Source organism: Poecile atricapillus, chromosome W (assembly GCF_030490865.1).
Source record: "Poecile atricapillus isolate bPoeAtr1 chromosome W, bPoeAtr1.hap1, whole genome shotgun sequence".
NCBI lineage: Eukaryota > Metazoa > Chordata > Aves > Passeriformes > Paridae > Poecile > Poecile atricapillus.
The window spans coordinates 51,504,881-51,576,969 of record NC_081288.1 but is presented as its reverse complement, the minus strand read 5'-3'; positions in this window follow the sequence as shown (position 1 = coordinate 51,576,969).

Here is a 72,089-nt window from a genome sequence, read left to right as displayed (position 1 = left end):
GATACTCAAAAACACCTGAATGTGATCCTGTGCAACTTGTTCTAGGTGAACCTGCTCTAGCAGTGGGGTTTGACTACATGATCTCCAGAGGCACCTTTCAACCCCAAACATTTCATGATTCCCTGAATTTTAGAAGGAGCCACAAGGGCAGGAAATCTTAGGGGTTTCTCAGTTTCACGCAATTGTTGAAGGATTTACTAGACCTGGCTGAGTGCGAGAGCAGTGCATTAGATTTAGGGCTCCAGCCACTTTTCCTTGCTGGGTTAGCAGTGTCAGTTTGAAGCACGCCCACCCTGAGCTGTGTACTTTGCCCATCTTGCCAGCAGTAAGACATGTTTTCTCCACACCACCACCCACTGTATTTGCTTATACTACTTTGCATACATATCCTTTGGGAAAGAACCAAGGTGATCTAATGTGCTTTTTCTATCATGCTGATTAGAGAGTGATCTTCTACTGACTCCAGGTGAGCATAACTTGAGGCCCTCAGATCCTGTGGTACAAGGAAAAGCTCCAGGTGATGGATAGTCTATTGCAGTGGAGACGGTCTATACATCTTTTCCCATATGCAAGTAAATTTTGCTTTTGTATCAATGTGGATCAATGAATATGTTGGTATGTTAACATGACAAAAATTATCCTGCAAACTGCAGGAGTAATGTCCTTGTGACACCAGCCACCCCAGCAGTTTTGTTCCTGGTTGCAGCTGAAATGCGTGCTTATTAAAGCTGGCCAAGTTTCTTTCTCTGAGTGTCTCTGTGGCGCAACACCCAGGATGACCAGGGCCTGCAAGGGCTGCTGGCCATCCCTGGGAGCCCCAGTAACCCCTCACATGTCCCAGTAGCTCTTTCACACTCAGTCTATGGCTCTAGTGCTCCTGACTTGTTGCACATGCCAGAATAAAATTTTTAAAAATATTTCTGCGAATTTTATAGAAATTAAAAGGAGTACAAGGATTTGTAGTCCTCTGAAGCTGTAAGCAACCCTGTCCTTTGTGTGGTGGAGCTTCATTGACATAATTTTAACGATATAAAGGGCTGATGTCTGTATCTGAATAAGGGATCTCAGGATTTATTTATAGTTAATGGAAAGGAATGGCCACTTTTAGATTACAATTCATCTGTCCTATTTTACACCACGCTGGGAAACCTGAGTGTTTCACACATGTGAACTAAAAGGAACAGGCTTTAAAATATTTTAATTGCCACTGCCTCCTCAAGCGAGAGCACACAGGGCATTGCAACAGCTATCTGGCTCATGGTGCATCCTGTATTAATGACTTGTTGGATGGGACGCCAGGGAGAACATTTTGCATGTAATTATTTGTTTGTTAGGCTCAAAAAACCCCAGAGGCTTTTGCTTGCTTTCCACTTTTTTTTCCCCAGCAAGTCTTTTCTTTTAAACCTGCTTGGAGAATGGAAAGAATACATAAAGTAAGTGTATTGGTAGTAGACCTTGGTAGTAGACTTGAAGTATCTTTTGCAAGTTAGTTTTTGAGTAAATGGAGACACATTAAAGTTAAGGGTTAATCTTCAAAAGGCACTGCTGGAACACCAAATTTGGAATATTGAACCACAGGTAGTTCAACATGCACAGTCAAAAATGGAGGCAATCTGGCTTGGAAATAGCTTTTTGAAATGCGTTCAACTTCTATATGACTCAGTTTTTGGTTTTTTTTAAATGTATAGAACAATACTTATCTCACATGGAGAGAAAATTATATTGCCAACACACAATAGGTCTGCAGCAAAGATGGGGATAAAATCATGGACTGAAAAACTGTGCTTTAAACAGTAGCTGTTCTCCATTCCTTTCTAACCTCAAGCTTTGGCTTTAACCATTGTAACTTTGGGATTTACCGTAGTTTTTCTCTACCATTAAAGAGCACATTATTTCAAAAGTACCTTTTATTCAAACTAAATTGACTTTCAAAAGGAACCTAAGCTTGCTCATGTGATTTGTTTCCTTTTGCTTCTGTCTTTCACACTTGTCTCAACACACTTCTATCCATCCTGATTTGGAAGCAGCAGATGCAGGTCTCTCTACTTCTGTAAAGGCACACATTTACCAATATATAAAGACACCACTTGGACAGGAGAACACCTAGCTATGATTCAGCTGCTTATAGCTTAGAGTGTATCTCTTTCACTGGACTTTGTAGACATAGTATGTCATGATTTGCTAATGGGGACATAAGAAAGGGTTTTGTGTTAAATTTCATTGCCTGCTCTGTTACCAACATGACAGGAGACCTTGGGCAATTCTTATGAGTTCTCTTGCTAGTCTTTCTGTGTTTTTTCTATCTTGTATATCAAGTCTGTAATTCTGCAGAAACACAGACCCACAAGTAATTTATTCATTGAGCAATTCAATTTTAAAAGTTTACAGTTTGAGCAGGTATTTTTGTAGGGCATAGATGGGTGCTTCATAAGGGTTTAAGTGGAGTATAGAGCAGTAGGACCCTAATCTTGGCAGGAGAATTACACAGTTTCATCATCCTGATGCTAAACAATTTTCAACAGGCATAAATTGCCTGTAAACTGGATAGAATTTCACCGATTTTCTGTTACCTTATGTACCAAAGATAACATCTTATTCTGTAGTAAGGCATGTCACCATAACGTTTCCATATTAGCTGTATTAATCCATATTTGCATTGCTGAAAATGATGCAAGCTCCTAAATATCCTTGCTGGGTTTTAAAAATTTCAGCATTCCCACTGAACTTTTTGATCTTATATTTTTTCCTCTATAAAATATGCTTTGTCCTGCCTCTGTGGTTACACTTGATTTGTAGATGTACAGGTGTTACATCACCTCTTATGTAGAATTATGCTGCTGCTATCACTGGAGAACTTAAGGAAGAATGTTTTGTCATGATAAAAAAGGAATATATATTTACTGCATATTGTGCAAAATATAATCCTCTTCCAGAGTAAATTCTTTGTTGTTGTAAATTCTGACCCTCATCAAGAATTTTTTTAAGGCCCGGTTCTAGGAATAGGCAACTATGCAATTACTCATGGCAGCGTGGCTGTACTACAAAAAGAGATAAAGCTCTGTTGTCTTCCATGCTCAACTCCGAAGTCTCTCTCGCTGTCACCTTCATGGGGAATGGGATCTGAGAGACAGCAAATGCTCACACTCTTTTCCAGGAGCAGATGTTGCTTTTCCTGCCTTTTCTAGTCCTTCCGCCGTCATATGAGAAACATAGGGAGCTCTCTGGGACGTGTCCTGGAGTTATATCTTAGCTGTGTCCTGCTGTACCAAGTTCAAACTGTGTGGTCTCAGCCCAGTCTAAGTCCCAGACATCCCAAGGATGCTTCAAAATTAAGATTACATACTCAGTTGAGAAGTTCTGAGATTAATAGATAGTAATTGGGATTTTTTTGCTATATAAGTTACATACTGAAAATATATTGACTCTTTAACAAATAAAAATGACAAAAGAAGGAAGAGGCTCTATGAAAGCTCTTTGGGGTGTTCAAGTGAAGTTCAACATAGAGAAAATAAAAAGCTATTTAAAAGATCAGAACTTTAAAAACTCTAGTAAAATGACATGACATTACCTATTTTTTAATATATAAAAGCATTATTTTAAATCTCAATAAATATAAATGCTTACTGATTAGTTCTAACTCTAAATTCCTGAATTGTACGGCTTATTAGTTTCTTTCCAGTATTAGTATTTTGAAAATTATCTTACTTACCCTTCCACACATTTATCCAGTGAGGACTGATGCTAATAAAAGTCACATATACCATGTGCAGATTAGAGCTCAGTTATCTAAAGAGTTCAATTTGAGCATGAAATGCAGTGAGAGCAAATATGGGATACATTAGGGATTTTGAGACTTTGCAAAGAGTAAGAATATGGTATTGGGATTTTGTTAACTGATAGGTAAGGAAGTCTAGCTATCACACAGTGATGTCAGGATGATATTGCTGTGAACTGGGAACACAGTAGGATTTTCTTACAGGTTGTCAGAGGAGGGAGGGGGAAGGGCTGCTCCCTGTGGTACACATTCATTTATTGACTACAGTCACAGTTATTTGCTTCAGCCAGCATGATCTAAAATGCATGTACAAAAGCATATAGGTATTGGAATTTTCAACTCAAATCAGAATCCTAATTAACTGTAAATCGTAAAGCCAGTAGCCTGAGGTATATTAAAATGAGAACTTTGTACATGAAAGGCTGCACATGCCCCAAAATCTAAGTATTTCTTACTTATAAACCTCCAAATTCACTGCATCAGCTTCCATGACTGTAATTCTGTTCCTGAGGGATATACAAGTAGAGTTAACTGAAAACAAATATGAGTTTGCAACTCAAAGAACAAGTCATTTTATGGAGACATTAAAAATCACTGACATAAGGAAAGACAACATAAAATATTTGTACTTAAGGTAAGACATTAAAGCCAGAAGTGAACTTAGTCCATTGTACTTCATCAAATGGCTCTTTAATCTCTAAATGTGTGTGATTATAAAGACATTAATTTCAAGGGGAAAACCACATCAGTAAAGCACTGCTGAAACACCTGGCACAATTGAATTTCACGCAGCACCAAACGTGAAGGCAAAGAGATGAAGTTACGAAACACATTGAGCAGAACTGACACAGAGAACACTGTTCTATCAGACACATAAAAGGTTCTGGTTGTAAAGACCCAGTCCTGCTTAGGGCAACAGGGGTTATGTTGCCTTTAATAGGAGCAGAATCAAGCTGTAAAGGGATATTTGGTCAGTCCTTTGGTGTTCAGGAGCAAACAAAAAAACAGAAGTTGCAGAGCCCTTGAGCCTGAGGACCCTCTGCTCTGCATCATTATTACCATTTCATGGGGTCAAATTATTCTGTGATCCTGATTTTAATAACAGCTGGATCCTTCCCCTTGTCACACGCTGAGGCCAGGGCTCAAATACAAGCTAAGGTGTTCCCTCAGCTACTCCATCACTATATCCTTTCCTAAGGGGTGTAACTTTTTCAATAAATTGATCAGGCTCAGCAAGCTCTATGTCTAGATTGTAAATTATATTTGGAAATACCAATCGTCCTTTTTGGCTTGGTATAATTGGAAGGAATTTGCTACTTTCTCTGTTTTCCTCATGGGGAACAGAGTTTTATAGTAAAGAAAGTCAGCTGTGAAAATTGCGAAACATAATCGGAACAAGAAAAATTCCTGCAGTATTAATTAAAGAGGTGACAGGAGGAATGTCAGCAGTGGTTTAATGTTCAAACATCAACCTTCATTAATTCCCCCCACTAAACAATGTTTGTGAAATAAATAATAGTTAAAAAAGAGTCAGGCAAAAGTAGAACTAATGCAGATTAAGAGAGGTACGAATGTTTGGGAGGACCTTGGGAGCTCCTTGAGGTTAAATGCTGTAAATATATTGCCAAAACCAATACTAAATCTAACACTATTCATAGAACATTTCAAGTTGGAAGGATCCATTAGAATCACCAAGTTCAATTCCTAAATACACAGCCATTCTGAATATTCACATTAAGAATACTGTAGGACCCATTGCTGAAGTTGCAAAATTTCACCCAATTTATAGAGACGGTGCAGCTGGTGTCACAATTTAAATCTGTTTCTCACTCTCAGAGAAGCTCACTGTCACCCATGAAAGGGGGAACAAATACCACCTACGTATACACTAACTGAACGTGTTTATCTGAATCTGTCAACTACATCAGAAATCAAGTTGCTAAATGCTGTGTTCAAAAAATTTTTGTGGATTTGTGACATTCCTTGGAAGGCTTTAGATCCATAAAGCAATGAATAAATTATAAGAAGACATAATTATGGTATTTTCATCCCTGACAGATATAATTTTACTCCATAAGCACTGAAAAGAAAGCTGATGTTTTTCTCAGACCAACACTGCCAGATTTAAGGAAAAAAAGAAAAAAAAAAAAGAAAAAAAAAAAGAAGGAACATGTCTTTGCTGAAAAATGACATATTTAGTAAATATTGTCCATGGTAATTGTTCCTGTGGGATCACAACAGAAACATGTTTCAGATACTGTAACTACTGTATATTCAGAATGTATGAGCACTGTATATTCAGAGATGATGATAATCTCTGTAATGTTTCTTATGAAGCTCCTTGTGGAGTCTCAAATGTAATTTTAATGGTATCCTGAAGAAAAAAAATAAAGAAGGTATAACACTCAAATTGGATTCCAGCGATAAGGTTAGTTACTGAGGGTACAATTTACATCAGCTGAATTTAGCTGTCTAACATGCATATATCTAATTTAGGCTCCCTTTGCAGTCCTTCAAGGGAAGAATGTACCCCCAAAGGGAGTGCAATTCGACTCATTCTGACCACAGTTTTAGGACAGGATGACTACCAGAGAGGAAAAAACAGATAATAAGAGCAGCAACCTGAATTCTAGGCAGGAAACACAGGGAAAGTGTACTGGCTCTCGATTTATAGTGCATATTTGCACATGAAAACAGATGAATAAAATGTGAAGTTTCCAAACATCTCCAGGGATTTCCCCCACATCTGCTGGAAATCACTAGGAGGTGGCTCCACACAGAGTGTTTCAGTCTGAGGCTTCAAATCAACCCTGTATCTCTGTTCAGCGAATCCTGTAGCATATATGTAAATCTTCAAGCTTAAATCCCATTAACATCAAAGGGATGTAAGCATGCACTTAAATGTTTTGCTGAACTGGTACCCTTGGCCCCACTCCAGCAAAACATGTAAGCGTGTGCTTAACTTTTAAGAATGTTAACCCTGTTAACTTCTATAGAGTTGATTTTCTACAGTTTCCTGAAGTAAAACACACATTTCAATGCTTTGCCAAGTCACTATCTTAATAAAGATGCAATGCCTGTATCTTATCAGCATTACAAGCCTCAGCTAAATTAGTCATACTTAAGCACAAAGAGTGGAGCTATGTATGCTGTGAGGAGAAGAAATCCATTAGAAATGCCTACCCAAATGGTAAATACTGAAAACTAAGTACTTAAAAAAACGGATTCCAAAATAATGTAAACCAAACTAAAACCTTGGTTCATCCAGGTCTCAAGCACTTGATGTCCTTTAAGCACATTGCTGTTTATTCCTACATTTAGGCATGTGCCTAAGCACCATGATGAACTGGTCCATCAGTGCACACCTTCCCTTTTCTATGTTAGCTAAAGTAAAATCCTCTGGCTTTTATATATCACATTGCTTTGCCTAAGATATCAGACAAGCTGCTCTACTCTGATGCTCATATGTGCACAATAAATCCAGACATAAAAATCAATAGAAACATTTAAACCTGAGAGGCTGTAGAAGTGCCCATTGGAAAAAGTCAAATGTTAAAAAAAAAATTAATCTCATGTTACTATGAGCCATAGTTTGCTATAACAGGCAAAGAATTGTTCTTATTCATGTGTATTCATATACTTTTCACAGGAAAAAGCTTTGCTAAAATAAGCAGTACACAGTTTTTTATGTATATTCCTAGATTTTTCACATTTACACTTTGCTATGCAAACGAAGTTTTATACAACTGCCTTCAGTATGCAACACAAGCAAGTTACTTTTCTTCATAGATTTTTCATTTTATTGAAATAATGTGATTCACTTAAAAATTAGGCAAATATAATATGTTCAGTACAATGACTAATGTCATATATATTTACAAAATAGTCACAAGGCTGTGCTTTGTTTATGCACAATGGCACCCTGTTTTCTAAATATATCATAGGTTTATGTTACCGTAATGATGCATTCTTTCTCAGCTATTAATCTAAACTGCAGAGTACATGTATATTTGATAATCTTCAGAAAGTCTGTAAGACTTATTTACATTTTCTATCCATCCTGCAGCTTAAAAGACCTCCTAATATTGGCCACTGATCCTATACCATCACAATGCTTTAATATATGCAAAAAAGATTAAACAACAGTATGAGATGAGTGAAATCAGGTCTCAAAATGCCAGTAAGGATGTTTTGCCCTTAAATTTATATTCTAAACCAATGCTATTTTTCATCTTTGACAGTGCAGTGAACTGATGTCATCATATTTAAAATATCTGAAGTGGTGAATATTATATACTGATGTGTAATGGCATTTTTTTCCAGTAATCTGAACATCAAACCATAAGAATAAAGAAAAAAACCCAGAAAAATGAGCAAATTGATCACAATAGCAGTCCCTTATAAATAAATTTGGCATTTACTTGAAAAATTTGTTAATAGAAACTTACAATATGTAGTGTTATTTTCATCACTTGCAACATATGTTTAGAAATTGATAAATATTTATCTTTCATCATAATAACTCACAACTCAGAAAAAACCTGCAATTTTTTAGTTATATTTTTTCCATCCATATGGCATGCTAAAAGAAACATGATTTGTTTAAAATAATATTTTATTATTAACAGGAATCTGATAAAAAAACAACCTAGGAAAAGGTATGAAAATAAATGTATAAAAACATCTGAAAGAAAAAAGCACAGATGTTATAATATCGTCATTTAGAATCTATGAAATGAAATGCATTTTTAAAGACAAAGTTAATGCCTCCCTTTGAAATCCTCATGTTAAAATCAAAAACACAACTTTAATGGAAGACAGACATAGGTACTGTATGAAGAATTACAGCTTAGAAAATTAATAAAAATAGTATCTAAAACAGTATTAGTAAGATATGAAGCTCATTCATTAATGGTCTCTGTGATAATATATCACTGAAAATGTTGCATGAAGGACAGTCTTTGATAGGATTATGTACAGTATAATAGCAAGATATTGAAATTAAAATTCACTGAGAAGATACATCTTGTGAACTGAAGGGTAAGAAGATAATAATGGTAACATTAATAATAATAAATAACAAGTATAAAATGATTCACATAAATAGAATTTCCATCAGCTACCATTATGGTAATTATGAGAATGATAAAGTAATAATCTACAGTAAATAGCTAATTTTTATTGATTCACTGTTTAATTTCTTTTTTTAAAGGGCTTTAGAATCGCTGTCAATAACAATAATGTGTACACGAAGAAAAGTTATGTAGAGAATAAATGATAAAAACAGTATTGTGTAATCTGTTTCTAAAGAATCTTTTGGAGATATTTATCTTGTTTTGTGGATGAAAAGAAAAATTCTTGAAAGAATTTCTCCTCCTATTTCATGAGTGCTGTCAGATTTCTTTGGCAGATGATTATTAGGGTTCCAGAGACATATCGGGAAAATTTAGAAATATTGGGATCTGGCTTTTTAATTATGCTTCTCTGTAAAATGCCATCAATGGCATCTAGGAAGAAAAAACAGGCCTAGGAAGAAAAAAAACCTGTCTACAGCAGCCAACAGCAAAAGTAGCACAAAAGGCAATGAAAAGGTCGAGGCAGAAGCCGAATATGAGAAATTCTAAGGAACTAACTGTAATGCTGAGCAAATATATTCTAGAATTTAGCATACATGTACCAAACAAACCTTCTGCATGGCAGCAAGGTGTAGCTCAAACGTACGTACGAAATTAGGCAACGTTAGGCAAATGTTAGGACAATGTTAGGCAAAAGAAAGATGGGACTTTATATAAGTGATTGAAGTGATGATCATATAATGCCATTCAATGTCCAGTTTCAACTGCTTTTGAATTCATAGAATAGGGAATAGCTTGTGCTATGCCTAAAAAAAGCCGAATAATGTAGTCCCAAGAGAAAGACTACATTTTAATTCATAAAGATTTTCTCTATAGTTTTTTTAATATATTCATCATCGTAGCAGTGTCTTTTGATAATTAATAATGTAGATGGCCTTTGATCAACCACATATGAGTATTTTTATAGTCTGTTTTCTTTCAAATTAAAAGGGATTTTAGATAATATCAACCTTCATTGTACACTATGATTTTACTTTTGCCTTGCGTGTTGCTGAGTTTTGCGGGCCACTGGACAAGAAACCATTTCACATAGTTGAGTAAATTAATGTTACAAGAGGATTCTTCTTGTAAGCAGCCATCTGCCTCAAACTAAATATATTATAATACTGAACAATGTTATTTTCACTATGCAAAGCTGAACATACTTCAAACTTTTCCCTTTTCCTTAAAGAGAAGAAGTAATTGAGGAAGAAAAAAAAAAAGAAATTCCAGGTTGAATATGGGAAAACAGCAGAAACCCAGTGTGGGTCTCTCTCCTCTGACTGCTTAAATTCATGTATTTCTGATAATGGCACATGGCCATACTGGCATCAAGAACAGAGCAAACAATGACTGTTGCACTCCAGATGTTTGATGTCCTCATGAGCTATTTTATTCCTCCGAGGGGATGGACTCAAAAATCTGAGGTCTGGCTAAAAATCTGGTCTTCATATTGTCGTTATGTCAGTTAGATAGGAAACATATAAAAGGTTCCTACTTAAGTGGGAGAAACTGGCAATAATTTGATGTGTTTGATATTGTCGTAAGTGCAGCAAAAGGACACCTCACCTTGAGGGCAGATGTCAATACTATGATATACACATGATAAAAAGCAAAATGTTCTTATTGGTATGGAAAAACAACATGAGATATGTAACAGTATTTTTTAATTTTTTTTTGTGTGGGACAGTAGATATTCTCCCACTGTACCCGTTTCCAGGAGGGGATAGTTGACACACGATGCCAGGTCCTGGGAGAAGACAGAGGGGATTCTGTGCACAGAGAGAGAGAAAATATCTGTCTTACACAGTTAAGAAGGGAAATGGGTACCTGGGATAAAAGTAGAGTATGTCTATATATATATATATATATATACACACATATATGTATGTGTATGTATATATATATGTATATATATATATGTCTGTGTGCAAGCAAGAACATATCAGAATGTCTATTTATATGTGATATAATAGTAGTAATAGAGGAACTTTGTGAAATTAACAAGTTACATAATGAAAGCAATAAATAAAATTTAGGTTTTAAAAAAATCATCCATAGAAATCCTAAGGTATTTTTAGAGATGCGCAGGATGAAATTACTTAGGTGAATTACAAAAAACACCACAGTAGCATTGAAACAGATAAAACATTGCAAACAGCAGAAAATCCCATGTATGACTTTCAGTGCACAAACCAACTACTGTTGAGACAGAAAATTCCCTTTGGGGATTCATGTTTATTCATCTGTCCTAGTCTAGGACATCATCCTAACACTGTCTGTTAGGAGCATCTCAAACCTCCATCTGAAACATGTAGTATTAAGCCCTCCTGGAAATTGGATCACCAAAAACCTTAACTATTTTTCTTAGCTGTTATTAATAGAATTAATATTATTCATAGAATGGTTTGGGTTGGAAGGGATCTTAAAGATCAGCTAGTTCCACCCTCCCCACCAAAGACAGGGACACATTCCACAACAGCTGGCTGCTCAGAACCCCGTCCAACCTGGCCTTGAACACTGCCAGGGATGGGGCAGCCACAGCCTCCCTGGGCAACCTGTCCCAGAGCCTCACCACCCTTACAGTAAGGAACTTCTTCCAATATCTAATCTACCTTTTAAAGCATTCCCCCTTGTCCTGTCATTACATGCCCTTGTAAAAAGGTCCCTCTCCATCTCTCCTGGAGAACCCTTTTGTTGCTGGAACGCTGCTCTAAGGTCTTATGGAGCCTTTATGCTCTCATGGAGCCTTCTCTTCTCCAGCCTGAACAGCCCCAATTCTCTCAGCCTATCTAAATTGGAGGGGTGTTTCAGCCCACTGATCTTCTTTGTGGCCATCCTTAGGACTAAGTCCAGCAGGTTCACATTTTAATATTTGCTTTGATTTCCCACAAACTTAAAAGAGAATAATTTGACTCCAGCTCTTATTAGCTAGCTTCCTTTTAAATTTTTTATTATAATTTTTTAATCTGCTGTGTGGACATTTTCCTAAAGTAAGGAACATGGGACTATGACCTTTGTAAACATCTCTGCCAGGTGACAGTGATTGTTCTGATAATTATTCATTATTCAAGACCATAAGAATAATTGCTGCTTTCAAATATCCTGCAAATCATAAACGCTTATATGACGGCTTTCCCTAGGCAAGCTTCCAGAATGGTTTTCCAGAATGTTATTTCCAAATGGAAAGTTTTGATAAATTTATTTCTTCCTGTCCTGAATTCAATTATCCTAAAAAGTACAAGGATGGTGATTCTTTACTTGAGTGGATTTTACCCTATTTTCAGGTAGGACATTCACTTATGAAGTGGGTGGGAGTCCAAGGACTGGGTGTCTGTTGCATCCAAGAGGTAATGGATGAAAAAAATTGAGTGTGAATAAGTATGCAAGATTATACACACTATAAATGGGGCATGCAATTTTAAAATAAAAACCTAAAATTCTGCTGTTCAGGCTATTGTTAGTTAGATCATTTAAATCTATTAAAAAATAACTACTGAATTCAATCTGTTCCTTCTTCCAGGCTTTATTTCTGTTGATGATTTCTTGTAAAAGTACAATGATCTCAGTTATATGATTGCTCTACCCTTTAGTCTCGAAGCATTGTGTAAAATATAATGCAGTACAGATGTCAACCTAAGAACTAAATAGCTTATATTTCTTAAGAACCATGAAAAAATATTAACACTGTAGAAACAATAGTTCAGTAATTACTTTTTGCTGTGAAGTGAGGTTAGGCATTTATCCTTATAGATCCCTAATACACTTAAAGTCAGCACTGCCCCTGTGGTCCTTTTACCTTTGTTGATAAATGTATTGTACAGGATACCTTGTATGACCACTACAGTATTTGAGGTCATGCTAGGCTGTTAGCACAAATGGTGTGAACAATAGTTTATATGCCACTTAACTCCTTGGGAGAAACAGTTAACCTTGCCAGAGAGGACAGATCAGTCATGTATAGTTATTAAAGTCTAGAAGGTTTTGTTATGCCCTGAAATACTTTTATAGAACTACAATACTCTGGTACAAGCTTTACCAAGTAGGGAAGCAACAAAGTCAAGAATTATCTTTGCCACCTTTGAAAAGGATGTTCAAAGTTTTCTAAAAAATATTTTATCAGACATACTTTTGAAGCGCACATAGATTTTGATATACTAAATCACTAGAATTTCTGAACAAGAGTAACCAGGTAACCGTATATTAAGTCATTGTCTTTAAACATAGTTTATAAAAATAAATTGTGAATTTGATGGCCTTGAAATGGACAGTCAACAACAAAACCCTTAGATCTTCTTGATTAGAGATTTCCAAATAATTATCAAACATCTGAAATGACACAGATGTTCATAATTGAATTTTGTTTAACAATTAACCATAAAAATACCTTTTGAGCAAATATCCTCTTCCAGAATTTCTAATGAATAGAAATGACAGAGTGAACAAAGAATAAAACCCAGTAGGAGGTTACTGAGGACTTATCAGGTATTCTACATACAGATGGCAATGACCCTGCGGTTAACACAGATGACCCAGCTTTATGACATAATGTGCTGCTTCTAAATTGTTGTTTATTCCAGTGGATTGTTTTTAAAATCCAACAAATTTTTGGCACTTTTAGAAAACACAAAGCTGAAGGCAGCCTCATCTATTTCCAGTTCAGGCATAGAAGCCTGTCAGCCCCTGTACATGCATGTGTGTATGTATGCATCCAAACATCATTAACCACCACTGAATCTTTACATTTCAAGGGTTAATTCATAATTTTAGTGCAGCTGTCTTAGTCTGGACTGCATTTTCAATTCAGCACACTCACATTAGTCACTTTGTCTCCTTGAGCTCTGGTTTAACACCCCTATATGCAAATGAACAGGTGCTACCCCAGGCAGGGTGTGAGGTTACGCAGTGGTCTCCTCCCTTTGCCAGCCAACCTGCCACATACCACATGCCTCATCCATGCTGCACTGCTTCCACCCCTTCTTCCCAGGGTGGACCTCTCTCTGATTCTGCCTGGATTGTTGATACCCAACTCTGTACCTGAGGTGGCAAAGACTCACTCAGCCTTGTGGAAGCTCCTTCCACTGGCACACTGACGTCCTGTGCAAGCATGGGAACTCTCAGCATCAGCTTCCATGTCCCTGAACAGGAAACTCTTCCATGTTCCAGGGTAGACGGGAGCAAACACATTCCATAATGAGCATTTAGGGGGAAAAAAAACACTTCTAGCTCTGTCTTCAAATACTCATCTTCATGGATGTATTTAATAGCCCATGTACATGCTTTCCTACCAAGAACTATTACCTCATTAAGTAAGAATATTTACTGTGTCTTCAAGAGAAGGACATGGAGAGCATTGAGAACAAGAAGAAATCAGATTGCTACCACTGCCTTTTAAAATCTCCTAACTAGCAAAATTAAACCGTGTCTCTTTATTTATTTATTGCACTTGTAAAAAGATTAATGGGGATGTGATTCCTTCAGGCTTTTACATATAACCCCATCACACAAAGAACAAAATTACACAGTGCAGCAAATGATCTAAATTAGCTACATTTATTTAAATAACTGCTATGGAGGAAACAATAAATCAACAAGAATCCTCACAAAAATGTGTTTACAAAGTGTCTTATAATTTGTTTTAGCTAGGACACAGACTTCTAGCTCTTAGCTAAGCTTACTTCTAACAGTCTATTCAACTGTTAATGAGTGTTTGCTATAGCAAAGCATTTCTTAGCAAAAGAAGACTATGTGTAACTTCTGTCTTACTGTCCTTTAAGATATAGCTGGCAGCTCTACAAGAAACAGATTTTCCTAAAAAACATTTTGTTAAAGGCTTCTAATAACTTGTGAGACAATCAAAATTAACAGACAGTGCTTTGTTAAATCAGAAAAAGTGATTACTTGAATGGTCATAATCATGCAATTATCTCATCTTCACTCTTTTTGAAGACTGTATCTATATCGACTCCCATATCAGGAGTGAGTAGGGGGAGCTCTAATGCTGAACCTGTGATGTATTCATAAATCAGTACTTTCAGAGCCTGTCATGGGCTCCATAATGAGGGTCATTATTCAGGCAGAGTGTCAAAACTACTATCAAAGGACCTTCTCAGAATCACAATCATTCTGTTTCTTGTTAAATAAGCAATGTAGTACACAAAAATGGCAAACAAGAAGCAGGTCAATTTGATACAGTATGAGGGCACAGAGACCTCTAGAGTAATTTACCCTGTGGGAATTCTGATGGTTTGTGAGATAAATTATATACACCCTCAGAAATGATTAATGGTAATAAAATCCCAGGAATATTTTCAGGAAAAAAAAGTCCATATGTACATATGGCAACTTCAGTAACAAAAAAGACATTTTCTAAAGCGGAACACTTAAAGAAAATTATTATTAGAACTGCAAGTAGCTCTCAGGAAAGCTACTAAATCTTATTACAAAGTTGGCAGCATTCTGTGGAAATGCTTTATTTCCATTTGCTGAAAGAGGTTTTTTTTTTAAATAACCCAAACCTAGAGCTTTCCTGAGTTAAAAAGAAAGGAGATAAAGGTGGGAGCAAAAAAGGAATGACAAATTGTAAAAGATTTACTGAGACAGGCTATTTTTTACTTAATTTTATTAAAACCAAAATGAGATACAAAAGGAATTATTAACAGAATATCATCTGGACATTTGACCACAATGGCAATGCATGCAAATTATTGGTAAGTGATTAAAGGTTGTATTCAAATCACATAGCATAGGTGCCTAAATTAGGCATTGGCATTACCTCCTTTCTTTCACTTTAGGGAACAAGAATATAATAGCCCTACATGCAAAGTAGTCTGAATTGCCCAATCCCACTTGAACTAAAACATTACATTAGTAATGGGTAAATTAGGCACCAGTGAAGGCAGTCTAAATTCATCCTCAAGATGACTTCTAGATACAGCGGCCAATCATTGGGGGATTAATAGTCAACCTCTTCTGACACCTGCAAAGTGTCTCAGAAGACTAGTCTTAAGCAAAAGCTCTTTATTTTCCCTTGTCTATTGGATAACTGTGGTGAGTTTATGTATGATGTCTCTTCATAATATGCACACCTATTATTATATATGGATACACATATGTATGCGATTCCACAGGTATGATCATACACAGCAAAACTCTGAAACTCTGAAACTCTGAAAATATTATAGGGCAGAAATTTCACTATGGTGGCTTAATGTAGCTCTTATGTGACTGCTTTGAGTCTTCTCCTAAGACTTTGTCTAAGAAACAGTAAAGTAGACCTGACCAGAATTTAGTGTGGTCCATGAAATTATACAGTCACAGTCTTCAGAGATGGATCAAGAGGTCCATTTCTAACTGCAGATTCTGATGCCATTTGAATACTACTTGTGGCACACTTTGTCATGTGCTCACACACAGCACTGCTGACTTCAGTAGGGCTTTTCCACAAGTGTGAAGTTTCCAGAGAAATGCCACAATTGCACCTAATGCCAATTGTGGACTCTGAGACTTTCAAGTGCTTTTTAAGGTACCAAGATATTTGAGACTATGGTTGCCCTATTACTATTTTCCAGTTGCAGCCTCTTTTCTTAAATATTTACAATGCAATCTTGTAGATGTTTGTATCCACATGCATATTTATATGGCATAACGTTTTGATAAAGACTAATAAAATTTTTTTGTATCCCCTTCAAAGCAATAAATAAGTAGTGGGTCAGATATAAGTGTGTTTCTCTGCTTCTTTTCTCATATTATCCTTATTAACCATCAAGGTGAGAAGTAGATTAAAAAACAGTCCCCCTAAGTGCCTCATAAATCCCTCAGCTTCACTTTCCCACACTGAATTTTGTCTGACAACAAACCCTACCTTGTCTAGACTTATTGTTTAAGTAAATTTGTATCTGTGGAATAATCAAAAGCAAACCAATTATATTCAGGCATCTTTTTTATCCATCTGTTTGGATATAACTGTCTATTTAATAGTGTTTGCATATGAAGCAATGTTCTATTGTATGCATAGGTACTCAATTATTTAGATTATACGTTTGAATAAACTGTGCAGTTAAAGGAGTACCCTTGTAATGCAGGACAATTACATTTTTCTAGCACAGTTTACACGTTATTAAACTAATATCAATTTGGACAACACAGCTGGATATAGGATTCTACCCTTCACCTATCAAAGTTCTTTTCTTTAAGGGTACATTTTACCCCTACAATTATCAGCCATTGTTAGTCATTTCAAATTATATCAAATTAAGTAAAAAGGCTAGTGTGAAAGACTACCAAAAAAAATTCATTTCACACTGAAGACTGTGCATTTAAATGCAGGTTTTCTTAATGCAGCTATAAAAGTCCTGTCTAGATGCATAATAGGTCAGTATAAAATGTGTCCGCATGAAAAACACCGTCTGGCCAGCATAAGAAAATAACACTGATTTTCATACGGTGAAAGAGCAGTTCACTGCATATCTCATCTTCCAACCAATCAGGGAATTTCTCCAAAGGAGAAGACAACTACCTTTATGTTGAAAAAAAGAAAATATTATAATATTAATAATATAATATTGAATACCCAGATATAAACATGTGTTTGTCAGTCTTTGAAATAAGTTTTCAATGACTAATCATGAATATCTATTCTGAGTGGAATTGTGGAAGAGATATAGAGAGAGATGTAATAAAATAATCTCACAGCTTCATTCTTCTGGGCATCTTTGTCTGCCTTGTACCTTTGGGAAAGAATACTTCACACATGTACAGATTGACTTTAAAACAAAGTCTGTTCCTTTGCATCTGTTACACACCTGTATGCTCAAAGGGGAAGAACAGGTATTTACAATTATAATCTATCAATGAAACCTTGCTGAGCATCTGCAGCTGCACAGTGTTTGTCTAGTGTTCACTGTTGCTAATGTTCTTCACTGAGTACTCTTTCTGTTCTTCCCTTTGATCATCATAACTGTGAAATATTTTTCACCATCTTGTGATCAAAATAATTATCATGATGCTGTTACATATCATGGTACTATCAATGAAAGGGAATGAATGAATAAAATACTGATGCAGTCAGCAACTGTACAGTGTGAAAAGCTGGATTAACCACAGAATGCTACAGATTTGTGTGTTGTAAATTTTCTAAGGTGACACAAACCGTATCATCTTTTCAATGAAACAGTTGCTCTGCCTAGACTTGATGGTCACTTAGCTTCATCTGACAGCAGCTGTTCTCCTTAGCAGTTGTCCTCCAGAAGGGTGGCTTACTGAATGCTGAAGGTGTTCATTGCTGCTGGATTCCATGAGGGAAGCTCAAAAACCTAGAAAGCAGTTTGCACTTGTTTTCAGGTGGGTACTAGAACTCCATACTAACAAAACCAGTAAACTGCTTTGGAGATTCTCTTTGTTTTCTTTCCTTCCTTCCTTCCCTGCTGGTTCCACAGAAATCTGCATGTGCAGTTGCCTTATGGTCTATTCAGTAATGACTGGCTGCCACCAGAATACAGTTCAGGGAAGTGCAAACTGTTGCTTAACCTGTGTCAGGAATACTGCACTGGAACAAATACTGCCAAGGTCAGGCTGAGGTCTGGATAAGTCCACATCAATATCCAGAGGCAGGTTTTTGCTTGCTCATTTTGACTTTCTGCCATCCTGTGTGAAAACAGAAATATTTCAAAATCAGAGTTTGATCTTGAATCACATTTTATTCATTTATCCATATTGTCATGCCAGGGGGAAAGGCATCCCAGTAGTATCTTCCCAACTAAAAACCAGAGTACAGCAGAACCAATAGGACCCTCAGGAGCTAGGGAAAACTACCTTTTATAACATTAACACATATGCACTCAGACCTTCAAAGTTATCATGGCTACTTTGTAGTTAAGTAGAGAAGACTGTGATCTGACATGAAGAAAATGTTAAGCAGAGGGACTAAAACTTACAAAATTCCTCCCTTGCTGTGGTGGTAGGAAAGAAGATGGTTAGGAAACCTGGCACCAAATGCCTGGCCCCCTCAGATGGCTTTGGAAATATGGGAAAGTCTTGTGAGAAAGTCACATCAAAATTATTATGTGTCACAGTAGTTACTGACCCAATAACCACCCCTTTTCAAAGGCTGAATAACATTTTGCTTCTTTTTCAAATCAAAAAGAACTACAAAATGGTGTGACAATAATATACAGTTCATGGTCCTAAATAGGACTATGAAAACACATATATATGAATTTTTGAAAATATTAGAAGTTTTACTGCTCTAAATGGGAATGAAAAATCAGTAATCACTAATTTCACTAATTTCACTAATTTCACTAATTTCACTAATTTTCACTAATTTTCACTAATTTTCACTAATAATGCTTTGAAATATGCCTTGGCAAGTAGTGCCTTTTTTTGTTTGTTTGTTTGTTTAGGTTTTTTGTTGTGTTTTGGTTTGGTTTGGTTTGGTTTTTTGCTTTTATCTTTTTGTTTGGGGCTTTTTGTGTTTAAAGCTTTTTTTTTGCCTTTTTTTTTCCTTCAGTTTTCAGTGCATTGACTGTATATAAGAATTTAAAATTTGAAAGCTTTCTTTTACAGGTACATCTTGAGTTGTGGGTCCTATCTGAAAGATTTCTGATGCAGATCTACACCTGGAACACCTTACAATTTCAGTTTCATCTCTCCTACAATTGGATAAGATAAAAATAAATATGTACACAATCTAATGAGTTAGGTGTGTCTGTTTGGTTAATATTCACGGTGCACAATTTTCCCTTTTGACAGAATTTTAGTTCAGAATTGCCCTTGACTTGTGCCAGCCATTCCACCATAACCCTTCAGATAGACACATACTTTGCTCCCCCCAGGTCACTTGTAATTGGCCTCTTTTCCTTTGTGTTCAATAACTTCCCAGTTTTCTGCAGGCCTGTTCACCACTGAATTGACACTGAAGAAAGAGCGGATAAAGGCAGACCTGAAGTCTGTGCAGAGGGTAGGTAGGGACTTGTGTTTCTGAATACAAGTGGGTCAAAATATAAATCTTCAGAAGCTGTTGAGAGATCTGATCCAGGGTTTTATACTTCTCCCAAGGAGCAGCACTTTTTGAAATATATCAGAAACTCTACGACTGTGAAGAGAATCTGGCAACACTCTGTAAACCAGCTGTGATAAACTGTGCTTGGTTGATACTTCAGAAATAAATGGGCAAAGATCTGCAGAGAGGAGCCCTGTTGCTTCTAAGACCTGTTCTGTGACAGCTGTTGGCAACACCTCCAGCCATCACAGTCCAGGGCTGACCTTTCTGCCAAAGGGGCTGTGCCACAGCTTGGAAGTAGCTTAAAAGTTGCAGACCTTCTGAGATGAACCTCTCCATCTGTGCTCCTCCCACCTTCCAGACACACACAGTGTGCCAGTTTCTCTACAAGCAATGGGAGGATGGGCTTTAGGGATCTATTCATGAATTACTTATACAATGTTTACATGAGGATTTTTAGGTAGTTTGCTTAGAAATGTTTTGAATTGGCTGTATGAAATCGGTATTCACTGTCATGAGGTTTTCTGAGTGAAAAAGCACACTGCAACATACTGGGTTCTGCAGTCTGAAGGACCAGCCAAACAGCAACAATTAAGCATGGAAGTGGCACAACTGGGCAGGCAAAATTGTTAGGAAGAATTTGAAGTTGTATGGGAAGCGTGGACAAAGTGGGACATACTTTTATTCACTGCCTTGGATGTTGCTGGTTATTTCCTCTAAATTCATCATGAATGTGATTAAAAAGTCAACCAGCAAAGAATGAAAAAAGTCCAGACCCAAATGCTACAATAATAATAAAGCAGAAAATATACTCAAAGACACAGAATTGAATCTTTTCTTTCCTTTTTGTCAGTGAACTTTCTGGTACAGTGACAGTGTCTTCTCCTTTTTTTCTTACCTATGATCACCCTTATGATCCTCAGGAGGCATTAAATTAAAAAACTGTGAAATCATGAACTATCATTTCCCTGTCTTTAATTTTTCTGAACTACAATATTTTTCCTATATTGTCTTTTTTTGTTTGTTTATTTTCTTTTTCACTTCCCACAGTTTTCATTCCATGCACCAGAAGAAGTGAGGTGAGCAGAGAGGGGACAGCTGTGGGTGGGGGTTTGGTAGCCAGAAGGCACAGCACAATACTCACTGTGCCAGTAGTTTTGCCACAGAAGGCAGTAAGATGCTTCATGTGTGCTACCCGTTCAAAGGTGAACAGAAGTGGAGCTGCAAGAGCTAAACCCATTTTCAAATAGAAATCATAAAGGTTGTGGAAAGCAACTTTTTTATTTTCTTGTCCTCTTTTACCTTTTTTGATACCCTGTGGTATCAAAATATAGACATAAACAAATCTCCCTTAAATATCCCTCCTACCAAAAGTAGCCATAATGTCACTTCTCCTTTTTCTCTGGTTTGGTTTTGTAAAGACAGCTTAGAAAACTGCTATGCACTCTTGGGTAATTTTGGGTAATTTTTTAAATTTTGGTAAACATGCTCTGCACATAGTTGAACTTCTTACATGTCAGTGAACACGATGTTCTCAAACATTATCCTTCATTTTGGTTGAAAAACAAAAAAAAATCAACCCAAATTCTATAAAATACAGTATTGTATTGATCAATGAGGGAAAAAAAGAGAAAAAAATAGTATCAGTAGAATAAAAACTATGAATAGTCTAAATATACTGTGTATCCCTATGCTTCTCTGGAGCAGGCTAGATAAACTCAGATAAAAAGAGCTCAGAAGTTGAAATTCTCAGTGACTGTGTTAGCAATTAAAAGAAAAAAAGAAAAGTTTTATTGAAAATAAGATGCCTTACCGATTCTGTGTTCAGTTGGCTTTGAGTCCTGAGCCAATCTCAAGTCCAAGCAGAAAGGCCATAAATTCAGACAAGAATTAAAAACAGCTCTTTGGACTCTGTAGAGAGCTGAAATAAGACCAAGATGTGTGTCTGCTATGAATACCTGGGCCCCATTGGAAGCAGTCTTAACATATGCTGTTTAGCCAGGAGTTGAAAAGACTAGTCAACTATTTATTCCAAGGCTGGAATGCTACTACCTATAAATATCTCCCAACTTTGGTTTGCCAACAAGCCTCTGCAATGGTGCCATTCACTACAGCTCTCAAAACTGCAGTGTCACCCACGTGTATTTGTTGGAGCACTGATAGACAAATACAGAACCTGTCTGAAAGAGATCCACAGGGAGAAGGCTTCACATCTGTGTTTTAAAAAACAAAGTACATTAATACTTTTATTTACTTACATGATGTAAGACAACAATGTGAGGAAAGCCTGTATAAAGAACATTCATAGGTTTTCTACCTAGTTTTGCTTTAGTTATATCTTTAAAAACACATTGAAAACTATAGAAAAAATTCCCAGCTAAATACTGTTTGTTAATAAATGGCATGGTATTCTAGTTTGGCACTAGTATTTTGCAAATGCATTGCCAATATTAATCACTAAAATAATAGCTCTGGGATTTAGCTTTCATAATGTTCTGGAAAATGCCCTAAACAACGTGGCACTTTGAATAATTTTTCAAAGAAATTTTGTGATATAGGAAAATACAAACACCTGTTAGTGACTGAGGACATTCTTAATCAAAATTCCTTGCTATTGCAACAGCAGAAAAGTGGAGCAAAATTTCTGAAGTGAATTGCTGTGTCATAAATTGGAACAAACTTCTGTCACCACAGCAAAAGTTCTGTCAAGTTTAGATGTTTATCAATAGATGTGAGAACAGTGTAATAATAATAATAATAATAATAATAATAATAATAATAATAATAATAATAATAATAATAATAATAATAATAATAATAATAATAGTTCTTCAACATAAAAATACCCCCAAATCGGGAAGGGAAGGGAAGGGAAGGGAAGGGAAGGGAAGGGAAGGGAAGGGAAGGGAAGGGAAGGGAAGGGAAGGGAAGGGAAGGGAAGGGAAGGGAAGGGAAGGGAAGGGAAGGGAAGGGAAGGGAAGGGAAGGGAAGGGAAGGGAAGGGAAGGGAAGGGAAGGGAAGGGAAGGGAAGGGAAGGGAAGGGAAGGGAAGGGAAGGGAAGGGAAGGGAAGGGAAGGGAAGGGAAGGGAAGGGAAGGGAAGGGAAGGGAAGGGAAGGGAAGGGAAGGGAAGGGAAGGGAAGGGAAGGGAAGGGAAGGATATCTTGAAATTCACTTCAAGCATACCTAGCACTGCCAATTTTGAATTAACACTGAAGCAGTCTGTAATGTCCAATATAAGTTTTAAAATGTATATTTTTCTTCTTTCTTTATTACAGGTGTGCCCAATGTAGGTATTCTTGCTTCTTTTCTCACAAAGTTCAATCACAAATGAAACAAAGGGGATGTTTCATGTGAAAGTTGCAAAGACTAAGGTATGATTGAAATTCAGACAATCTCATTGGCTTTGCAATGTTCCAGTTCAGAAAGGAAGTGCCAAATCTAATGCCAGCAGCTGCCCTTATGGCAAAGAAGAACTAAAATCCCCCAAATCCCCTTAAATAGCTTACCAAATGCTATTTTTAACATGAAGGTGAAGGGTACACTCTGAGAGAAACATTCTCTTCAACAGACACAAGGCTGCTAACAAAGCTGTCACCTCCACCCCTCCCACAACCACCAGTGTCACCACTTGCAGCTCCAGTGCCAGCACGTTCAGCGCCTCAATAGTCTCTGATACTGCCCTCCCCATCATCAGCACAGATGAATTTCTCACTATTACTGCTCCTGATACAAGCCTCTCCAGCAGTCCTTTTAAACACCTTTGAGCCTCTCCTTCTCTCTCCTTCTCTCACATTGAAACATTTCAGCTGACAGTCTATTTTTTAAACACTCAAGTGCTGGTTTTTAAAGTATTTGATGCCTCTGGCATTTCAGCCCCTTCCTTCACACCTTCTGCTCATAGGGCCAAGTGAAATGTGGGAATTTCTTTTGGTTTCAAAAAATATATCCTTTGTTTTCCTTTCACAAGAATTCACTTCATGCCCATGTTTACCGGAAGCACGAGGAAAGAAAAATAAATTTATACAATATTATCAGAAAATATTAACACAGTGGATGCAGTGAATTGCTAAAAGACAAAGGATTTTTCACTAAAATACATTTAATTTTTGAAAACTGTAAATCTGCCAGAATGTCTTGCTTGTTAATTTAATAATGGAAAGCAGACCTTAAATTGCTGTTTGTGAGATTTCCACCAACATCAGAGATGTTTTTACTCCTAACTAATCTGCATGTATTTTAAAGTCAGAAAATCATTATAAAAAATAATTATTTTTCAGCTCAAAAATATGTACATTGCCCTTCTTTCTGAATATTAAATCTGCTGTAGTTTTTCTCATGATCTGTTGAATAACAGTGAATAAACAAGGCTGAAACTAAATGGGAAGAACTAAATATACATTCTGCTTCAGTAGCTGTTTACATAAAGTGGTCATTTCTTTCCTGTTTGTAAAAGCTGGTTACAAACACAAAAACCTCACTTCATGGACATCTTTAGAATGAATTATGCGTTTCCCTAATGGACATAACAAGTAGGAAAACAAGGTGCCATCATTAATTTGGAACACAATAAGCTCAGGGAAATTCATCTGTTCTAGTAAACTGAAAACCCTTGTAAACCTTGTATTAAATGTCAAAACCTACTACCCAATATGGCGAATGTGTATCTCGATTTTATTTCCTGTGCCCAGCAGATGACACTTTGGTGTGAATAACAATTTTAGCAATTAAAATATTTTTATTTGTTCAGCAGTTTGTTGGAGTTCTTGCCACGTTGCAAGAAAATATGCTGTATTTTAGAGGTTCTCTCTGGAGTTTAAAGATGATACCTAAATTTCTGTGTAACTATTGGGAAACATCAGAGTTTCTGTTTCAGGCTCTATCTAGATTCAGGAATCTGTTTTTATGGTCTTTATTCAGATCACACTCAGAAGAATTTGAAGGCGTGTTTTAAGTCTGTGGATAGGATTTTTGATTCATTTTCAAGGGAAAAAAATAACTAAAAGTTATACAGAATACTTGGTGGTGTGGGATACCTTTTAAAATCAGGGCCACCAGAATAATGAATAGTTTCCAAATGCCTTCAATACTAATTTGAGTTAGTCATTCAGTCTGATAATATATGACAAAGGTCAAAAATTTGACCTTACCTATTTAGGTAGAAAGGATCCCCAAGGGAAGGAAGAGGCAAAATATCATCCATCTTACTCCCTCCTTCACTGGACTCAGCTGTTCTCTCCAAAACTTAGAGCACAAGTTCTTATTTCTGCAAAAGCAAACTGTGATCATGCATATAATCATGTAATTCTAGCCTCTTAGAAGTATAGGGTTTTTTAAACTATGCCTTGAACTCTTTTATTTATTTATTAATATAATACAATATACAGTCAATTGAGTTTGTTCATCTTCCTTTTAGGACTTAGCTACTCTTTCCATTTGGAGTGTTTTAATTAAAACTGATGATTTTAATGCCATATCCACATGTGATGGTAAAAATTTTACAATGAGATAGCACCAAGTTTGAAACCTGAAATCCTGCTTGTCTTTGACTAGTAGAAGTGCAGGACAGAAAGAGAGATCCCATAATTGGATGAGCATAGGAAAAAGAAACAAAGAGAGTAGGTGTTGCTGAAGTAAAGAATATAGTAAATTCCCAAGACAAACTAATTTGACAGTATAAAGTAACACTGGAAATACTAACCTAAACTCATACACAATTTTTTACAAGCCACAATTAATGCCATCACTTTATAGAACCAAATGTAAAGCTTTCTTGCCTAAACCTTGACCTTCTGAATTATTTATAGACATTACTGATAGTCAGCAAACGCAGCCTCAGAACACCTCTATAACTCAGAAAATGGTGCTCACTATCTGTGACATTTCAGGCTGACCTGTTGGCCCTCTAAAAAGTAATGTGCAAAACAGCACTGTGGTTTGAAAGGTTCTGTCACCTTGACACACTATGACATGACTTTGTCACAAATTCTTAAAATAAGCTGCATTTTCAAATTGAACGGGGGGGGGGGGATGAATCACTTCTGAAACTTTGGCTGTTTCTTCAAGCTATGTACACGTGTACACAGCCCTTGCACTACACACCCACTACACTAATGTCTCACTGGAATCTTTTGCTCAAATGTTGCTCTCCACCTCTTTTGTTTGATCTCACGTTCTTCAAATCTATCACTCAGAAGAAAGTCATGTAGATTTCAAATGAGTGTGATCTGTTTATGTGAAGAACCTATATTCCTATTCTTTGTGGGGTAGGAACATGGCAAAGCAGTCCTGTATTTTCAGCAATCCTTCCAGCAGAAGAAGCAATGACAATAGGGCAAACTCAGACATTTCTGAGTGTCTTGACATCCAGTTGCACCAACTAACCTCACTTCTGGCCTCAAATGTTATTTTTACCCAAGTCCCACTTTCCACTCTTCTGTATTTGATCTGACGCTTGAAATGAGGACAAAGAAATCCAGCTTACATTAAAGTCACTAAGATAGTGCCTTTTCAAAAAGGCTGATGCTGCAGCAGTAAAGACACAATACCACAAAAGTAGGCTACTGATGCCAATTTACGATTCCATTTCTTTTCTATGACAATTGCAGTTGGACCAATCTCCCTAGTGTTGCCTAAAGTCACCTTCATGTTACCAAAGAATACCATCTACACTCTCTCCAGGAGACTGTGATTAATTTCCTTCTTGTTCATTGCCTGTTCAATGTGCACACAGATTTTTGCAGCCTGCCTTATATGGTCTTCTAATTTGGCCCAGCTCTGTGTTACAGGCTGCTGGCCCAGTTGCAAGACTGTTGTTCCTGCAATCCAGTGACCATTTTATGTCTTTTCCTTGTGCTCACCTCATTCTCAAATCTTCGTGTTCTTCACCATATCTTAGAACCCAGGCTTATAAGATAATATATCTATCAAATAATATCTATTCCAAATGTGGTTCCTACACATCAGCAACACTCCTTGCAAGACAAGTTACACCCAAACAAATCACTTTACAGGATCAGGGCACTAATTTTTAACTGAATTCCTACCAAATGTAACACCCTTCCCTATTTCTCTGAGTGGTCTGATTCACCTTTACAACTCTTCCCGTTATGGGCTTTCATTTACCATTCTGACATAATCTAGTGCCTCACTGCATGTTGCTGATGTTTTTGTCAGTGTGAAGAATGCAGTGCAATTGTTGCAGAAATTGTCTAAGAAACAGAGACCTTAATATGTACCATCTGTTTTACAAAGGAAAAGCTCAATGTGGTAATGCATTTGCAATACCAGAAGCAATATCTCTAAGACATGAAATGAACATATGCTGTCTAGGAGCCTTCAGGCTGACATTGAAAAAGAGAAAAGATAGTACTTCAAGGCAAATATTGTCCCAATAGAAAGACTGCCAGAACCAATATGGCTCAGTCTGTTGACAGGTCTCTGGTGAACAACATCTTATAAAGACATGCACATTGCTATGGGTTGTACAGCTCTATGCCCCATTTTTTCAGCTTGGGAAAAAAAAGTAGAGAACACCTTTACTGTCACACTGGCTATTCTCCTGTTTCAGATCAACAGATGTTGTCAGATGAAGACATCCTATCCATTACTCTTTGATTAACTGTGGGGGTTTTTTGTTTTTTTTAAATCAAGACAATGAAACTCACACTAGCTTCTTGTACTGGGTTAAGTTAGTAGCCTGCTCAAAAGGAAAGGACTGAAAGTAGACTCTGCTTTCTACTGTATTTTTTTTTCATCTCTAAATTAATACATTTTATGCATGAAGATATCTGTGATTCTGAAGTTAAAATGGCATTGAAGCTACAATAGCTAGTAATGAATTTTATACATACCAGAAGATACAGCAATTTTATTTTAAAGTCTGTTATCCTTAAAGGAAAGGATCTCAGTTATGGTCCTGTCAGCCACAGTTTATACCAATATAATCTAAAATCTATATTCTTCTCATAGAAGATATAAACAAAAAATGTTATGTTAGAAAAATAGATGTATTTGGGTGATTTTTTTAACCTTCCATTATCTGTTATCAAAAAGAATTAATTGATAAGTCACCTCCTTTAATTTTAGCTTAGACATATTCTCTGAATCCACTCTTCCGAAACCATTTTGATTTGGGGCGGGGGGGGGGGGGGGGCTGGGAATAGATTAGGCATTTATTAAATATTTTAAACACTAAAATTTGGGTTTGCAAGCAATTTTAGCAAAATGGGGGGTTGAAACTATTGGAACTGATCCATGCTGTATGTGAATTTGATGTTTCTGCAATAATATCAATACCATTTATAATGTAAATGGCTCTAGCCAGATATTTTTGGAGTTAATACCAGGGTTCTTTCATCAGTGGTTACTGAAAAGGATAGTTTCAGGAAATATCCTGTTTTTTCTGCTTCGACTACTCAGGGGTATTTAAAGATATCACGTGGTATGTGCATTAATCAGATGATCAGATGTTGCAGTTTTTGGTCATAAAGGCTATACCATCTTAGAAGTGAAGGAACACAATATTGTGGAGCCGTGTTTGTCGACCTAGAACATATGTGATTGAATTTAATGGCTTCACACCTAAAGATGTCTACAACCATATTAAATTCCTTCAGGAAAATGAGGATTCAGGAAATCCACGGCACTTCTGTGGCTTTTATTCGATCCACAGGAGGGAGTCTTTCTGCTATAGATTGTAGATGCTACTATCATGCTAAAGGAGCTTGTAAACAGTGCTTGAGGAGGCTGCCACTCTTTAGATCTCAGAAACTCTGCAGGAGGTAGCTCTTCCACTACAGATCTTAGAAGCACAGGCTATTCTAAGTACAGTATAATTCTAATTAACTACACCATCAATTATGTCAAACAAGGGCACAATCACTGACCTTTCACTAAAGGCAAAGCCATCAAAGCAGGTTTTTTTAAAAACTGTGTGAGGGAGGAGAACCAAAGGAAGACCTCGTATCACCATCTCTGGAGAGTTTGATAGATACAGACATCATAGGAGTGGAGGAACCTGCTAGCTTCCGAGCTGTTTCTCTGTTATGTGGTAAATAGTGTGCTCTGTAACGGGAGGCTTCTCCCTCACAAATCTGTCTAAAGTTCTGCGCATTCACATTCTGCACATTCTCTAGATGAATAGTCTCAAGACCAACACAGACAGTTTGTTTTATAAAGCTTTTCTATAATCAGAAAAATAAGCTAGTTTCAGACAAAAAACCCTTTTTGAATGTGCATCTTTCAACCTAAAGCTGGAGAAAGCAAAACAAAACCATAGAAAACGTTTGTTTACAAAAGAAATTAGAGCAAAAGGCTTTGTTACTCACCTTAGTCACAGCAGGAGTAAATAAAATGATTATTACTTGTATGATGTATATATAAAAAAGCTACAGACAAGCAAACATAATGGTAAATACTAAAAACTGAGCCAAGTTAAACACTGCCGTGGGACCTTTGGACACTATTTCAAGATCCATAATATTTAGCATGCTTTAAAATAATGAAACAATGATTCCAGCTTCAAAATTTAGTAAATTCACCCTGGAAGAGCCTAACTCTTCTAATTGACTCTGCCAAAGCCTAGATTATTTGTTTAACCTGGATGCGTGCCTTTTAAACTGCTAAAGTAAGATCAAATGAATGACTGTTTGCACTATGAGGAAGAGGCACAGGGCTTAAGCAAGCTCCACTGATCTTCGCCTTTGTCCTCCTCTATCTCATTCCCATAAATATCTGCTTTTCTGACTTCTTTATCTATATTTTTTAAAAGAGTGGAGAATGTCTTAAATTGCTTAGACAATTTGATATCATCTTCTCCTCTGTTTTGCCAAAATCTCATATTGCACAACATAGTACAATCGCTGCTCTGAAATGCTTGAGTCTTGAACTCTAAATTTCATTATCACAAATAGCCACCATGTGCCTTTCATTTTCAGTAGAACTGAGTGTGAATCTGTTAGACTCAGAGAAAAGTAGCTTTTCTTTGGAAATATAGAACAAGAACTAAAAAAAGTCAAAAAGTATAAATAATAAAAAAATAAATTAATTAATAAATTTTAAAAATAAAGACTAGTATAAGAAAATAAAAAAAGCACAAGTAGAGGAGGGGCAGATACCAATCTCTTCTCTCGGGCTCCCAGTGAAAGGACCCAAGAGAATAGCCCAAAATTGTGTAAGAAGAGGTTTAGGTTCATATTTGAAAAAGATTTCTCACCCAGAGTATGTTTGGGCACCAGAACAGGCTCCCCAGGGCAGTGGTCACAGCACCAGCCTGACAGAGTTCAAGAAGCAGTTGGACAATGCTCTCAGGGATATGGTGTGACTCCTGGGATTGGTACTGTGCAGGGCCAGGAGCTGGACTTGATGGTCCTTGTGAATCTCTTCCAACTCAGTTGACTCTCTGAGTCTGTGAAAAGTAGATTTTCTTTGGAAATCTAGAGCAAGAGTTGAAATGAACCAGAAAGTATAAGTAAGTAAATAAATAAATACATATAATTTTAAAAAGAAAGGGAAGGTTAGCATGAGAAAATAAGAAAGATGGCACAGGGCAGAAGGATGCCCATCTATCTAGACACCTCTTTAAAAAAGGCAAACCAATAAGCAATTTGATGGCAGATATTCATTTGTCTAGAGGGTCACAGATAGGATTCTTTCCAGGAGACAAATAAAGACCTAATGTGAAGATACATTACTTATGAACCTGTAAACGCTGAGTAACAGCATCCCTAGATGTAGGACAGGTGTTCCTGTGATCTAAAACGAGCATCTACACTTACTGTTATGTAAGAAATATATTCCTGACAGACACAGTGAATGCTTTGCAGTGCTGGGAGAGATTGGTTAACATAATTTAAAGGAAAAGCCCTTCCAAGCAGTATTCATGATATTGACAGCTAAGACTTTCTCTAGTACAAGGTTACCTAGGGAAGAGTAGAGTAAAAATTAATAAATACATTGTAGAGAAAGAACCATGTCTATAATCTGTAGTCTGGATTTACTAGAAATATTAATATAAAAATACATTTTTTAGGCTTTGATTTGATTGACCTGATAAAGTTTGAGAATATGTTCACCCTCCCATTAGTATTCCATGATCCAGCATAAGAGGAAGAAAAATGGCATAAAGGAAGACCACAGATACCTCATCAGATTTACAGTTGTGCTTTAAACTGGTCTCTATTTTGTATACTTTCATCATTCGGTGATTCTGATATACGATGAATTATTTAAAGCTAAGGAATATCAAAAAAAGCCCTTAGTTAAAAGTTTACTCTTGTACTTCCATTTTTTTCACTACTTCTGTCCCCACTGCTGTTATGACCATAGCAAAGAAAAAAAAAAAAAAGAAAAAAAAAAAGGAAAAAAAGAGAAAAAAAAAGTTTTGTGTGGGTTTTAAGTTAAAAAAGGGATTGTCCAAGAAAACATGCAACTGAAAATTTTTCTAATGTGAAACCTCCATTTTGAAGATAATTTCCTTCTGATTTTCCTGTGATGAACTGAACTCTTGTTCTTCAACATCTGAATTGTATTATTTGTGCTAATGATCACTGCTGAGCCTGTAGGAAAATTTAGAACAACTGAGACAGCAAGCAAAACCTGAACCTTGAACTTTTCCTCCAGCCTCCTTCAAGAAGTGCTACCTAGTAGTTTTTAAAAAATAGCTAATTTTGAAATTATTTTGGTTTTGCTTTCTCCATTCAAGAATAACTAAAGAAATATTAATTTATATTGTTTCTGATTTATGGCAAGGTAATTCACACATTCCTATTTATTGTAGCTGGCCAGAATACAGTAGCTGATGTTCGTTCCATCACTGAGTACGTGTGATTTGTACAATGAACTGTAGTGGGTCAAATAGTGGTGACTAATAACCCTAATAAGACTTATTCTATGTTGAAGCTAACAAATCCTTTATCAGTACTTCAACCATTCTGCTTACGTGGCCTCATTGTTCAGATTATGCTTTTCATCTATGGGAACTAATCCCTTTCATATACAATTTTAGCAAGAAGCTTATAAAATGTGTATTAAAGCATATTGACTTGTCCAACAATAAAAAGTACAATTAGGCTTCCAACACAGAGCATTACTAATTTGCATAAAAACCTCTCTAACCCATTCCTTTTACTGCATAATATAACCAAGAGGTTACATTCTGTACCACGCACCAGTAATTTACTGCAAAATCAGTAGATAGCTGTACCTGTGTAATAGTGTTCACTTTCTTTGTGCAAATCTTTTAAAAGTGAATTGACATGCCGAATGTATCAATAGGAAATAATATAAAAGATCATTACACTGAATGACCAAGTACAATGGGTTTCTTTGATAATATCCCATAATGCAATAACTCAAGACTTACTTATTGAGAGCACCTATCCTGATAGAGTCATGGGTAGGGTCACACTATAGACTCAGTTTTATCATACTTCGCAGTTGCAAGAGCTCATTTTCATAATGTACTATTTAAGAAAGAAGCTTATAAGAACCGTAGAAGAGTAATAATGACCAGTCTATGCATAAAAATGTATAAATAGTTAGACTCCCAACACTAAGAATTTCCATCTAAGAAGATTACTTAATATCCCTTTTGCAAAATCTCTCATTTCCATAACCAAATAGGTGCTATTGTCTATCCACTCTCCAAGTACTACAAGTCTTTGTTGCACTACAGGAATTTCTCTTCAGTGTGTACTCTGGAACATATTAAATTAGATTTCGAAAGTGCATGCCAACTAGTAAATAATAGTAAGACATGATTCATATGGGGTTTAGACTGCCTAGAAGTAGCTGAATGAAAATCAAAAGAACATACTGCTTGTCATTAAGTGCTTTTACCTACAGAGAGCACCGAAATTCCTCATGGCTAGAGATGATTAGCCTTCTCTTCACTTGTTTAATAAAGAACAGTATTTCCTTACCAAGGTAACACAAGCTGACATTGCCTCAGGTCACTGCAGGGCATGTCATATCATGTAACACAACATAAACTGACATAACCCGATCCAACAGGCCATGTGCCTGTTGCTTATTTGTAGAAAATATTACTTTTTTTGGAAGAGACGACATGACACCACAGACAAAAACTACATTAATTCTTACATTAACCTTATAGTCCAAAGACTTCTGTGATCACAATTAAGTTGGAGTTTAAGTCCAAATCAGGGGAATAGCAACAGTTTTCTCTTCAATTATTCTATGTTGCCTGTACTGAAAAGGTAATTTCTGAAACTACCTTTTAGACTATCTATAATCAGCAAAGTATAAGTTCACAGAAAGTGAAAACATGCCCTGTGAAATGACCCTATCCAAAAACAACAAAGAAAGATTTAAACTCATCAAGATGTTATGACCACTACTCTGTCCATTTTTTCCGTTTTCCAGAAACATGTCAGTTTGTTTATGCCAAAATCAGAACAATCCTTCACGGTGATACATATGATTATTGCTGATACATATGATTACTGCATGATGTATTATTTTTAAAAGAATGATAGTGAGTTGCAGTCTAAATTTCAAATATGCTTCTTTATTCTTTATTAAAAGACAAAAAAAAGACAAAAAAACCAAAAACTTAAGATTGGCATGTTACCAAGCAAATGATTACTTTATAAAATATCTAATCTGAGCTGTCAGCATAATGTGATCTTATTTAAAAAACCCAAAACCATACATCTAAGTAATTTAAGGCATTACTTTTGAAACCTTAATCCTACTGAACTTTGCTGAAATAAACACCAAGAGCTAAGGAAAATATTTTTGTAAATTAATTGTAAGAGAAAAATAAACTAAAATTACTTCAAATTAACAAGAATCCTAATTAAATTTTAACAGTGTTTGAAAGGTTTGCTGTGCTAATTAGATAAAGTTGTATAAATTTCTCTCACATTCACACATGATAAAGCACCAAATATAGAGAAATTCACCCCAACCATCAGCTAAATATGTGCTCTTCAGCTAACTGATTTTTACTATGTCACCCAAAACCCAAAAAGTTTAATCAATAATGAAAGAAAAGAAAGATAGATGCTGCTTTTTCGTAAAGGTGTCAATCTGACAACATATCAAAGAAACAAGAAACAACCACATAGTTTTTGTGTTATGCCCTTATTCTTTCAAAACTTCATCCCCTTGTTTTAAAGTCATTTCAGATGTGTTTTTTATTGTTTCTTTCTCTCTTCCTTTCTTTCAATCTTTTGTTCTTTTTTGTTTTCTTCCTTTTCACTGTCAAATATCTGTTTGGGAGCTGTTACTAATATAAACAAATATTCAGGATCTTCAAGTTCAAGATCTATGATATTTCTTCATTTATTCCATATTCTTAAAATCCATATTTATTACATTTTTGTTTCAGCAATCTCTTTTTATATGCACATTATATATATATTTATGCAAGCATTGTAAATTGAATAAAGAACACCTATGAAATAAAATTGTACAGAAACAGAGATTCCCAGGAGTAGAAAACTTGTTGGGTATCTAAAATCCGTTCTTTTAATCTGTAATTCTTTGCCTTGGCAAGCAGGAATGAGATAAGAAGAGGTATAAAATTAGAGAGCTGTTTTTAAAGTATGGGTCTCTTTCAGCCTCACAGTGTGTTCAAAAATCAGTTCTTAAAAAATATGAGAACAGTTGAAAAAGCTTGATCTGAATGCCTTTTATATTTGAAGCAAATTCCAATCACTGTATCTGAACACCTAATTTGATAAATCTGTGATTTGGATCTGAACTTTGCATCCTAGGCATGTTTAGTTTAGAAACATTAAATTAGTTTTAATCCTCAGCAGTGAAAAACTGCCACCATTCTGTGTTGGTAGCAATATACAAAGGCATGAGCAATACAATCACCTCAGAGGAAATGTTGTTTTACTATTTCCCCTCAGTTTGACCCTTGCAAGCATGCATGAATCAAATCAAGAGCTTGAAGATTTTGCAGACCTGGATTAACATATTTGCAAAGCTCAGTTGGATTTTCACAAAGAAAGAAGATATTGAAAGAACATCTCTTTGTTGTTTATGGAAAGTCTGATAAACATGTGGTCAACACCTGGATTTTAAGGGATTCTATCCCTTGATCAATAAAAGTACAATAGACACCTTCTGAGAATACAAATAATAAAACAAGGTGATAGCAAGAAAGAGTTGCCATGTGCTTTCCTTTACCTCTTTGATTTTATTTAATGAAAATGAATCAACTTTTAAAAACATAAGATTAAAATAACAGAGTAAAAAGAAAAATCCTTATCAAATATGCATTAAAATATGGGAAAAATAAAATATGCATAAAATATGGGAAAATGTGTATATATATATATATATATATGTATAATGAAGTGTGTTTTCGTACTAAATTTTATACTGTGCAAAATTCTGTTGGCGAATGCATTTTCATATGACAGTGTTTTGCATCCTGGACATGCCAGATGAAACTGCTGTATGCAAATGATATAAAATTAATGCTCAATTTATGTACATCCCACTGACCTCTGCAGGGTTAATGAGAAAAAAATTCTGTCCTCAAAGCATAAAATATTACTTTTAAATACAGAAAATTTATGCAAAAGAAATTGCACTAAAATAGATTTGAATTCTTGCTAGCTTTTCTGACAGTATACATTAGAAGAAAGGCAAAAGCCATCTTCATTCTAACACAGGTCTCAGTAAACAGGAGATGCATTGGCATAGCAGCCCTTTTACAATCATTGGACCATCATTCCTATTCAGCTTGTAGAGTGAATTGGAATTACTCTCTTTTATTTGCTCTGAAGTACATAATAAATATAGCACTGCCACAGAAATGTATGGGCCCAGGTGAGATGACAACCTGTGGCTGATTAGACTTGTAGGTCATCTTTTTATACCACAGAATGATAAAATGGTTTAGGTTGGGAGGGACATTAAAGACTACCCATTTCTAACATCCCTGCCATAGGGAGGGACAGTTTCCATCAGATCAGGTTACTCAAAGCCCCATCCAACTTAGCACTGAACATCTCCAGAAATGGAAAATTCCCAACTACTCTGGGTAACTTGTTCCAGTGTCTGACCACCCACACAGTAAAAAACTTCTTCTTAACATCTAATCTTACTCTACCCTCTTTTAGTTTAAATATACCAGCCATCATGTTTCAAGACTGGTCAGACCAACTGCCTTGGGACATAAAATACTTTCCTTTAAAGAAGCAAAGGAAGACTAGCTACATTTTATATATTTATTTTTAAAGTTCTGATGACATGTAAGACCAATCCCATCCCACAAAGAATGGACTGTGGGCCTTTCTTTCCACTTAAGCCAATGAATGCAAGCCATTTACCACTCTAGGCCTCCAGCCATCCAAATCAAGGAGCATGCTCTAGTACGCTCTATCTTTGCTACAGAAATTTTCCTGTGATAAATGACAAAATGTACTGATGTTTGACTCTTACCTAAAAAAGACAACTCTGGCAAGCTTTACAGGAATTACAACATTATGTCTACAGAGGGTGAGATGTAGTCTGAAGTTCTTGTAAACAGCAATAGTTTATATCTTAAGTCAATGAAAGATGTAATGACTCCTACTTCACTTGGATAAAAATAGCAGAATTTTAAATTTTAAGTATCATAGACCTCTAAGATCATCAAATCCAGCTTTTGACAGAGCACCACCATGTCAACTAGATCATGGCACTAAGTGCCACATCCATCCATCCATCCATCCATCCATCCATCCATCCATCCATCCATCCATTCACATTCCTCCACCACCTCCCTGGGCAGCCCATTCCAATAGTCAGTCACCCTCTCTGTGAAAAACTTCTTAATAATGTCCAACTAAACCTTCCCTGGTGCACTTAAGACTGTGTCATGTTGCTTTACCCCTGGTTGCCTGGAAGAAGAGGCTGAACCCCAGCTGGCCACAATCTCTTTTCAGGTGGTAGTAGAGAGTGACAAGCTCTCCCCCCAACCTCCTTTTCTCCAGGCTAAACAGCCCAAAACTTCCTCAGCAGCTCCTCACAGGACATGTGCTCCAGACCCTTCACCAGCCTTGTTTTCCTTCTCTGGACATCTCAATGTCCTTCCTGAACTGGACACAGTTACACCTCAAAGTACACTTGCATCAGACTTTGAAATCTTATGGTCTGATACTGCCATATGCCAGTGTGCTCTTTTCCCACTGACTACACAGATAAAAGAACTCAAAGGGTTCTTTGGAGTTTGCATTGTTTACCTGATATTTATCCATCTGAAACAATGGCTAACTTGAAAAATCTCTGATTTGCAGAAAGAAAAAGAACATGAATTTTCTTCTCTGCTATTAACAAATATCTTTCACTTTTACTATCTACAACAAGCTGCCAAGTAACATATCTTTGTGAGCAGAATATTTGAATTAAGCAGCTTTCAACAAAGAAACTGTACACTTGCCAAAAGAACAATGATTTTTATTTCATGCTTAAAGAGAGGTTTACACTCTGAAGCAAACTTGGAATAAGAAAAACTTTAGTGGTTAAAAGATGTAGCTTGCTTTGGGGAAAGAATAAATGTAATTGTAATGGGCTTGGCTTTATTACATGTCTTCTTAAAAGAGTCAAAAAATCTTTGCTTTTAAAATCTTAGTTGCTTAGATTTTGTGGCTTGCTCCTGTTATAGACATATGTAAATTTATATGCAGGACATTATATGAAGGAATAGGACATATTTAAAGATAAATGAATGGCATTGTCGGCTCTGGACATAACAATGTCATGAAAGTTTTCTGAAAATTGTTATTTTTGTTAAAAACAATTGAAGTTTTAAGATGTTTTTGATAGCTCTATCACTTACATTCTCACTTCCATGCCTTACATATAAATAACTAAGCTGAAAAAGTAAATTTTTTCACACCTAGAGGATCACTTTTTAGAAAAGAAAGAAGACATCCTTATACACTGCTTTTACTTCAGGATGTGGTGCCATAAGAGAAAACACTATAAATGTTAAGGTTTACCATGATGAAATCTGGTTAAAGAAATAATAACTTCTTGCCTATCTACTATTACTACTTCTTCTACTGCATACATAGTAGGTTATGCCTGATAAGCCATGATGCAAAAGACCTTCTCTGGACTGAAAACTGTTGAAGTATATGTACCATAGTGACATGTATGGCTGTGCAAATGTTTTCTTTTATGCTTAATTATGGTTTATCCTGAGCACTCCATTCCTTTCTTTCTTAGAAGAAACATGAAATGTGTACCACCTCAGATATACATGACAAACGGAGTCACATATTACAAACCTAAATTAGGTTATTAAAGGTTCTTAAAGAATCAGCAGCAGAATATTTACTCTTCTGTACATAGGGACAGTGACCATTTCTCAAGTTTGTACATGATTAAGGACTTGAAATCAGAGATATTTCTTTGTTTTCAGTATTTCTGAAAATAGCCATTAAGTTTCTTGTGTGTTTATTGTCTCTGTAAAAGACAGGCAAGAAAAGTTGTCTCTGTCTTCCAGAGGCACTCATAATGTAACATGAGATAGACGAAGTTTGGTCCCAATTTTTATGTTTGAGATATTTATCTATTTTTCATTAATAAAAGCAAAAAAACTTCTAGATGCATTAGCTGTAATATAATAAAATGGGGGTTTTTTTTGCTTGCTTAAATAAATGAGTTATCTAACCAAAAGGCCTTGAATTAAATATGAGTTAAAGGCCATCTTACATACGGATCCAGGACTGGAGCCTCTCAAAACTTGGTCAGATGAGCTACAGCTAAAAAATGGAGGTGAGCCAAGGAAGGAGCATGAGATCAATGAGTTTTCTGCTGGGACACCCAAAGTTTCAGATAGATGGAGAGGCCAAGGAGAAAAATTGGAGGGATAAGAGAAAACTCAAACACTTGAACAAATTCTAGAGTGGAAACATGATAAGAAAACTCATAAATATGTCAGTCTAAGAGTCCAGCCACCTTTCCCAAAGTCTGTACACAGGAAAATTCTTGTGGGACTCAGTTTAGAGGGGTCCTGAGAGTGTGCAGACCTCTGTTCAGATGGGAAAATTAATCCCTTTGTGGTAAGGGAAAACTCCTAAAGTATGTGATTTTACCACAGAACGATAAAGTGACTGCAGAGTTTTATTCTAAATCTTCTGACCAAACCTCTCTGAATGTGATAAATGTTTATGGATTCTTCTAATTACACATCTGGATTAAAGCTAAGACACTCAGAGAATATGTCTCTCTTTCATAAGGTTTCCAAGGTTTTCCTATAATAATCAATTACCATAATGAGTTTTTTAAAGCTGCCATTTGTCACTTTCTTAAAATATATAAACTACCCAGTATAAAGACAAATAGCTAGAGCCAGCCTACCCTGAGGTTCTCCACCAAAGATGTCCATTAAATCAAAATCAAGTGGGAAACCTGTTGGATTTTATTTCAAAGTCAGTCCTGCTTGTGCTAAACAAAATCTGCCCTAAAAAAGTGTAATTTTATGGCAGAAACATTGTTTTCTTAACAGAACCTTTAAAAAATGTTGGTCTTATCCTAGAAACTGAAGGCAATCTATCTTGGAAGAAGAACATGCAACTACAGAAATCTTACACCTGTATAGAACAGCACTGGGGAAATGATAAACCATATTCTTTTAGTTCTGATGACATTTTTGGTATCTGCTGAAGTTTCAACAGTATTGACACAGCAAGTTCCTTTGCCAGACTGACTCTGCCGTAGATGAATTTGTTAGATGTTGAGATCTGTGCAGCTGAAACCAGGTAAAACCACTGTATTCCATCTCCTGTCAATATCCATCATTCTTCTCACACTTTAATTTATCATGAATTATCTGTTAATAGCAATACAGTGAAATCTTTGGTTAAAAAGAGTGTTCACTTAGGGCACAACTGTATGATATTCCAAGCAAGTAATCTATGGATATCCTTAACACGCATACTTTGAGGTTTTAAATCATTCCTGGATCTCTGGTCAGATGTGTTTTATTGCATGTGTAGGCTCTTAAATCTTGAACAAGTTATACCTTGTAAAAGTGACAGTTCAACAACCCAAACAAAACACAAAGTTGGAACAATAGTACTTTGCAAAATATAATTACTGAGTTGTTGCTGGCAGTCCTGGCAGAAATGTATGGTTAGGTTATCAGAAGAATCCCTTTAGTTTTCTGTGAGAAGTGACTTCAGAGAGACTCATATCTTTTTTTAAAAAATATTTAAATTTCTTTTTTTTTTTTTCCCACAAAGAATGTTTTCAAACAAAAAGATATCTCTGACAGCATGATACTGGTTATGTTTCTCACCTAAGCTGATGCCACCCAAATATATAGGAGATAATTACAGAAGAACAAACAAGCATTTTGGCTTATGTACCCTTCCTGGAAATTTATACTAAGTGAAGACCTCCAGAAAAAGGCAGCTGACAGGTGTTTTTAAAAGTCTGTAGTTAACGACTATAGTTGAAATAAGACTGAATCATTTTTAGCAATGTATTTAATAAAATCAATCTTAAATAATGACAAAAGTCATTATTTAGCTAGAGAGTAACAGTATGAAAAGAGAAATGAGTAAACTTTCAGGAGAGTGTGTTTCTCCTAAGCATTTAAAAGTGTATGAGAACTGTTTTGAGTCTGTGAACAACAAAGAGAATTTTGTGATGATACTTGAATGCTATTAGCTCAAGAAAAGCCTGCTTTCTACTCAGCTCTGGAGGTTCTTGTCCCTCTTGCTCATTCAGGAGCACTTTGGATCTACTTAGCTGGACTCAGACAACCCAAAATCCTGCAGGAATACTGCCCATCCTCTACTGGAGGGTATTTTCAGAGCCACGTACCTGAGTAGGCTTACAGATGGGAAAGACAAGGAAAATGCCATAGCATTGTTTGCAGAATGTTGGTATAATTTGTAGTAATCCCAGAATTTCTTCTGAAAAAAGGTTATAGTGTTAGAAAAGCACATCTGATGAGTTGTGCTCATCCCATTCTCCTTTCTCAACTGAAGACAAATCCATTCATTCAAATGTACAAATGACTGTGGCACAGGTCAGACACTCCTAACACAGAATCTTCATTTCAGTTGTGGATCCAGTCTGTTTTGATAGATATGAGGATTTTGAAACCTGTTCTTGAATATTTTTCAATTCTAAGGTGTTATTTTTCATGTAGTCCAATGAATTCTGTACTAAGTACACCCTTTCTTTAGACAACTGTTATGTCATATGTGTCATTATCTTGCATACACATGTAATTCAACATAGAGGCTTCTTCTCTTGAACAAAAATTATCTTCCCTTTATGAATTTACTTTTCCAATAAGTTTATTCTCCTCTAATTTGATCCTTAGACAATTCTGAACTGTCTAGCATTTTTCAGCAGCATTTACATAAAAATTTTGAAAATATTCCACTGACATAAAAGTCTGAATTTTTTTTTTTTAAATGACAGAGTAACATTTTAAATGCTAAAGGACAAAATCATTTATATTAGGCAAGAGTGAGATACTGTCTTCGATTACTGTTAAAATTGTGCATGCATTCAACATCAAGCCCAAAGAAAAGCTTACCCTGACCTCATCTAGCCTGTCCCAAAGCCTCTGCTGAACGATGACTGCCAGAAGTCTCCTACCCACCTTGTGCTTTAGTTGTTATTTGTTCTTTGCAGTTTATTAGTGCCAGAAGTTACCATTCCTACCATATTTTTATTCCTGAATTTATTCCTGAATTGGCCTTCTACTGTTCTTGGTTAAATCTTCTGGAGAACAAAACAGAACCAGCTCCTGGAAGAGGGCCACCAAACATCCTCTGAAAGTAGGGATGTTTACTCAAAGTTAAAGCTCATTTGTGTAAGTCCATCTACAGGGTTCAAACTAAAACAGAATAAAATTGAAAATCTTATTATAAATGTATTCATACCCAGAACATACCTAACCCCACAAAATCCTTGAATATGTATAAAGCAATAATTTTTAATACCTTTGAAATGTCCTTTCATCTGCTACTTGAATGCACCAAAGGGTTTGGGTGCCATGCAGCATGTGCCCAACTCCTTATGGTATCCACAAACTCTGTTTCCCCTACCATTTCCAGGCCTTCATCCAATAAGGCAGTACTTGCACGACTAAATTTGACATTCCTGGACACTGAAACTTGATAACTGTATTGTTAAATTGTTTGAATGGCCTCAGCACAGTTTTGCTTCTGGCCCGCTATACCTTGGTTCTAAGAACCTTTGCCAGGCACAGTTGGAGAGCTACTGCTATTCACAGACTATTCACAAGAGATAGTTTGAATGAAGCCTTTCTGTTTTAAAAGCTAACAGAGTGTGATACCGGAGCATTGCAAGACTGGTTAGAAAACTTATCTATAGTTTTTTAAGAAAGTACATTTTGAAACACAAATAGGAATCTCCAATGAAAACATTTGTTAATGTATTTTGATCAATGCTAGACATGCCATAAATGACAACCTGTTCAATTAGAAGTATTGAATGATAAATCTGAATTAGTGGAAAGGAACTAGATTCAGAGTCTGCTGAAATTAATACCAGCTGTTAGCAGTAGTAGATTCTTTCACAATTGCAAAGGGAATATTTTCTTCATTTCAGTCAAATTGATTCAATTACTAGTTCACTAAAAGGTGAGAAATTGCCTTGGAGTTGAGAAATTATAAAGTTTTGTTTTCTTTCTCTACTGTTAAAAATCAGGTTCAGGAAGATGAGATCTACTAATTCTAAAATGCATTATGAGAGCAAAAAGAGATGGCTCAGTCCTCCTCTCTAACTAAGTCTGCAACCCTCGGTGTGAAGGTTCAACTCTCCATGATCCAAGGATTAGTTTGATACAGCACAAATCTGTGACCTTGGCTCAGTTTTGCTGAGAAAATTGTTTTTTAAGGTATGAGAAAACCCATGAGCAAAAACCATAGAAGATAAGAAAAGTAAAAACACAGACAGAATTGAAAGTCTTGAAATGGTGATATCAGCTCAAGGGTTGAAGAAGAAAAATACTGACATGGAAAGGTAAAAAAGCCCAAGACAAAAAGCAAATAACAGGAAGTCAGCAATGTACCAACGCTGAGGAGCAGCCCCTTCTACAGAGCAATGCAGGCCTCTGCTTCTCCACCTGATTGACCTCCATGTTCTCACAAAGTATCTTGAGGAAAGAAAGAGTGAATATATTACAACTTAGTCTAGCGACATGTAGTGACCAGTCCTCTGCTGTATTAACCAACAAAAGACCACTGCATACTCTTAAAATTCTTGTATTCTCCAGACAGAGCTTCTTCCAACATGACAGAAGATGCCAGGTCAAAAACCGTCTAGTGACTGAGGGCTACAGGTGGTTTAAAGTCACAAACTAAAATGAAAAATCATTTGATAAATGTATCCATTCCTTATTCAGAAGAAACTTAAGTATGTTTTGCTTATATTAAAAAAGGGCTATTTTTGCTTCTCTAAAAGAATAGTCTTTTTTGAAACAATCAAGTATAAAGACATGATATCTATTCACCTGAAGCAGACTTAAAAATATAGCAACAACCATATACTACAACAGTGGATATCTCCATTAAAACTCACATAAATCCATATTAGCAGTAAATTTAATCAAATAAATAGGCAAAGATTTCATATATCTAACTATCTAACTAACACTAAATGGAAGCTCAGCACGGCAGAGGAGGCAGTCTGGAGTGTATGGAAGAGAACTTCGTGACACACCTGATGAGAAAACTTACCAGGGGCACTAAGAGGACTTTGTTTTAGGCACAAAAAATTGAGCTCAAATTCTTTAATCATTGAGGTACAGGTTAACAAACTTGAGCTCAAAATCTTCAGACCTAGAAAAGTGTGAATCCTCTGCTGCATAACCCCAAAAGCAGCTAAACATCATGGCTGTCTAAGGTCTTTTTGTATAAAATTACTTTTGGTGATGTATAAAAACCTCTCCTCAGAACAAAAAAATAAAAAAATAAAAAAAATATTAGATTGCAGGCCTGCTGTGTATATGCAATTATGAATTGAGAATATATATGTTATTATACATTGTTAATTAAAGGATTTATGATCAATTACTCTCTCTACCATCATCTTCCTATGTGGCCTTTCCTAAACCAATTAATGTCACTGAACCTTACCTGAATTATAGGATGCATATTTCACAAAGTAGCAGTGAAGTTAAATACATTACAGATTCAGAGTTCATTAGATAATATTAGGCAAGTAATTTACAGACAAAAAGAAGAAAAGAACCCTCTCCTTTAGTATGATGAGCTCCTGTTGGCACATGTTGCAATATCTACTTGTCGCTATGATGCATAGGTGTCCTTGGATGTTTTGGCATTAAGAATATAGATTGGTTTTGACAGCAAAAGAATTCATGCAGTTTTGATTTTAGTTTGTTGACATTTTCTCACTTAAATATCTCATTTTTTACTGAATTGTGGTTTCATATGAGAGAAACAATAAGGAGATGTGAAATAAACAGGTTCATCAGTAGAACTGAATGGGAATTAACCACAAGAAAAGGAATTTGTGAACCATCAGCCCTTTTATGTAGTTGAAGTTCTCTCAGGATATTACAGATAAATGAGAGAAGGGGCTAAAAGGGAAATGAGAATTTATCAAGATCCCAAATTTAAATTTTTATATATTAAAAGATCCATAGAAGAAACTACCAAAAGGAAAAAAACAAATAAACAAACAAAAGAAAATACACACACACACACAAAAAAAAAAAAGTTAAGGGACTTCCTTGAGGAGGAGAACATACATCATGAAGAACAGCTATAAAAACTAAGGTAGAGGAGGATTTCAGATTTTAAAATATGTTAATAATACATCATTACTTTTATAGATGAGTTCTGTTCCACAACCTAGCACCTAAGAAAAATAAGTACTGATCCATACTCTTACAATAACATGCAAAAGAGTATATTTAATAACTTTAAAAATAATAAATACATAGAAAACAGAGAAAATCTGTTAACAGAACAGGAAACACTGCCAGTTACACCAAGATGAAATTTTCTGTGAAAAACACGGCAGATAAGTCTCTGTCGCATTCTAAGTAAGGGATGACAGAGAAGTCGTTTTCAAAATAGAAAAGCAACATCATTAAAAAGATCAAAACCAGGTATTTAAAATAAAAAACAGTTGGTGGTTTTCAGAGATAGATCCTGTATTGGCTATGTAATTGCTGTAGGCAAGTATGCAGATATTAGCCTGAAAGTCTGCTTTTGAGGCTTAATGGAAACTCATTTCAAGGTTTCAGCTCTGCATGTCTAGCTTGTCATAAGGAAAAGCAACCAAAGACAATTGGATGTGATACTGACTCCATAGTTTCCTTGTATTCTGATGGTTTCAGGTACTGCATGCCTTATGGCTGCTAGCTTAGTTTCCTTTAGCTTGAGAATATTCTTGATTGGAATTGGAGGGGAGAGGAAGGGCATGTGAGTAACTGTAAGCATAGACACAGCTACTAAATTCAGTATTTTAATACAGTCAGGAATAAGACTCTGTTTATAATAGACAATTAAATATGAGGGCATGTATCATATTCCAAGTGGAAAGAGGAATTCTTACGGCTATGCAAAACTGCAGACAAAGTAAGATTGCAAAAGTTGTTAAAGCCTTACACAGGAAAGCCATACAGTTGTGGAGAATCTTAGGGTTAATGATTGTGAGTTCAAAATGCATTTGAGAAGAAGAAAATGATGGTATTCTACAGAATAAAATATGTTCTTTGTCAATGACTTATACAGAACACTGGGCTTACAGAAAAAGCATTGGTCCAGATAAATAACTTCTTTATTTATGTCAAGAATTTTTAAAATGCTACATTTAATTTTAATATCATGATGGGAAGTATTTCTCCTTCATGATAGGCCTCATTACACTACACTGAGTATAGTGTTTGCCTTATTTAACAATTTTTATCAATCATTTAACAATGGATAATGCACTCAATGTCGATAGAAATACAAGCAACAAAGGCACAAGGGTACAATCGACTAGGAAAAACAATTTCTGTCTTAGAGCATGGCAGTACTATTGCAGTGAAATAAGAAAAACATTACTATTAAATGAAATATCTCAGGATGGTAAGAGGAATCCTAGTCAATTCTAATTTTTATTTTATGGAAATTATTAATCTTTATGAACTTTCTTTTGAACTAACTTATACTTTCAATTCTAAGCAAATATGGGTGTGGCTAACATTTCTGTTCATAAATAGGCCAGTCACAGTTTATGAGAACTTGCATGTGTCTCAATTGAGAAGAATTGAAGGTATAATACATGTATACGTGTCTCAACAAGACACTCTAAACCCAAAACTCCAAACTGATGAATTCAACACCACAGCTAATGATACATCTAAAATTCAATTTCTCCAGCATGTATATAAAAACATTAATAATTATTTCTATATATAGGCAGTAATAATGATGAGTAATTTACTCATATGCTTCTTCATTTAAAAAAATAACATGTTCAAATATTTTCTTTTGCCTAAGAGAGAACTATAATAAGCATAAAGATTTCATATGATACCACTCTGCTCTTGCTACAAGTTGCTGAGAACATCAATGCATAATGGAAGTATTTGAATTGTCATGTGTCAATCTGCTAAACTGTTCATAAAATTGTTTTCCCATAGCTTCTTTAGCCTTGCAAAGTCAGGTTATAGAGAAGATACCGTCATTCCTTTAAATTGATGTGCTCTAAAAATTCTGGATTGTGTTTATCTCAACAACAAAAAAACCCACAATGACTTGTCTGTTAAGCAGTTATGATTCCGTATGAATAATAAAAAATTATATAAATATTCAGCAGCGATCTACCCTGGCAAATGGAATATTTTTGTTTTCCATTAGCCCTTTTAAACTAATTAATGAATTAATGAGTGAAAAGAAGCAATATCAGACCTCAGTAGACTGAAGTGAGGTCACTCCGGTGCCATTTTCAATTAATGTTAGCATTTCATATGCATTACATACTACTGAATGATGACTCTTTGTGTGTTGAGACTATTTCATAGCTGGAACAAGGAACCAAGGACCTGGTGCTGGGCTGGTTCAACTCTTTGTTCTTCCACCAACTCACCTTGTCTCCTTGAGTGAGCCACCTAAGGTGGCAGCTACTTGGAGTGCACCTACTTGGAGAAGTGATGTGGGGCATAATTAAAAAAAGTATTAAACACCAGTATCCAACTGATGAAAGCACCAATAGAAATACAAATCACATTGTTGGTTTGTTGGTTTTTTTTAAAAATCTCCCTATAAGGAGACCACTATATTTGGAGGCCTTAGATGATTGGGTTTTTTTAATGGAACTACTTACAGCCAACACTACTAGCATGCCATGTGGAAGAACTACTAGAGAAAAAAGTAGTTTGTGTAGCTAAGCAATAAAAGAGAGGTTTCTCTGTGGCAATTGTTCAAAACGTTCCGTGGGGTTTTAACTATGTGACTCCTATTGACTTAAATGGGAGTCATGCAGCTAAAAAAGCATACAACACTTTGAAAATGTATGCCTAAGTGTTTTGTCAATAATCATATATAAGTAATAAAATGGGATTCATTTTTTTCTGCTCAAGACATATAAACATTATGTTTATATCAGCATAATTACTGACTTTCTGTAGCTTGATAGCTAGTCTTTAGTCATACTATAATTGGCATCCTGATCACATAATGTCATTTTAATGTGTTCTTCAGAGCACACATTACATTATTAGATTCTTGCTGTGAAAGAAGTGCGGAACAACTATATCATATAAAACTGCAACAATGCTAACTCAAAAAATCATTCCCCATTCAAAATGCAATATAGATCAGTGTCTGAGTAATAATTTTCTATAAACATTTCCAAATTATGAACACAGCTAATTTCTGGGGGAAAAAATAGATTCCCTGCATACAGCCTATACACCGAGAAAAAAAACATGGAAAGGCCTGGAAATAATTGTTTCAGGCAGTCAGAAGGGAAGAAAACTGTTCCCTCACTAATTGATACCTTATGAAATATTTCCATACCAAAAGTCTTCTGTATTCTGATTGGATTGTAGCAGATAACTATTTGAAAAAGCCCAGGTTTTGTGGTATGTCTCATCAGATGTAGTCTTTATTCACACCTCTGTTAACTGGCTGGTGCCCTTATCCATCAGCAATTTTGAGAGGATAGACAAGCCAAATGCTGGGACTTGTAAAATGGATTATTCTTTTCATGGTTATTGAGGAACAATTGTAGAGAAATAGCAGACTGAGTATTGAGGCCAGAGCTATTTTAATGTGTTTAAAGTAGACACGTGGAGGAAATGCTGGGAAGAGACTAACTCAAAGAATATTCAGAGGCTGGCTACAACAGTTGTGAGAGGAGAGTATAAACTATTTTACTGTTGAATAATACCAGGTTTGTATTGATTACAATATTTTAAGGTATTATCACAAAGTAGACACAGCTTTTGTTTAGCCTATAATGTAGACTTATAAGCAGAAAATATGAATCTAGGAATAATCATGTTAAGAGACTTTTTTAGAAATGGGAAGTCAAAAAAGGAATTAAAAACTTAGCCACAAAGTTCAGCAGCATATGTCAGCCTTGACCTGCCATTATAATCTTCTTCTGCTGAACAGAAACTGCCAATTTTCTTATGGGGTAATTTTACCAGGTAGACAAATACTTCCTAGAAAATACAAGATGATCACAAAAAGTTTCTTGTGTGGAAAAGCCTTGATAGTTTATATGGCATTTCTTGGGAACTCAGAATATAATGTCCCAGCACTGTGTAAAAACAACATTCTGAGGAATAATTGAAAGAATAGGCCTTTTGCAGTGTATTTGCAGTATATTGGGTGGACTATTATAATTTATGAATCTTGCAGTTGTCTGAAAGATGAGAGATGTTTCTCTGAGTATAAAAAATGTCAGGATCTATGTTTTTACTTTCTAGAGAAAATAAAAGGGGGGGGGAATAAAAAAGATTGTGAAAGCCTTAACAGCTGCAGTTTACATTACATTACATTAACAAAGATGGTTATAAATATTTGGTGCGATTTATAAGATTTAATTATATTTTAATTCTCAAGTCATTGAAAACCTTACGAAGTTCAACAAGAGCAAGTATAAGGTCTTGTATGTGGGAAAACATAATCCAGGAGTACAGCACTGGCTGAGATTTACCTGACTGGAGAGCAGCTCTGTGGAAAGGGACTTGGGGATGCAGGTGGACAACAAGCACAATTGAGCAGTATGTTGCCGCTGCGGCAAAGTCAAGAGAATGCTGGGCTGCAAAAGAACAATGCAAACATATATGTAACAACATGGAATTCTAGAATAATATTATATATCACATTGATAAAACAGAAGATGGACTTGCTAAAAGTTATCCACATTGGCTGTGAATGTATTTGCTTCCTTCCTGGAATATCTGCACTGCTGTCAGTGACTGCTGCTCTCAAGGACCCACCGGGGTTAAACTGAAACCTCTTCAAGTGGAAGTATCAACAGGCAGCCATGGTCACATGGAACTTGGTTTAACCATCTGACTACTTAATTTGCTTCTCCAGCGGTTTCTGTGACCCACACTCAGGTCCTTGATGCTGAAAATATCCTGCCACTGGCATTTTTCTGTCCAGTGTGAAGCTTCTGCAGCTTATTCTAAGTAAACTGCAGTCACAGAAGAACCAGTAGAGTGTTTATGAAAAGAGATTAACCAGAAAGATTCTGAGAGTGTATTCACCAGCACAGAAGAGAGCAATTGCAATGCAAATTACCATAAAACATCTGACTTGAAGAGGCTTCAGAAGTTTGCTACAGACTGGGTTAGTGCATAATCATTTCAGGCAACACATTTAGTACAAGTCATTGCATACGCTCAATGTTAAACTCACTACAGGTGTAAGCAAGTGTGACTTCAGTTGAGTTTTTCATGTGTGTACCAAGTTTGGCCTAAGTTCAGAATGACTTTCAGCAGGTGCAGTTTATGGTCCTCCAGACGATGTATCTCTTGCCACAGCATAAAAATAAAAATAAGTACAGGCATGGACTGTGTTATGATGACCACACTATGTAGTTAGTCGATCTTTGTGCAGTTACATTTCTTTGTAACCTGGTTTTCTAAGGGTTCTTCTGGTAGCCCATTCCTGATAAAGGAATTTTCCCCTCCTTCCTGCCCTATCCTGGTCTTTTCTTGCAGGCTGCTTCCTGACTGCTGGCAGTGGCTGCATTAATAGCATATCCTTGCTTCAGCCCACAGTCCAATACCATCACAGATCCACCTTCAGAAACATCTTAAATTCAGCAGATAGTATAAACAGCTCCTGGAACATGGACAGGCTTTCCATTCCACACCCCCAATATGGAAGAGGGAATCCCCAGCAGAGGGTTGGGTCAGACAGTGTCATCTGCAGTACTATAATGTCTGCACTGCACTGTTTAGACAGGGAAGATCCTGGGCCATATGGGAACAGAGGAAGCAGAACTTTTACATCCTAAAGCTTTGTCTTTCCTAGAAAAAGAAGTTGCCTTTTGAACTGAAATGAAGAAAAAATGGTAGCGAGAATATAGCAAAAACAAAAAAGAAGAGATGGAAGGAAAAGGCAGTCTTTAGCATCATCTAATTAATTCAGGTGAAGAAAAGAGAAAGAGGTTCTTCAAACTACCTCCCAGTTCACCATGAGCATCAGCCACACTTTCGCCTGACAAAATAAGCACTTATTTCTGACATAGAAAACACAGAGTGAAATTACATCAAATCTGATCGTATATTTATGATCCATGAAAACAAATCCATGAGAGGATGAGACATAATTCAAGAGAACCATGAACAACTTGGATTTCATTGTTGGGCCATGCATTTAAATACAAAGAGCTGCCCAACACAACACACCATTTTGTAAAACTACAAATACATGAGCTGTTTTTTTTGGGTCAAAGCCCATTGAAACAGTGGCACCAGCCTGCTACCCAAAGGGAGCCTGGGGCCATTGTGAATGGTAGCCTGTGCATTTCAAACCAATTTTTTCCCCCTATAGCTTAATTTCATTCCTGAGAGCTAGAGAAGTACTGAAACTGAATGAGAGCTATGCTCAGCTGTCAGTGCCTGTCCTTCTTCCATCCATTAACACTCCCTAATCTGAAAAATTCACCAGCCCTATAGGATCCCACACCACACACCAGTTATGCTGATTAGAAAATTCACGCTTCAGTATTAGTGCTGATTAAAAAGGTTTCCCTGTGCTTTATGCAGATGTTGAATATTCATCAACAGTGTCTGGTTTAAGAAATGATAAATAGCATAGGAAATAATTTTATAACTACATCAAAAACTTATTTGTAGTGTTCAGCAATGTCCCCCTACAGCCTAGTTTATAAACAAATTATCTGAATTATTAATTTATCATGCAGGGACTGAAAAAAAGAAAAAAAAATCCCAGTGGGTTATTACAGTCCTTCGCAGGAAATGAATATCTCCTGGCACTAATGACATCATCAATAACAAGAAGTTTATTTCCAAAGAACTCAACTCGAAATTTAATTAACTGTATATGATATTTTCAAATTAAATATGAGTTAAGGGGTTCAGTACTTGGATTAATGTAACAGTTCTAGAGTAAATTTATTTTTCAGTAGATTAAAAATAACAACAGAAGCTATAATAAAAGCCTTTTTGAACTCCAAAATAAATATACAATTTAATATAAATATTCATTTTGTCTGTTGACAATATGAAAATTATTTGCTTCTATTTCAAATTCCCATTTGTTTAAAGGACTCAGCAAGAACACTTGTAGATAGGAAATGTAGCACAGGTCAATGATGCTGGAGCTGTGACTGAAAAGGAAATCTTAACCAATGAAACTCCCATTTTCCTATACTTTTGGTAGTTTTTATCTTTCTGGATGACAACAACACAAAAAGTAAAGATAGAGTAATCTACACTGTATGATGCCCATTTTGAAGTCATCTTTGAAATAACAAATCAGACATCCCAGATACGTAACAGAACTTCTTTAATCTCTACTCAAATTTACTGTTACAAAAGACAGTTTGTAACACAATAAAATGAAAACCTAATCCAAAAGGTTACCTTATAAAAGGAGAAATAATGATGTTCATGTTCATGGCAACATAGAAAGTGTAACTGATGCTGCGCTGGGGAAAAAACAAACAAACAAGCAAAATCCCCAAACCAACCACACAACCAAAACATATAAAAAACCTTTAAGAAAAACCTTAAAGGAGTGAAAAGATTGTGAGGATTCTTCAAACTTCAGAAAAAAATGGAGGATTAGGTTCTAGAAACCTGTCAGGTTTAACTATTTTGATATTCACATATATGCAGTATTCAAACAGAATCAGTGTCAAGTCCTTTTTCATTATTTCTTTTGGTAGAATTACATTTCTAAAGACAAAGGAACACTAACCAATGCATTGTTAAGGTACTGAACAAATATTGAGCAATTTTTTTTGATGCTGAAGAATCATTCATTTGCAAAAAAAGGCAATGAATGTGCAGACAGATGCCAATATGAAAGGGGTGAAAAGTTATGCACTGTCTTTCTTTTCAAAGGGAAAGAAAAATGCTTTTCTATTGTGAAAACTGCATTTCCTTTCAGCTGCCTTTGACTCAATCTTCTTCCAAGGGAAACTTTATTGACAGAAGAAGCAGGAAACAGACACTGATGTTTTGGAGAGTGAGGAGCAAATTGCTTCTTCACAGACCCTCCTGCAGTTTCCCCTGAAGAAAATATACCTTAAATCTACAAATTTAAAATTACAAAACTGACCAAAGCATTTTGCTTTTCCATGTCCTTATGGCCAGCTTTCTGGTCATGACTTCTATAAAATGGGAAACTATGGATATAAAATCAATTTTCAAGCATTTTCTTAATAAAGGTGGCAATAAAAACAAGAAGCCAGGAAGCACTGGTAGAAAAATAGCCAATTTCCTTTTATGACTTGTTGTGAGACCTGTAAAATGGAGTCAGCAACAAGAACTGAAATTTGACATTCAGGAGATCTGCAGGGAGGGAAGATGAGAGGGCATGCAATTATGGAGGAAGATGAAATTTTCCTAGAACCTAGTAAACTGTTTTCTCTTTTTAGAAAATCATCATAACACAGTAACTTTTTGCAGAAGGTTGAGCATTAAGAGAGGTTTTATGAGGCTGTTACAAGAAGTCACCACAATTATGTACTGATGTGTAGAAAGAAGAAATTATATATAATCATAAGCACAGACCAAATAGCTGATGTGAAGCCAGGTGATAACTGCTAAATTGTATAAATTCAAAGTTATTGTTATCATTATTGGTGGTGGTGATGATGATTGGTTCTTTTACTTTGGCACATTCCAGGAGCCACTTTTCTAGGCACACTGTACGAAGTATAAAAATTGTTGTCTGTGCTAAGAATCAAATGCTTTAAGGTCCCACTCTGTATTTTTCACTTTCCTAAGTCAAGAACTTACATTAAAAAATACGGGTAGCATCAGAAACTCATTAAAATCAGCTAACTGCAGAAACATTTCTGAATTTTCATTGTATATTTTCTTTTCCCATAGTCCTTTTTATTTCATTATCCTAACTGCTTTATCCATTGTAAACAGAAAAACAGCCATAGCATGTAAACTGCCATCAGCCTGAGATGCTGATTTCAGGTTCTGTTCATTTCTGCTGCACATATAAGTGTGGGAACCTGTATTTCACACACAATGCTAGCAAGAAAGAACAGATTGCTCAGAGAGGCTGTGGAGTCTCCCTCACTGGATACATTCAAGAACCATCTGGTCACAATTCTCTGCCATGTGCTGTGGGATGGCCCTGCTTGAGGAGGGAGCTTGCACCAGATGATCCATCCCCTTCCAACTGGACCCATTATATGAATTCTGTGATTCCATGGAAGGATGTTCCACTTTTCCAAAAGTATTATGACAGGTTCCCAAGTGCTGTGGAAAAACACCACCAAGTCTTCAGGAATGAGACAAGTTCTAAGATGTTTGGATGTTATAAATGATAGATACTTTCAAAATTTTATTAATTTCTCTTGAATACTGTACAGCTGGAAGTGCAGAAGAGCATGAAGTGTACAACAACTAGATACAGGGTAGAGTATTACCTACAGTCAGTGATATCCTGTGAACAATTTATTATTTGGCAATGCTTGCAGTGAAGACACAACACTAGGAAGAAACATTAGGATGCACACTGGAATCCAAGCAGGCAGATTTTGATTTTCTTCTCCTGTAGGCTTTGCTGGTGCTGTAAGCAACCTGAGTTGGAATTAATTCTTCCCAGGTATTTGAACAGAGGCCATCAGAAGAGGGCTGATTTCAGGAGAGACCCTAAATGTTCTACTGCAATGACACCAGAAAACTCAAGGTGTGCTTACTTGTAGCTTTGCCAAGCATGAGCACTACAGCTATGTCCAATTCTTACCACCTGCTTCTCTGAAAATAAAACTAAGAGTGTACAGAACACTTTTAAATCCCTTAAAACATATTTAGGCAACAAAATCCATAATACAAACCTGATTTCAAGAGCAGAAAAGGACAATATTTCCAGAAGTTAGCCGAGGTTTTATTTTTCCACAGAAAAAACTAGTACTCTATACTATGTATATTGGCATAATAAGATTTTTTGTAATATGAATATTTCAAATACACATGGTGTACTAAAAACGTAAATTATCATAAAAACACTTCACATAAAATAAATACTCTGTGGTGTGTAAGATGTTGGCATTGTGCTAAAGAATGCTGCAAATAAAGTGAATGTGATATTTAGGATATATATAAGTTCATATCAAGTTTCTGTAAAAATAACATAAAGTCTCTCCTTCAAAACGTCTTCAGGGAAAAAGCAGAATATTAATTTTCATGGTACTTCATTCCAGTATTTTCATAAGTATTATATGCCTATGTCTACATAAAAACACTGTTATGTACTAGGACCAATATAGTTGAAAACCTTCCATGAATTGAACAGAAATCTTTCCATCCCCAAAGTGCCAAATAACAAGTCAGCTCAAATGAATGGTGAAAAACCATAATTATGAAGGCATTCTAATACCTGCAATGAATTTATCTTTGAAAGTTTTCATTGTTTGTATGCTATATTCCACTTATAAATAAAATTTTATAGGGTGCTGTATACCTCAAAAAGGGTATTAAAACTTCAAAGAAACATGTTTATTATGTTACCATGGACACACTATACTGCAGAAGTGTGTACAGTTGTGATGGCTAACCCCCCCATATTTATAGGGTGTGAAATTATGAATTATTGTTTTCTTTACTCACAGCATTAGTTTAATTGTGCTTTTACATTTTCCAGTAAAATTTTCACAGAGACCTATAGTCTGACAAACCAAATTAAGGACAGTCTTCAACACTAGGCTTTTTATATAAGTATAATAATTACCAATATATTAAAATATGCCCTAAAAGCTTCATCTATCATGTATAACATATTTTGAAGGAACGCCATCAGTATTAAAATAAGCAATGACAGTCTCACCTGTGACCCTGAAATATCAAACCAGGAAAAAAAGGCAAGAAATCCTCTTCAAGGAGAGATCTACTGTTTTCTTCTGATCATTCATTTCAAGCCTTCCTAAGTGCATTCCTAGGCTTGTGCAGACTATTGCTGCAACCCAGGCACACCAGGCTTTGCCCTTAGAATCCAGATGAAGAGCTATGGCCTATCTCTTATGCAGTATTACAACTAAGTCCTTCTTTATAAATAATAATTTCCTTATACCCAGCACAGCACATTCATCATCACAGATCAGATCACCCTCCCTTTTTATGGCATCCCTTAGACTGGTAAGGTTGCTAGGAGGTCTTTAGTCTCTCTGCTCAGAGCAGGGTTAACAAAGAATTAAGACCTATTTAATAGGTCAGGACTTTGTCCACTCTTAAAAATCTCCAAGAATATAGATACTGTAGCTTCAGTAATACTGCACCAGTGCTTGAATATGCTCATAACATCAGAAACTCTCATGCTTCAATTTATGTGCACCGTTTCTCATTCTCCCACTGTGCACTTCAGAAAAGAGCCTGCCTCTGTACTCCTACTAGTCCCCAAAGTCCACTGGAACAACGCCTCTTGAACAAGCTGAGCAAGCTCAGCTCCCTCAGCCTTCCCCTCACAGGATTTCAGCCACCTTGATGGCTCTTTGCTGACTGTGCTCCAGCTGATCAGCAGCTCTTTCCTGTACTTAGGCGCCCACAGCGGACGTAGTGTTCCAGAAACTCTCAAATAAACAACGTGCTGAAGTGATTAAACACCTCCCTCAGTCTAGTGGCTACAATCCTATTTCCACAGCCAAGTACACTGTTAGCCCTCATCACAGCCAGTTGGAACTCATATGTAGTTTACTGTCCAGCAGGACCCCCAGGGGCTTTGCAGCTGAGCTGGTGCCCAGCAGTCAGTCAGTGCCCAGCCTGCACTGGTGCAGGGGGTGAGTCTCTCACAAGTGCACAACTTTGCATTTGTGCACCTTCAATATTGTGAGGTTCCTGTTGGCACATATGTGCAGCCTGGCAGGTCCACCTGGACAACATCTCTGCCCTCATGAATAGCCATGATGTCCTCAGAAGCTGTCATACACAATCTTGATGAGGGTGCCTTCTACTCTAAGTCATTGGTAAAATATTAAATACAATCAATCTCAGGACAGACCCCTCAGAAGTTTCACTCCTAGTCACCCAAGGTAGAACACGGATGGTGGACCTCTGCACTTTGACCAGTGATCCTGCTGACTTTTCCCTCACTTAATAATCGACCCATTAAGACTAATATCCAGTTGTGATAAAAACTTGGGAGACCATATCAAAATTCTGAATTCAAAGTGGATGACATCAATCCACTACGAAAATCTGGTGAATTTGTACAACAGAAATATTTGGATATCATGTTTTCAACTCCATTTGTGGATTTTTCTTCTTTGTGACAGCTGCCCTACATGATAAGAAGCTCCCCATCTGAGCCACGTTCCATCAACCACAGATCTTGTGCAGTCTAAAATTTTGATTAAAGTACTTCACCTCCCACTTTCTGATGTAAACAGGGAGAAATCATAAAATACATCTGAATATTCACCTGAATTTTCAGAGATTAATTTACTCTTCAAGCCCTCTGGTGACTACTTTTCCAAATATATGAATGACTGATTTTGCAGAATTGCTATCAAAAAAATGAGTCTGTGCTTGCACTTAGTGTATGGATAGCAGGGATGGTATGTTTCACTAGGGACAAAACACAGCTTCGTGTACAGAGGAGACAGAGATTTTTACAAAAGCAGTGGCAGACTCCTGGAAGACAAACTAAGTTGTTAATTCAAGATCCACATTTCCCACACTGAAGCATTTGCTCATCTGCCTACAATTCCCCAGAACACTTAATCACATTCATTCTCAAAAACCTACGTACATATTTAATTGCTTGATGGATCAGGGCCTTAACTGAATAGGGCAAAGCTGCAATGCAGTGGAATGACTAGGACACCTGAGGCTGTAGGACTCATCTCATCCAACATTAGACATCCAACATTTATAACAAAAGCATATGTCTCACCTAGTTACTATAGCCCCTGTTCATAATTAATGGAGAGAAATAGACACTTCTAGGGTGCAATTCATCAGTCTTATTTTAAACATCTGCTTTAGGAAGAGATGAATTGCATCCGTCAGGTGCATATTTTTCCCTGCTAGTTATAAAGGGGACCAAGGTAGCTACCTCAAAGGCAGGATTTTTATTTTAAACCTGACCAAAATAAAGCCTCTGAATAGACTCAGAGTGCTATAGAAAACACTCCCAGAAATTTGTCATTTACCTCTGAGTCTTACTCTGACTCTTGATTACTAACTTTGATTCCTACCTGCTGCAATATGGCCTGTAGTTAGCACATTTTCCATCTTATTTGTCCAAGTATTTGTCCCCACCTAGTCTGCACTGTGTGTTCCTGTTTCTGTCCCCTCACCTCAGACTTAAAATCCCTGTAACCCTAACCTTTGTCTGAACCTGTGTTAGGCAGAACCTTCTGGCTTGCCTCTTAGGTTTAGAATATGCTGATGCCTTGTCTTTTGGGCTTTCCTCTCATCTTCTGTGTAAGGTATTTTCTATCTAGACCGTAGCATTAGGATTCCTTCCCGCTCCTGACATTGACCTTTCTTAATCACAGGCAGCCTGGTTTAGCTGCCCTATCTAGCCATGTTCTATTTAGAGTAATTAAGATGTCAGCCATAGGAGCAGGGGTAGTTTTTGCCACATAACTTTATCTGTGCTACAAATTGCAATATGATTCCATGAATATGACCATTAAATGTTCATAAAATAGAAATACAAAAGTAATACAGACCATGAATGGAGCAATGAACTTAATGGGCACTGAGCATAGGTACAACCCTCAGTATCTGGATATCCGTCTACAAACAGTACATAGCTACTGCTCTTCAGATATTGACCTTCTCTTGAAAACATTTAGTAATTTTTCCAGAAACAGCCTCATTATTTTCTTCTTGTGTCCTCCATAAAAGTTCAGTCTTTACCCATCAAGTCTCTCTGCAGTCATTTTTTACCTAGTATTCTCTATCATTTTGTATCACTAACAGAAATTGTTTGAGCAACTGTGTACCATGTTTTCTGAGTTCAGCAAGCACTTAACCCCAGACAAAGCCCTCTTTAGGAAGTTCACATGTGCTTTATTCTATCAATTTGGACTGCCAGCTGGAGCATCAGCTTTTCCAATAGCAACCAGCTTCTAATGAAGAGCAAATAAAAGGCTGATATTTGCAGATGGACTTTAGTTTAGTTTTAGTGGCATCTCCCTACATTTAGTAACCAGATGACTGAAACCCTCCATAATCTCAATAGAGCAGCCATTTTCTACACTCCCCAAAAAACTGCTTTGTCTTAGTACCCAATGAAAAAAATCTTAATATTTATTAGGTCTTACAGTAAACAGAGATTATGCTAAATTACAAAATTAAAAATAAATAAAATTATTTTATCTATTAGTATGGTATTTTTAATAAAAACTCAACAGATCCTTAAATGCAATTGCAATGAAATAAAAGAGAGGGTACAGTGAAACACATCTTCTCCGTCCTTGCAAACGATAATACTGCCATAGTAATCCATTCATCAGTGACCCTCTATCTACCCTCAAAATTACACATGTATGTGCTTTTTTTGTCTGATCAGCAAACTTCTAAACAAGACTCAGAAAAAAACCCAAAACATTAAGCTGTAGCAAATGGAAAATTAAGTTTTAGAAACACCTCAACTGCACCAGCCTCCATTTCCCTTCAAAAAAATGAACATACAGAGAAAAACCCCAAGCAAGTTTGTCCTTTCTAATATGCATTGTCATTAGCATCCAGACGGCTCCTGCTATTGCCCTTTTCAAACACTTGAGTATGTTAATGTCCATAATGGTGACCTAATCAGTTTAGGTGTATCATCCAAAGAGTTTCACAGAAGCAATTGAGAGATTGTCTTTGAGGACTTGCAAATGTAGTGTGCTTCAGCATGTCTGCCAAGCAGGCCAGAGTGTGAAGCATGGCAGCGATGTTGTACTCCTTCTTGAAAGCTACCAATCTCTTGCATAAAATCACATTCAAATACAGGACATCACTTGGTATTTAAATGGATAAAGCACGGGAGCCCTGTTAGATTCAAGTTCCATTAGGAGCTGGGAGACTTTCTTCACATAAAACCCCCAATTTTGAGCTTGGGGTCAGAAGTTATACTGACAAAATATAACTTAATACAGCCTGCTGGCAAGGCATAAAGCTGTGTAAAAAATCGGTGCTTGAGTTCTTGCCCTACATATGACAGTAAATGTCTTCAATGTGGAAGCATGAGACAATTCATCCTAAACTGAAAATGGCTGATTTTTAAAAAATAGAATATAGAAAAATAGCTTACAACACCTTTTCATTATTACTTTTATATTAATTAAAGAAATTATAGTTACTTAAGAAAAATCTATGGAAGTGGTCTAGGATGATACTTGATTTTATGCAAAAATGTCTGAAGAATCTGGTATTAATGAGGAGTAAAGCCATGTGCAAAGTACTTTCATTTATTTTGCCAGCAGCGACTAACAAAATTACTGAAGGTCAAAGTTTTTACTAGGAGGCATATTACAATCTTTTATCTTGTGCTCATAGTTAAGAAAGAGCAGCACTGCACAAACAAAACATCTTGATAAAAATTCTCCAGCTTTCAGCACCCAACTAGGTTCTTCAAAATATGTTTTAATGTGAGAAGGCAAAATGAAATCCAGAAACAGATGTTTTTCCTTCCTCATTGGTTCAGAAAACATTCCCCTTTAATTAAGTTCCTCTCACCCTGAATAAAGACTACTTTTCAAACATCCTGTCTTTTATTCATTAGTGAGGAAATAAAAACCACATCAGACAATAATATATTCATAACTGACAACAATAACAATAGAATGAAAACATTACAATGGGAGAATACCTTTCTAGGACAACTGTTATGTAAAATACCTTGAGGTATTGAAATTTCAAAAGCTTGAAATTATTTCTTTTTCTCCTCTTAGGTTTATTTATGGCTCTGCACTTTTTAATGAAGGGGACATATGGATTGAATGGGCAAAATACCAAGTGGAATCACAGGGAAGGTGAAAATGGCCAGTGCCTCCACTGGGTTTCATGTACTGCTTTTATGGTTGCCCTAGCTGTTATATTTTGTACATTTTTAAGCTCATCATCTGAAACCTGTTGTGCAGTGTGTTGCAGCCCATGCACCTCCACGCTGTGGAAAGCAGCACAAAGGCACACAAGAGTGTTTGGAGGGCACAAAAGACAGCTGCAGCAGAAGTGGAGAACTATGGAAAACGGAGAGGGTCCTTCCTGGTGCCTTTCCAATGACACTCCCCAGGGATGTGGCCAAGCCTCATCCAGGCAGCTCCAGTGAGCATAGCCTGAAAACCGGTGGGGTCAAACAGGGTCCGAGAACACCCATGCAGATACTGCACCATGTCCCTTGTCCTATTTTGTTTAGATGCACAGACACAGTTTAAAAGTATGACTTCTTAATTTTTTAAAGGTACCTTCCTCTTTCATTCATACTCATATGACAATTTTATACTTCTGTGCTAATTTAACAATGAAATTATCTTCTGGATCTTCTTTCAGAAAAATAAAAATGTCAAGGTCTATTTTGCCCATGATGCTACCTATTATCAAAAGTGCTTGTTAAATTATCTTTAACATACCTACATCAAGCCACACAGGGTGGAATCCCAGTATGTGAACTGCTTTTCTTCTGCTTGCACATAGACTTTCAAAGAAGCTGAGCATTTTCTGAATGCTGTACTTCATGGCCTTGAGGGCTGTGTATGGATTAGCAGTGTAGCCTTGCAGTAGGTCTGCAAAACAAAACAGCTGAGGTAGAGGACCTCACATCCACATTGCAAATATTTCAATGAGAAGTTAATTTAGACCAGTCCTAGCTCAAGGGCTCAGCACCTGTCTGCAGTAATTGTACTTTCAGTCTGCTTTTGGAGAATAATCCAGTTTAATTCCATCTTAAAGGAGTCCAGTTTATTTTTTCCAATATGACTACATGATGTCAAAATCTCTTTTTTAAACCCAAAACAATTACACTTCAGGATACAGATGAATAGTTTCAATCAAATTATTTCATTTTGCAGGTTAGTAAAATTAGCAAAAATGTCAGTGGACTAGGCTTCTTTGTGGTTTTATTTAAAATACTTTGAATTTCTTGTCAGGGATTGCATTATTTTGCTAACAGTTAATTTTAATTTACGTTTTTATGATGGAATTGAGGGGAAAAGGTGGGTAGGTCTTACAACTGACTGACAAACAAGTTAGTGCTTTCCCCCATACAACACTTCATCTCTTCTCTGTACATCACTTTTGTTCAGTGTAAGGAAGTCACTCATGCTGTCTGGGGCCAAATTTCCATATCCAAAATAATACAAGAAGCTGCAGCCAGTCTGCCTGGGGGACTACAGGCTGAGAAGCAGCCCAGTGCTAAGGAGGTCCAACAACTCAAATATCTTCAGGGGTCCAAGACTTTTCAGATGTACCATCTGGTTCATTTAGTGACAAAGTGATTTAGTTAATTTTTAAATTTCAGAACTGCAGGAGAAATTTACCTTTTCTTGAAAGATCAAATGCCATTTAAACACAAGCTTGGGACTTCTTTCAACTCTTGAAAGGCATTTTTCTTTTGTAAATGATCATCTGAGCTGTTTTCAGATAACTTAAATGAGCACAACTCCTAGGCTTCGTATAAAAATATAAACAAGAAATAGCTACCCTGAAAATTGTACTCTCACCCAATGGTAGCATTCTACCCACGTGCTCTTGTCTGTCACACTCTGGAACAACACCCTACACTGTTAAACATATTTTCTGCAGCCTCCACTGCTGAGAAGCAGTTGGGTGCTTCAGTTCTCTCAGCTCTCCAGTTGCTTTTATTCTTTTAGCTACATTCTATTAACATGAACTATCTGATTTCAAAGATCAGAAAATGTCTCCTTTTGTAATAAATCTGTTCAAGCTATTTAAAATGTGTTTTCCAGATTATCAAGCATTTTGTCACATTAGAATCTCACTTTAACACAGATAAGCCATAGCTTCATCAAGTTTTATCTTGCCCAAACTGAGCCAAGGGCAGGCTGACTTGCTGACTAGTAATAGAAAGCATAGCTTTTCATCTCAATGTCGCCAGCTGAAATTCAGCAAAGGTCATCACTGATAACCAACTGAGTTTTTGATGGTCTTATGAAATTAGCTGATGATCTAGGTATAGTGACTGGTGGACAGGTGCTCTTATAAAAACCATTATAGCAGTCGATAACCTCTCTTACTAGACTCAGCTGAGAAATGATGAGCTAAATGAGGCACAGGTGCTCAACCACTTCCTCACATCAACAACTGGCACCTGAAAAAGAAGAGTAAGGGCATATTGCCAGGGGTTAAGTGTGTTCCACCTATTGTGAAACTGAAAGACTTCAGACACATAAGGTATTAGTCTATTACTTTTCTTTAATACCATGCTATTTGAGTTTTGTTTTAGGAGAAAAAAAGGAAATAAAAGATACTGACACAATATAAAATTTGAATCAACCTAAACCATCAGGGCAAATTAAAGCATTCCACAGCAAGACAAAAAATAATGGGTACAATAACATATAGTTGAACAGTATAATTTTATAAGCCCCTACTAGTATCAAATTCTTGGTATTCTCATGCATTTTCCATGTAAGTCCTTTTCAGTGGAAACCAAGACATCTGTGTTGTATGAGAGGAGACATGCTATGGAGTTGCTTCCTGCAGCTAGATTTTAAATTTGATTTAAAAGGAGATATCTTCATTAAAAGGAATGATAGAAAAACTTTGTCTTCCCTTTTTAGAGGAAAATTTCTTCTGTTGCTGTCAAGAGTCAGTTTAAAATAGTTATTTCTACTTGCCATGTGCTCAGGATTGGAAGTTATTTTTCAAGTTAATTTTACAAATTCAGTTAATTATCAGCCCTTTTAGACTAATAAAAAAGAAATTCTAAAGAGAGATACTGCCAAGGTTGGCTCTGGATGTCAGAAACTCATTGCTTCTTCCTGAAACAAGCAGAATACATAACACTTTAGCAATTTTTCCTGCACTGTGCTTAAACCAGATTTCCCTGGGGCTTACAAAACTTGTGCTTTTAGTGGAGACTTTTAGTTCATTCATCAAACACATCATATAAACCACTCTGTTATGCACCTTCAAATCAAAAAAGATGAAAAAGAAAGAAGAAAGAAAGGTGCACACAAAGGTAAGAGTGCTTACTGAAGGACATGCTTCTTAGTGCTTGGCTGTACAAAAACATGTTCACACAAACAACTGTCGCAGCAATTATTTATGATTAAAAAACATGGAAATGTTGTGGTGACTTTGCATTCGAAGTCTAGTATATGTCAATTGTTTTATTCATGATAAACAGATCATTTAGTTGGAAAAATCCCATCTGCCTAGATATATCTCTTATTATTTATGAGAACCATGTTTAGGAATGCAGGCAGCACATGTGCATAATTAATCCTGAAGAGAATTAGACATTGTTTGATTCACAGCTGAATGCAATTAGCATTAGGAAGTTTACATATGTTGGCAATAACACAGATTAGCAACTAAAGTGCTTGTTAAAAAATTTAACCTGAGGCTGCTGGAGCAGACCTCTCTTAATGATGCTTTAAATGTTGTTGATGAAGTAATAATCAATTTTGTTTTATAAATAGTAAATCAAGAATTTAGGTCTAATTAGCCGTGCTACAGATCACTTCACTTACATATCCAATGTACATGTGATATGTACTGTGAACTTTCTCTGAGTCTGGTGTGCAAACAGTTGTTAAGGGAAAGATGTAATCCCTTCTGTATAAAAACAAAAGAAAAAAAAAGTCACAGATGGGGAAGAATGAGATGTCTGTGATGGGAATGACTCTATGCTCCTAGCACTCAAGAAGGAAAGAGCTTTTACTTTGTTATTTCAGAGCTTTTTAACTGAAAGATGAAGAAACAATGCCTTGTCTGCCTTTTTAAAATATAATAATTAGATTATAATTCACAGTCTGTGAAATGAAGCTCTCTAATGGAGAGGGAGGAGGAAGAGAGAATATAAGTGATGAAAGTAAGGAGGCAAAGTAAAATTGAGCTGTAATTGTTTTCACTTCAACTTTAAGAAGTTCAACATTAATTAAAATGTTTCTGCACCACTCACCACCAGATTGGCACAAAAGAGGGCTGGCTGGTGTGTGCAGCTGCTGACTGGCAGGGATGTCAGCAAGGCAGAGCCAGGAAGATTGCAGTTACACACACACACACTCCCCTGACACACAGATGCAGATATTCTAAAGACGACGTTGTAATTAGAGCAAGCAGTTCTGGTTTTATTCAAGGAGTAGGTCAGAATTCCTCCCAAGTAAGAAATTCATGTTTCCTAAAACACCCAAAACAGTTTGAAAATTGTTCCAATATATCTTTGTCACTTTTTTGCTTAGACTTTGCTTTGATTTTCTTATTTTAAGTTTCATTTATTTGTATGGGAAATGTTGTAGAAGTAAACTTCAGGTGACCATCTACCGTGACCTAAGACCCAGCAGGAGCTGGATCCCTGAAGTTTTCCTTCTCATTCACCTTTGTCTTCTTACCCTCTAAACATTTTTTCTCGCAAATAGGTGCTGTTGGGGATGTACTGTGCAGTCCCTGTAAACCACCTTTTATACACCCAAAGAGCAGGAGAGGTATTACTTATTATCAGTGAGTTACAGGAATCTGCAACTTCAGATACCCTCCTTTAATGTGAGTCCCCACACCTGGTAAAAGTGTGAGTATGCCTATGACCTAAAGCCTCCCCTCCCTGGCAGCCTAAGAAGCTGAAGTCAAGATGGGATGGATAGCCAGGAAAATTTTTAAGTAGCTGAAGGAAGAGGGAGCAAGTAGAGAGCCAAAACTGATGGGACTTTGCTTTCCACAGAGCCAAAAGAAAGTCATTTTGTGTGTGACAACATAAATTGGGCACTTCCTTACTCAGTCATCTACACCACTGCCAAGACTAAATAATCTTGAAATTGATTCAAGGCTAAAGTGGAAAAGGCATTTGGGCTCCTAAAAATGAGAAGCAGGCTCTCAAGAATGAGTAAGTGCTTTCGTCAGAGGAAGAGCGTGGAGTGCAGAGCAGCTTGGATTGGCCATGGGCTCTTTGGGGAGTCATGGAAAAGAGCAGCTGGCTCAGAAGATTTCCCTGGTGAATGGCAAGCTCTACCCGTAGATCCAGAGGGAAAAATTAAAGGAGTGAAGAATTGAGCCTGGGGAAAGCCTGCACATATGCAAAGGCTGAGTGGCTTCTTTTTTAATTATTATAAGTGTTGCAATTTGTAAGTGCTGTTCAATCCCATTATTTAATATCCATTGTATCAGTTCTGTAGGCTGTGTGGGGAGCTCATGATGCTCCTCTTAGTCACTGGCTGATCAGACTTTATGACCTCAGGTTTTGTACAAAAAAAAGTTGTCTGTATCCAAGCTTATTTCTTAGTATTTTGTGTGTTCAAGTCCTATAAAAACAGATTATTCTAAGGAGACATGACAGTAGCCTGGTGCAATTTTAAGAAATTTCCAAGACACCCTCTGTGTTTATCTTTGTTTGCCTGTAGAGCCAGATGAAAGGAACCAATACCTCGTGTGTCAGAAGACTGAAGTGAATTAATAGACTGCTGTATGCCACAAAAAAGGAAGGAAGGAAAAAATGAACAAATGAACTTTGACTTTTCTTAAGTACACAGGGCAGCTGGGCTCTGACTGATGTTTACAAAAGTAGATCTTTGAAGCAGCACCACATGGAGAACCATGAACCGTGAAGTTTAAGGGTTAAGCAGGAAGAGCCTTAAGAACATACAAAATTGGAAAAAAATATCATCTCTAAAATTGATTTGTCACCTTTTTCTGAAAAGAAATTCTCATAAGAAGTAAACAAGGAATAACTTCTGTACAAGGTACATAACATTCAGAATTAAATCATAAGGAATATGAAGAGAAGTAGCAGTTTTGATGCATGACAGTGAACAGTTTCACTGCATTCAAACATTAATTATAGTAATCTATTGGGTAATGAGAGGAACTTTTCTTGTTCTCATGCTGTTCTTGCTTACAGATGAAGGAGCAGGTTTCAGGTCACTAGAATTCCTGCAGTGCTGGCCCTTGCTTCTGTTTATGAGTTTAAACAATAAAACCCTTAAGCAGATGCCCGACTTCATAAACCTGAGTACTGCTGTTCAATACTGAAACAGCATCCCTGGTGTGTATTAATAAATCCATGAATAAGAGGATTGTTTATAAGCACTTTCCAATCAAAATAAATCAAGCTTCCAACTAACAGAAATTTGTTGAAAAATAAGGACTTTGCACTTCTTCCTTCTTCTAACATAACATGCTCTATAAGATGAATAACATTAAAAAAAAGGGGGGAAAAGACTATTCCTTTTCTTCAGGTGGTGCACTGTGATACTCTTTTGCAGTTCTGTGCTGTATGCACTTTGATAAGTTAAAAATAACTCCAATGTACACAAAGAGGATGCTATTATTTTCCGAATAGCACCACCAACATACTATCTTTCAGCTAATTATAATAATGTGCATATTTTCTGTGAGCAATAGGAAGGGATATCATAGCTTAAATTATTCTGTGTTGGCTTTTGGAGGACAAACGCTTGTTGTTGACAACTATTTGATCTGTCTCATAATTCTGTTATGATGACAAAATAAAACTATACTTTTTTTGTCAATTTCTGTGATCTTTCACCTAGATAAGAACCAACACCTGGCATCTTTTCAAATTTTCTTTTTTTCTTTACATCAGTAGCAAAAGTTAAAAAGGTAACATGAAAAGAAAGATGAAAAAGGAATGCTGTTCAAATTGAAGGACTGCAGTTTCAAGTTTCAATCCTGTATCAAAACATCTCCGCCTCATCTTCTTTCTCAGTCATCACAAATGAAATAGTACAAAGAAGTACACAAACATCAGTACAATGCTGTGTGTGTACTGCTATCCAAAAATCACAGTTACAAAATTATACCTGACATATCAAAAACTGACAGTCACATCCTCAAGATTTTCTTCTGTTCATTCCCATGGACCTTCTTTATTAATAAATCTGACACATAAAAAGCATCTGTATGACTAAAGTGTCAGTTACTGGAAAGACCGTTTTGATCTACTTCTTAACTTTTAGAAGAAATATTCTCTTTTTTATGAAGACAGAATCTGTTCACTGACTGCCAGCTTTCAAATGACCACCTCTTGAAGTTTAATTTTAAGTTTTAAATAAATATTGTATGCATGCAGAATAATTATGATGCTCTAGAGAGACTGTGTATAATGACATTGATTCTTTTTTATCTAAAAATGCCAAACCCTTGAGGCAGTAAAGTCCGTATTTGCCACAGATATATGGAGGTTCGTTCTACGTGTTAAATTAAAATCTTCATGTTTCTGACGCTAAGTCAGTAGTGAAACTTCCATTGTAAACTTCAATTTCCAATTGCTTAAAACTTCCTGGTAAAAACTGTCTTTGGCCAAACATTTGATATAGAGAATTTTAGCTGTGGAATAACTTCTACTACGATAAAAGATAATTTTTAAATTCTGATATAATGCTGTGTAACTACTGTAAAGAAATCATATTGGGTTTGGATGAATGTTAACAATCATTATTGAAACAAGTACTGTCTTTCACTGATAAAGGTTGTGGACAAGTTATTCTTAAAAATATATAGTTACTTCAATATTAAGAAAAACTCAGCAAATTTATTTAAGTGTGAAAATTGGCATTTGTGCATGCAAACCAGCTTCTTATTTAATTTCTGTTATGTTTAGTATATCTAAATAAATGTTCTGGTTTCATAATTAATCAAACACCCCAAATTACTGCAAAGCCATAGACAAAATTCGATAATGTGCATAACGATAAAACCAAGTTCGTTTTTTAATCTGTTCTTCGGTTCACTGTTTAGGTTAGCAGTCCTTCTTCAGAAAAAGTGATTTCTTTTCCTGAATACATATTTGATCATTCATAATATTTACAGATTCTTTAAAAAATGACCAATGTCATGAACACATGTATTTCCTCTAAAACTGGTAATAATGATGGTCTTACTATATTATTACTAATTTTTGTTCTCAATATTAAAAATAACAAATACATACTTAACAACAATGTTACTATTATTCACTAAAAATTCTTAATAACAAAAAAATTTCAGTAAATACAGAATTAATGGAGTCCTTCATATCACAGCCCAAAATAAACCTTTTGGATACAACCTCCATGCAAGCATTGAGAATCAGGGGGAGGAGGCTCTGAAGACTGCAGTAAGCACCCTCAAAAAATTTCCTTTACAACATTAGCTTTCATTAAGTTCCTTGGAAGACACATTCCTCTCACTTAATTGCAGCTAGAAATTATTCATATAATAGATACTGATAAGAAGCTCCTATAGAATTTTTGTTGGGTGAGAGATGGGAACATTAGGAAAGCAAGTCATTACACCTATCTAAATAACTACTTTATGGTAGGGGAGTATGTCTTTTGATGTTTAAGCGTAGCAGGAGAGATGCCTAACTTTTAGGTGGTTATTCTTAAAAGAGAGATTCCTGTCTTAGCCTTTTGGAGTGAATAATGACATTAGAATAATAATATCGTCCTAACATTTCAGTAGCAATGCGAATAATTCAACTGTATTTTGACAAAGTTGAAGTCTAGCAGAAAACACACCAAAACAGTCTGAAATGTGTAGACTAAAATAACAACTCTTCTCCCATTACATTTCATGTATGGTTGGCTCAAATTGTTTGGTTTCAGTAAAGACAAGAATCAAGTGCCTCTTACCTCAGAAGGCTCACAAAAATTCTCTCATGAAGGACGCACCCTCATAAGACAAGAGTCTTTCCCCTGCAATCAGGATCCTTTCCCATGGTCTTGCCATTCAATCCTCAGCTAAGGTCCAGGAGGACTCACTGCTCTCCTAGAAATTCTTCTTAGGTCAGAATTAACCAGGCTGTGCCAAAAGTATCACATATATTAGTCATGTAATTTTTTTTTTCATAGACAGTGGGATTCATCTCATTTACTGTGAGAATTCTCTACTTGAGCAACTGAAGTCTTTGTATGCTCATGGAGAGAAATAGGTTGTCTAGAGAGTGATTAATTTCACTCAAATTTTATAACTGTCTTGAGAGAAGATTAGTCATATAAAACTAGTATTTCTTTACACTGATTACAGAGGGAATATAAACTATATAAACTGTTCTTGGTTATGCAGATAGCTCTGTCAATGACTTCTAAAGTTAGAGTACTAAACCCTATTAAAAAAATACAACAACCAGAAAAATAAAACCCAAACCAACAGCCCTGCATCTCCAACAAGCAGAAATAGTCCCCCATTAATTCCCTTTGTTTATTCATAAATTCATTTCTCTTCTTACATTTCAAAATTTTGTTAGTAACATCTCTTTTATTTATTGCAAAGTTAATGTTCGACGATGTATGCTTTTTCATCACATATTTTCAATGTTTCTCTGCTCTAGACAGAATATTGGAGAGAACCATTGTTGGACGTGCAGGTAGAGAAAACACATCTCCTACCGTCATCCCCATGTGCTGATCTTTCAACATTCTTCCCTCTAAAACAGAAGTTTTCATGGGTTTCCAGTTTAAGGTGTTTGCATAAGAAATTGAAAGTATTGAGATCCAGCTTTTATCATAATTTTAAAGCAAAATTACCCATTGATTTTATGAAAAATTACTCCAGAAATTTTTAATTATTTGGCCCAGTGTAGATTAAAGTGAACATCCTTGCTTGCAGTTACGTTTCTAAGCTTCACTTCATTATTAATTCACTTAGTATTCATTGCAATTTTACTGAGTATGATTGTTTAGCTATTCATGTGGCTGTCAGAAGGATTTTTATAGGTCTTCCATTATAATTAGAGATACATTAATAGACATTTAAATGTTACCATTTTTAATAAAACTTGAAGATGGGGTCTACTAAAAAGGAAAAGGCCTAACAGTGAAATGTGAACGCTTCATTTTAAGATACATAGCTTTTAGCCATGACATTCCTATAATAGGAGATTTTTGAATATCTTTGTTCACCTGAATCCAGGACACTGACCTGGATCCAGTTAATGATGTACTGTCTAGTTATGTACCTCTTAAACTGAAGTACAGTGTTCCCTTGAAAAGTATTTGGTTCATCCAGGGATCTCCAAGACATCAATAAGTAGGTCAGATAACACCCTCATAATTCTAGAAAAGTCTAGAAAACCAGTAGACCAGTATTTAAAGTCCAAGAGGGTGAACTTTTTCCCTGGGGACTTTTATGGCAAGGTTTCCAGGTAAGAGACCAATTGTGGGAAGAACAGACATTATACCTGTAAAGACAGTCTTGGTGATTATCCATCATCTACTGAATTTTTGGTAGCCTAGAAAGTTCTCAAATAACTGCGGTTAGAAATAAAGTGTCTCTCATTAATGGAGTCAGACTATCAACTACATCACACTTAATTTTTTACTGTGCTCTTCTGGTTCATGAAGGAAAAATGTTAAACAGGTACATTGTATTCAGTCTCTATTTCAGATGCACAAAGGCAAAGGAAAGGGCACTAAAACAGCGCCAGAGCAGTCTGTCTTTCTCTAAGCACACTATTTATGAATGTGTATACGTGAGGTAAATGGGTCTCTTCAATCTTCCATATGACATGAAATAATTGTGAAAGAAAGTTGAAGAATAGCCTTTCCAGAGGTATCTTATAGGATGGTGGTTAGAAACCCTCACAGGGATACAAGAAATGTCTTCCAGCCTGGGAATTAGAATGGGAGAGATCCCATGTGTGTCTGGACCCTGACTGAGGCTATCCAGAAAGGTCATTATCTTCTTCCAATAGTTTTGTTAAATTAATCCCATAAAAGAATTTCCAGCCAATGTTTTTAAAATAATATAACTTCAAATCAGTCAGCCTTTTCTTAGGAAGAGGGAATTTTCCAAAAAGAAATCGTGATGTTTTAGCACAAAAATAAAACAACAGTGTGACAACACTATCCTCTCTCTGCTTTTCAATTAAGGAACAGAAACAAAAAGTCTTTTCATAAAGACACTCTTATTACTACCTAAGCTTAAAAACAATTTATTACCCCTCAAGCTTGCATGCCTTAAGCCAGAACTAAGACTGCAGATAGCATTGGACCTGCATATAACATCTGTGTAATTTTTTTCTTTCTTGGTGTTATTTTGCAAAAAATATCTGTGAAGTTATTTAAGGGTTTTTTTTGCTTGTGTTTTCCTGAGAGGGAAAGGGAGGAAATTCTGTGATGGTCTTTATCTTGAGACTCTATCAATCAACCTATTCCGGGGTCATGCTCATTTTCTAAAAATCTTTCCATATTTTAAAGATGCTTTACATTATCCTGTCTCACATCCATACTAGTTATAACCAGGAGGAATCTTGCAAAATAACCCTACAGCATCTTCAAACAGGCCCAAAACATTTCAAAACTCCTTGCTGCAAACTTCAACATGTTAAAATAATAGAGCATTGTGAAGATTATCTAGCAACATTTGAAAATGCTAAATCTCAGTGAAGATTTGTATTTTGATCCAAATTTTTGTTTAATAGTTTATTCTAAAAC